The 72,089-nt window shown below is 33.0% G+C and overlaps 2 protein-coding genes and 2 long non-coding RNA genes across 4 annotated transcripts; 3 read left to right on the top strand and 1 right to left on the bottom strand.

Moving 5' to 3' along the window:
- The first annotated feature begins 1,230 nt into the window (after positions 1 to 1,230).
- Positions 1,231 to 5,459, top strand: LOC129317648 (uncharacterized). The gene is made up of 3 exons (XR_008595008.1): positions 1,231 to 1,473; positions 1,572 to 1,778; positions 5,281 to 5,459. It is a non-coding gene; the product is annotated as an uncharacterized LOC129317648 (long non-coding RNA).
- Positions 5,460 to 19,407: 13,948 nt separating this feature from the next.
- Positions 19,408 to 21,939, top strand: LOC129319046 (probable glutathione S-transferase). The gene is made up of 2 exons (XM_054964077.1): positions 19,408 to 19,831; positions 21,411 to 21,939. The coding sequence occupies exons 1-2, from the start codon at positions 19,508 to 19,510 to the stop codon at positions 21,756 to 21,758; spliced, it is 672 nt and encodes a 223-aa protein (XP_054820052.1). The 5' UTR covers positions 19,408 to 19,507; the 3' UTR covers positions 21,759 to 21,939.
- A 7,692-nt stretch (positions 21,940 to 29,631) lies between these two features.
- LOC129317131 (uncharacterized) lies at positions 29,632 to 31,367 on the bottom strand. The gene is made up of 2 exons (XR_008594929.1): positions 31,046 to 31,367; positions 29,632 to 29,930 (listed from the first exon to the last, which is right to left on the bottom strand). It is a non-coding gene; the product is annotated as an uncharacterized LOC129317131 (long non-coding RNA).
- A 646-nt stretch (positions 31,368 to 32,013) lies between these two features.
- Positions 32,014 to 32,796, top strand: LOC129317480 (uncharacterized). The gene has a single exon (XM_054961800.1). The coding sequence runs from the start codon at positions 32,014 to 32,016 to the stop codon at positions 32,794 to 32,796; it is 783 nt and encodes a 260-aa protein (XP_054817775.1).
- The last annotated feature ends 39,293 nt before the right edge of the window (positions 32,797 to 72,089 follow it).

The raw sequence follows: 72,089 nt of genomic DNA on the forward strand, positions 1-72,089 counted from the left end.
ATATTCAGTTAAATTATTCCTATTAAATAAAATTCTTTAAATTAAAAAATTTGTAAAGGAATATTAAATTTGAATCATAAAAAGTTCTATTGCTGACAAGGCCTAGTTAACTAAACATTTTTTGCTCACATTCAAAATTGGCGTCCAAGTTAACAAAGGACTAGATCTGATATCAAATTTAGGATACATATATGTCGGAATAATGAAATTTGATTATTCTAGGAAATTTGATTATACTACAGTTCTGCAACAGTGACCATGTGTTCATAATAACAGTGTCATTTGTAATTTTTGTGTTGCTCAGTACTTGTAGAAAATTTATATCAATAACTTTCATTCTGAGTTGCTGTTCTCAGTCTGTAAATCTGTGTTTTCTTTTTTCTAACAACAAAGGCATGTTTCTCATACCAAAATAAGGCCAAATAGAAGTATCTTTTAGTTTGGCTTAGTTATCAAGCCTTTGCATACACAAGGAACAAATTGTCATATAAAATATAATTCAAAAGATATATATTGAGATTTCATCAGCACCCAAACGTTAGTTATATAACAATGACAAGTTTCACATCACACACAAAAACAAAGCCAAATAACGATGCCTTTGAACTAAAACAAGTTATAATCATCACTATATATTATGACCTGCTTTCGCTTATTTACTATTGAAAGCAGCAATACCTTGATGTACACACGCAACAGAGGAACCGGAAGGACCCCCAAGAATACAGTCATTTAAGCAAGGAATTTCAAAAAACAAAACCGGCAAAAGTATAATCATTAGATTTAAAACTACAAGTCATTACAAGAAGCATAGCTTTCAGTTCGAAAACAATTGGGCAGTAAACTTCATAAAGGACTGGAGTTTCACATTCGTAATAACCCAAAATTTTTTTTAAAAAAATTAAAAATTAAAATTAAAATTAAAATTTAAAAATACATAATATAGTGTTTAAGTGTATTTATATTAATTTTGGAATAAATTAGTAAGGAGAAGAGTTTGTCTAGTGGCAATTATATTGCTACTTATTTAGTAGGTCATGAGTTTGAATCTTATGGGCCAAGAGTGCAAATTTTCATATTTTTTCTTTTGCTTCAACCTATTGACAAAATTACAATAATGCCCTTCTGAAAAAAGAAAAAGACAGAGACAGAGACCTAAATGCGTGGCTTCTTCCGTTCTTATATTTTTCTTTTCTCCGCCGAAGAGTCCAGAAACAACGGAGAGAGACAGGGAGCTTCGATTTCCTCCAGTCCACTGTCATTCCTTCCCTTCTTCTGTCGTCCTCCACTGTACTTTATCTCTCCCCTCTAGTTTCCGGTGATCGCGCGGTGAAAGTGGAGACTCGGCGTCTCTATGTGATGCCCAGGTTGTCCGTCGTGCTTCCCTGTCTCTACGTGTCTTCTTTGTTGCTTCTCTGTTCTCGCTGTTCACGTACACGTAGCTGGGGTCCGAGAATCAGGTCGCCGGAGCTGGTAGGGTTGTTCGCGAGCTCATCTCTGTTTGGTCTAGTGCTGTGATTCTGTTTTCTTCCTTTCGTGTGTACCCTGTCTCTGATTCGTTCCCTGTGCAGCTCGTGATCTTCTTTTTCCTTCTTCTTCTATTGTTGCTGTGGTTGAGTGCATCTGGTCTTTGACTCCCTTTAGCCTGCTTGTGCATTTCCGAAGAGAGAAAGAGGAGTGGTCTGCCATTGGTTGAAGCTGGAAACAGGAGAACTCCTCTCCCTGTTCTGTCGGCTTCTTCTCGTTCTCTCCCTCCTCTGTTACTGTTGGTACTTAAGGTGAGGATTTTTGAACTCTTCTTGATAGTTTGGTGTAAAAAGATTTCGAATAGTGATTTTAAACGTTATAAAAGTAGGGAGGCAACCATTCTCTTCCATTCTATAAAGCAAGGCCTCTGCTTCATCAAGCAAACCCTGTTTGCAAAGTCTATGAATCATAGAATTATATATATGGACATCGAGTCAATAACATTTGGCCACAGGATAATGAAAAATCTTCCATGCATCATCTAATCTACCACCTTTTCATAAACCATTAATAAGTACGGTGTAGGTCTTCATGGTAGGCTGAAATCCTTGATTAACCAATTGCTCAAATAGTGTGATTGCCTCATCAAGAGAACCCCTTTTGCAAAATGCGTCTAATAAGATTGTGTAGTGATTATATTAGGATGATGACCCCTATCACGCATCTTATAGATAACACCTTGGCCACGTGACATTTTCCCAGATTTTGCACAAGCCATCAATAACAGAATTATAAATTACAACATTAGGAATCAAATTTTCATAATGCAATTCCTTAAAGAGATGCACGGCTTCATCCACCATTTTCATCTTAAAGTATGCATTGATTAAGATACTATAACTGAAAATGTTAGGTTCCAAACCCCCTTTTATCATCCTATTAAAAACTCCCTTAGCCGCGACAGTATTATTAGTCAAACATTGCCCATCCATTAAAGCACTATAGGCAATCACATTAGGTTTTTTTATCGCTCTTCATCATCCTAGCAAAAATAGCCTCAGGTTCCATAATCCTTCCTTCTTTACATAATGCATCAACTTGGATGTTAAAGGTATAAACATCAGCAAAGATGTCTTTCAATACCATTTCACTGAGCAATTGATTTGCTTCTTGCCACTGATGCATAATGCAAAAACAGTAGATTAGACTGTTGTGCGTAACAACATTTGGTGATATCACATGATCAATCATTTCATAACACAAACCACGTGTATCAGTGACCAGTCCATCTTTGCAAAATGTATCAATGATTGTGTTGTAGACAACTACATTTGGTTTCACTAACTTTCTTTCCATCATTTGCAACAATTTAATGGCAGATCTTGTTTTCCCCGATTTACATAGCCCATTGATCAACGTGGCATAAGTAAATTGGTCCAAACTGAAATCCTTTAGCCATTATGTCATCATAGAAATCTAGTGCCTAGCTAACGTTTTGATTTAAACACAGTCCTTTTACTAGCATATTCAAAGTTACCACACACAGATGATAACCCAACTTGAAAATTTTCCCCAAAACAGGGAAAGCATAATCCATCTGACCAACGATGTAGTAGCAGTTCATCAAGAATTTGTAATAATTTTTCACAAAAGTTTTAAATAATTTATGCCATTTTTTTATGAACATAATTTTTGTGATTTTTAAATGCAAATATGATTTGTGGGTTTTAAATCTAACAAAATCCCATAGTTCTGTTTACAGAAGTGGGATAGTTGCAAGGCATGTGAAACAAAAGAATGGGTAGTAATGAAAAGCCTTCAGGATTTGGGATTCAATAATGTTCTTTTTATGAATGGATTGAAGATTGTTTTGTTAGAATATGATTGTAAGCATCTAGTTGTTCATGTTAACAATAAAACCACTAGCAAAGACATGTACAGTCTACATAGTCCAAATCTCATCAAGGTTGATTGATGAACACGAAAGATAAACTCAATACTCAAAATGCTATAGTGTAGCTGGAAAGTGAAAATCTTGAATTTTTTTTTTGTAAAAAGGACAAATTATATGAATTAGAGAGATAAAAGTATATGTTATGAGTATCATATCAAGGGGCTTCGATGAAGTGGGATTTATAAGTTCAAGAAATTCTTCCTTCTAACAAGTTAGTCTTGTACAATGTTTCTTTAGACTTGTACACATAACATTGATGTTTTTATTGAAATCCTAGACGAGTGAAGTGCGGTGAAGTGAAACTATCCTATATGTTGGTTTTCGAATGAGGTGACATTATCATGGCTCCTGCATCACGTTAAATCAAATCTAGAAGTAGCTGAAATAAAGAGGTATTTGAAGATTTGCAAGACCCAATTGTTCTTTTGTAGGACTACAATAATGGGTTTGATATTGTCATAACATGAAAAAAAGAATTTGATCTGAATGTAGATAGAATTGTTGTGACCATATTTGATGAAGAGAACGATGATATGTTTTTGGAATGAATGATTTCATTTTGCCTTGACCATTTGTTGTAAGCAGTAATGATATATTAAGTCCAAACCAAATAGCTATGGCAAAATCATGTGTTATGGATTTCAACCTCCCAAGCTTGTAATTTTTCATTATGTTGAACTTAGCCCACCTCTTTATCAAAATAGAATTATTTCCCTGTGTTGGGGTAAAAATGCTTAATTATCTCTCCTCTTATGTTAATTGGCTTGTTTCCTTCTTCTAAGTAGTTAATATTCTTCTACTGAGGCCTTTAGAGGATTTCATCCTTAGTTTAAATGGTCATGTAATGAGAAAGAATATGTATTTGGAGTCTGCATCTCTCCCTAAAATACCTTTTTTTTTTATTTCACCGAGAAGTTCCATTGATTCTTTAACATAAATTGGTTAGGACCTCTACGTAGTTTCACCCAAGCTTCACCTTAGTCATGGATAGATCACCCAAATTTAGGTCCATAAGCAGTGACAGTTGCCCTATGAAGACTTGTTTTTGCTATAGCTTTGGTGGATTCCCTTAACCAAGCCATTGCCTTTGAGTCGCTAGCAAATTCTTCAACAAGCATGCAATAGAGCCCTAAGCTCCTCCTATTGCTTGGTGGCTTACAATTTATTGTCTTTTTAACTCCTTGATAGGGGTTCTTTTCACCCTCCCTTCATGGTATTACTTCACTAAATCATCATCAAATTAGGAATATTATAATTGTGGCAAGCACTAATGGTTGCTTTGAAGTGAAAACTATAAATCAAATCTTCATATGTTCTACAATTTTGATAGAGCTATTTGATTTTTGCTTAACAATCTTGAAAGGGGATCAAGAGAAGGTAGTCTTCTTCAAAAGGCTATTATTCTTACTTATTTTACACATAGGAAAAGGATGAAAATGTTAATCTAAAAGTAGACATTTCCTGTGATGAAGTTTCGTGAAGTTAAACTCTTTCACACTACACAACGTTGCTTCAATTCATTTTTAATAATAACAATAAAAAAAGTCATCTTAAAATTTGAAGGATAGACATTCAATAAAATAAAACTGAGTGATATAATTAAGATTTTGTTCTATACAATATGGTACAGAAACCAAACAAAAGAGAAAACTTTGATTTTTATTTCCAATTTGAACTGACTCTTACGACAAAGCTAGTTCTATTTATAGTGTTAGGGTTTTGAATGTAATAGGCAAGCAGAGAAGGCATTACAAATGTAAATGCTAGATGTTTTTTTATAGCTTAATAAAGGTGTAAACGAAACAACATTTTTGCTTCATTTTTCTAACTCTCATGTGTCTGTTTTGTGTTTGTTTCAGTCTGTTTCATCCTCCTGGGGTTCAGTAGAACTCGCCTTCGAGTCAAATTTGGCATCTTGATCAATGTAAGGGGATAGATCAACAATATTGAAGGTGGTAGATACACCATAAGAATTAGGTAATTTCACCTTGTAAGCATTGTCGTTGATTTTTTGCACTATCTTGAATGGATCATTAGTTCTGAGGGATAGCTTGGCATTTTGTTGTTTAAGAAATCATTCCTTTCATAAATGTATCCAAACTAAATCACCCACATTAATAGTTTAATACTTTCAATGCTTGTCATGTTGAGTCTTGTATCTTAAGTTTTGCTTCTATATTCATGTATGAACAAGTTCATGCAATTTCTTGATTTCCTTAGCCCTTTAGTCAGCATCAGAACTATATTACTGCTTATTAAGTGAAGGGGTCAAGTCTAGCGGATTAAGGGGCGAGTGTCGCAAACAACTTTGAATGGATACTTCATAGTTGCTTGATTAACAGAGTTATTATAGGCAAATTCAACTTGAGCAAGAACGAGATCCTACTGCTTCAAATTCTTCCCCACGAAATTGCGAAGAAGATTATCAAGAATCCTATTTATAGATTATCAAGATTTCATCCTTAGTTTAAATGGTCATGTAATGAGAAAGAATATGTATTTGGAGTCTGCATCTCTCCTTAAAATACCTTTTTTTTTTTATTTCACCGAGAAGTTCCATTGATTCTTTAACATAAATTGGTTAGGACCTCTACGTAGTTTCACCCAAGCTTCACCTTAGTCATGGATAGATCACCCAAATTTGGGTCCATAAGCAGTGACAGTTGCCCTATGAAGACTTGTTTTTGCTATAGCTTTGGTGGATTCCCTTAACCAAGCCATTGCCTTTGAGTCGCTAGCAAATTCTTCAACAAGCATGCAATAGAGCCCTAAGCTCCTCCTATTGCTTGGTGGCTTACAATTTATTGTCTTTTTAACTCCTTGATAGGGGTTCTTTTCACCCTCCCTTCATGGTATTACTTCACTAAATCATCATCAAATTAGGAATATGATAATTGTGGCAAGCACTAATGGTTGCTTTGAAGTGAAAACTATAAATCAAATCTTCATATGTTCTACAATTTTGATAGAGCTATTTGATTTTTGCTTAACAATCTTGAAAGGGGATCAAGAGAAGGTAGTCTTCTTCAAAAGGCTATTATTCTTACTTATTTTACACATAGGAAAAGGATGAAAATGTTAATCTAAAAGTAGACATTTCCTGTGATGAAGTTTCGTGAAGTTAAACTCTTTCACACTACACAACGTTGCTTCAATTCATTTTTAATAATAACAATAAAAAAAGTCATCTTAAAATTTGAAGGATAGACATTCAATAAAATAAAACTGAGTGATATAATTAAGATTTTGTTCTATACAATATGGTACAGAAACCAAACAAAAGAGAAAACTTTGATTTTTATTTCCAATTTGAACTGACTCTTACGACAAAGCTAGTTCTATTTATAGTGTTAGGGTTTTGAATGTAATAGGCAAGCAGAGAAGGCATTACAAATGTAAATGCTAGATGTTTTTTTATAGCTTAATAAAGGTGTAAACGAAACAACATTTTTGCTTCATTTTTCTAACTCTCATGTGTCTGTTTTGTGTTTGTTTCAGTCTGTTTCATCCTCCTGGGGTTCAGTAGAACTCGCCTTCGAGTCAAATTTGGCATCTTGATCAATGTAAGGGGATAGATCAACAATATTGAAGGTGGTAGATACACCATAAGAATTAGGTAATTTCACCTTGTAAGCATTGTCGTTGATTTTTTGCACTATCTTGAATGGATCATTAGTTCTGAGGGATAGCTTGGCATTTGGTTGTTTAAGAAATCATTCCTTTCATAAATGTATCCAAACTAAATCACCCACATTAATAGTTTAATACTTTCAATGCTTGTCATGTTGAGTCTTGTATCTTAAGTTTTGCTTCTATATTCATGTATGAACAAGTTCATGCAATTTCTTGATTTCCTTAGCCCTTTAGTCAGCATCAGAACTATATTACTGCTTATTAAGTGAAGGGGTCAAGTCTAGCGGATTAAGGGGGCGAGTGTCGCAAACAACTTTGAATGGATACTTCATAGTTGCTTGATTAACAGAGTTATTATAGGTAAATTCAACTTGAGCAAGAACGAGATCCTACTGCTTCAAATTCTTCCCCACGAAATTGCGAAGAAGATTATCAAGAATCCTATTTATAGATTCAGTTTGACCATCTGTCTGGGGATGACTAGTGCTGCTAAACTAAAGCTTAGTTCCCATCTTCTTCCATAGCATCTGCCAAAAGTAGTTAAGAAATGTCACATCACGATCAAAAGTGATAGTCTTGGGAATGCCATGAAGACATACAATCTCCTTAAAGTACAAGTTTGCTAGTTGAACAACATCGTTAGTCTTCTAGCGTGGAATGAAATCGACTATTTTTTAGAAACGATCCACAACTACCATGATAGAATCTTTTTGCCTCTGAGTTCGTGGTAAACTTAAAACAAAATTCATAGTTACATCTTCCCAAGGTGCTTCTAGAATTGGCAAAGGCATATATTATAACATCCTTAATTTTAAATCTAGATTAATTAAATTTAAATGGATTAGTAAAGTGAATCTTTAAGGTGTGTGACTAGAGAGGCCTAACGGGCATGTTTGATCTTGATTTCAGTACCAAATGTGGGTCCGAAGGAGAATTGGGTTACTTGGGGATAGAAGAGGAATTTCTGAAAGGGGTGGTTTTATGCCACACGTCGTGGCGTGGGGTTGGTCCGCCATGACGCATGCGTGCCAACACGCTTGGAAGAAGCTCTCTGTGCCATGCACCGTGGTGCATTGTGCATCCGTCACGACGCATGGCCAAAATTTTGCAGTATTAAGTCGCGAATCTGAAGTGAAAATGAAGAGAAAACAAAAAGAGATTGAAGGAGTGGGAAAAAAGCTGAGCTAGGGCTTAAAGAAACTGATTGTTGGGAGTAATTTGGAACTTATAAACACCTAAGGTTAGCTTTTTAATTTAAATCTTCCTTTTTTCTTCCATTTTCTTGATGGTAGAGGTTAGGGTTTGATTTTTAATGGTGATTTTTGGTCTATAGAGGTTATTTGTTCGAACCCATTGACTTAAATAGAGTTAATGGGGATAGATTGAGCTAAGTAAACTTGATATTTATGATTTTATGATGATGGGTGGTTGGAGGACATTAAATGTTTGAAATTCCCATAAATTTGGTGGTTGGGAATAATGTGGCTTCATTAATGTTCATTTAAGAGCTTAATGTTATTAATGAGAGTTAAAAGAAGCTAAGAAACCTTATGGGTACTTCTACATGAGTTTAGAGTAAAGTTTGAGTATTAAGAAATGATGAAAATGTTAGTGAAAAATAGCTCAAAATAGATATTAATGTTTTGCATAATAAATGCTTGTAGTGTAATTACTATTAGCACCATTCAAGCTTCTTGAAAGCTTCGGGAGTGAATGGTTAAGTGGTGAAACTTTTAACTTCTCAAAGGTTTAAGATAATTGCAGGAATTCTATCTTATGCTTGTGTGTTTATTAGTTTATTAATTTATGAATTATCATTTAAAATGTGTAAAATAAAAGAAATGCAAGTGTGACTTAACTTGTGAAGAAATTTACTAGATCAATTTGTGAGTGTTATGCCTTATGATGCAAAATTCTTTGAGAACAATAACAACATCAACAACAATAAGCCTTTATCCCACTAAGTGGGTTCGGTTACATGAATTGCAAGACGCCATTGTGCTCTATCATTTATCAAGCTTTTAGGAATATTATTAATTAAGAGATCGCGTTCAACAACTTCCAAAAGTGTTCTCTTAGGCCTTCCTCTACCCCTCTTAATCGGACTCAAAGTTATATGTTCCACTTTTCTCACTGGTGCCTCCCTTGGTCTTCTTTGTACATGCCCAAACCATCTCAACCGATTTTCTACCATTTTTTCCTCAATAGGTGATACCCTCACTTTTTCACGTACGTGCTCATTTTGAATTTTATTTTTACATGTATGTCCGCACATCCATCGTAACATTCTCATCTCTGCTACTCCAACTTTATGCTCTTGCTGTCCCGTTAGAGCCCAGCATTCACTACTATATAACATTGCCGGTCTGATAGCAGTGCGATAAAACTTTCCTTTAAGTTTATTAGGCACTTTACGGTTGCAAATAACTCCTTTAGCTTTTCTCCAATTAAACCACCCAGCTTGAATTCTATGTGAAATATCTTCACTGATTTCGCCATCATTTTGAATAATGGCTCCTAAATATTTAAACTTTTTCACTTGAGGTATAATTTGATCTCTCAATTTTACTTCTAAATTATTGTCGAATAGTCTCTTATCAAATTTACAATATAAATATTCTGTCTTACTCTTACTCAGACGAAAGCCTTTCAATTCCAATGTCCTCCTTCATAACTTAAGTTTGCAATTAACCTCTTCTCTTGTCTCTGCTATAAGAACTATATCATCTGCGAAGAGCATACATTTAGAAATTTTCCCTTGAATATGTTCTGTTAAAACATTTAAGATCAAGTTGAACAGATAAGGACTCAGAGATGATCCTTGATGTAGTCCAATCTTTATAGAAAAATCCTTTGTTCGACCACTAGGCATTCTTATACTAGTTTTTACCCCCTCATACATATCTTGTATGGCTTTAATATAAGTAATCTGTACTTTCTTTTTTCCAACGCTTTCCAAAGCACTTTTCTTGGTATATGGTCATAAGTTTTTTCCAAATCAATAAAAACCATGTGTAAATCTTTATTTTTACAACGATACTTTTCCATTAATCCCCTTAGTAGATAAATCGCCTCTGTAGTTGATCTACCTGGCATAAAACCAAACTGATTCTTAGAAATACTTGTCTCCAATCTCAACCTGTGTTCAATTACTTTCTCCCACAATTTCATTGTGTGGCTCATGAGTTTAATCCCTCTATAGTTAGTACAATTTTGAATATCTCCTTTATTTTTATAAATAGGAATTAATGTACTTCTCCTCCACTCATTAGGCATTTTGTTAGACCGTAAAATCACATTAAATAACTTAATTAACCATCTCACCCCTTCTTCACCTAAACATTTCCACGCTTCGATAGATATACAATCAGGTCCGTTGGCTCTATCATTTGCCATTTTCTTAAGAGCTTCCTTTACCTCCTTATTACGTATTATTCGATAGAATGATAAATTTTGTTCTCCTTCACCAATTACTAAATCCTCCAAGTTACTAGATGAACCCTCTCCATCATTGAAAAGTTTGGAAAAGTAAGTCTCCCATCTATTTTTAATTTCATCATCTGTAATTAAAATTCTTCCCTCTTCATCCTTAATACACCTTACCTGTTCTAGATCCCTTGATTTTCTTTCCCTATTCTTGGCAATCTTATAAATGTTTCGTTCTTGTTCCTTTGTCTCAAGGCTCTTATAAAATTCTTCAAAAGTTTTAGAATGAGCTTCACCCACAGCGCTCTTAATTTCCTTCTTAGCCATACGGTACTTCTCCCAATTTTCCTCATTGTTACACAAATGTATGGCTTTAAAATAGTTCTTTTTATACTTGATTTTGTCCTGTACACTATTATTCCATCACCAAGACTCCTTATCTCTCGGACCAGAACCTTTTGATTCTCCCAAAACTACTTTTGTAACCTCCCGTATCTTTTTAGCCATAGCCTCCCACATGATGTTAGCACTTCTCTAAGATTCTCAAATTCCTTTGTCCAAAAGATTTTGCTTGAAAATATCTTACTTCTCACCTTTTAATTGCCACCACCTAATCCTTGGTGCTATTACTTGTCGACGCTTTTGGATTTTACTCATAATACACATATCAAGGACTAGGACCCTATGTTGTGTCGTTACAGCATCTCCGAGGATCACCTTGCAATTTTTACAAAGTCTTCTATCTGTGTTCCTAACTAAAAGAAAATCAATCTATGACCTTGAGGCTCCATTTTTGTAAGTGATGAGATGCTCATCTCTCTTCTTAAAACAAGTGTTGGCAATCTTAAAATCATACGCCAATGAAAAATCAAGAAGAGTGTCCTTCATTGTTTAGCTCTCTAAAACCAAGACCACCATGGACTCTTGTATACTGACCAGCCTCCCTCCCAACATGCCCATTAAAGTCTCCTCCAATAAAAATCTTTTCACTCTGTGGTATGTGTCAAATCAACCCCTCCAGATCCTCCCAAAATAATGCCTCAAGACTGGCTTCTGTCCTCACTTGTGGCACATAAGCGCTAACAATATTATCAGTCTCACGTCCAATTATCATTTTTAAGGAAATAATTCTGTCTCCAATTCTGCTAACTTCTACAACATTCTTCTTCCATTCCTTAATGATGCCTACTCCACTGCGTGCACTTACTTTTCCTGTATACCAAAGTTTGAATCTTTGAATATCTTTAGCTTCTTCTCCATGCCATTTTGTTTCTTGCAGGCAAAGGATATTAATTTTTCTTTGAATCATAACTCCTACAACCTTTACAAATTTACAATTCAATGTTCCAACATTCTAAGTACCAAATTTAATTTTACTCTCATGGACTAACCTCTTTAGCCGCGCACGTCCAGAATGGTGCGGCAGCCCTTGCTCATTTAACACTACATCCGGATGTTGATGCAGCATCTCTAACTCACTTCTCACTGTACTTGAGCCATGCAGCGCGTTACTTACGAGTAATGACTTAGCATTAACATTATAACGTCTATTATCTATGTTCATGATAGATTTAACAAAGTTTTACATTGGCTGTTGATGGCCTAACACAACTCTCCTCCTTTACCTGGGCTTGGGACCAGCTATAAACATAGGCGAAGTTTCTTTGAGAACAATAGTGGTGGACTTTTGTATCAATGTTCATTAGGAGTGCAATGATTTTTACAAATTGAAAAGCAAAATGAATCTTTGTTTAAGTAGTTCAATGATGTTTGAAAATAGGAAAGTTCAATGATTTTAAAAATGTGAGGTACAATGAAAATAAAAAAGTTCAATGATTTTGAATGTGTGAGGTACAATAATTATGAATTAGGAGTTCAACGACTTGTTTAGTTTTAAAGTTCCATAAAATGTGATAATGTAAAGTTTTATGAATTGTATATGTGTGAATTATCACATGAATGTCCATTGCACGATCTAGAAAGGCGGGAGTTCACCTAAGAAGCGGAGTAAATGATAAATTCATGTGGTAAGGCCCCATCTGTGTGATGGATTGTCTAGATTGATTCTATCCATATCGTCCTACTTATTTAACGAGGGACTGTCCCACTGGTTCAACGAGCGACTCGAACCTGGCTAGCTATTCATCGGTTCAATGAGGAAACTAATCTAAGGTGTATGACACCCTATGGTGTGAGAAATAGAGGAGATCGTGATTTATAAGTGAGTTGGGTACACCTTGGTCGGGTAATCCCCTCACAAGTATTTAAGCTAGGGAAGTCAAGGAATATAGACTATCCCATTGAGTTATAGGCCATGGTTTCGTGTCAGAGGAATGAGGAGGATATAAGGGAGGCGTGATCATACATATAGTGAGAGAAAGCACTTGTTGTCTATATTGAGTTTATAATATAGATATGTTGAGTTGAGTAGTAATTTTTGTCATTAGGCTTGTCAATGATTTGTGTGAGCAATTTTATTTATATGAAAGATGCTAAAGGCATTGTTTTTCTAAGTGAATGCCATTATGTTAGCTAAGTTGTGAATTCTTATTTCAAATGTTGCTCATGGGTTAAAGTAATAATATTTACTGTCACTTGCATTTAAATTAATTGTTATGCATTAGTATGGGCTAGTCGAACCTTGGTTACTGAGTAGTTGTACTAACTCTGTTATCTTTAATATTTTAGGAAATAGCTTAAGAATTGTGGACAGAGAAAAACAACCCGAAGCTTAGGATCACGATCCATCTGTAATAGGCCTCTTTATTTTGGGTAATTTATGTGTGTGACAATTTCAATTGCTAATTAGGATTTCCCTTTTTGTTGCTTACTTGCATTAAGTGAAATGTAGATTGAAATGGCATTTTGGGCCCTGGAGAGAGAGTTGATTATGATGTGCTATGATGATAGGGCCAAAATACTAATGCTAGTGAGGGTAGTGAATATTGTGGGATGATTTCAAAAATCTTGATGAAAATTATGGTAAACTCCCCCTTCCTATGATTTTGAGTTAAGGGGTTGGGTGGTGAAAATTTGATTTGAAAATATTCCTTGTGTTTTGGTGCTTTACACGAGTTAATTTTGTTGAGTTGTATGTGGTCATTTGGTGTCGGTGGCCATTGGTCCTTGATTTCGGGTTAAGACACTTGAAAATTTGTGAAAGTTGAGATAAAGGTGTAAGTTTTGAAAAGGGTGTCCATTTCTTGTTTTAAAAATAATTTGAGCCTGAGACTAATGCCATTAGTTAGAGTCTAGAAAGAGCTTTCAATAGACTCCTAGTTTATGTCATTCAGACGTCGGGTAGAGATTTGGGGCATGTCGGAAGTTGGCCTTAAAACTGTCAAATTGACAGCAAAACTCACTATTAAAGTTCGTGCATTTGCGTTGTGGCGCATGACGTCACAAGCCGTGGCGCGTGTCATAGAGGTGAACACATCACAATGCATGTCCAATGAGCCGCGGCTCATGCCTTTTAATTTTTTTTTTTCAAAATTTTCCTTGTTTCAAATTTTTACACCTATGTAACTACTTATGTGATAATCCCTTACTTTCGTGTACTTGCAAACTTTGTTTGGCCTCTTTGCAAGACTTGATTTGACTTTAGATTTATAATCTTGGGGACTCCATTTTATTAACCAATGAAAATTTTTTATTTAATCGTTACTATTGTCTCATTTTCCTAATTACTTGGGATTTGAGTTTTAATTGTGGGATAAAAGGTGAAGGATATTACATGTATAATTTAGTATTCTGACCCTTAGATTTGGCCAAATGACAAATTCTGCATCTCCATATATGCTTGTTGACATCTTGTTCAAGTTGAGGCCAGTAAGAGTTCTCCTTCACTAGGTCAACTGTTTTATCCCGTTCCAAAAGTCCAGCTAATCCACTACCATATGCTTCCCAAATTATGGCTTCTCTCAAGAAACTTTGTGGAATCATAGAGTTTTGCCTCGGAACAAAAACCCATCATGTTTGTAGAATTGGTGGAAAGGTTGATTTGCAGATGCTCCCCATACTCCTCAAAAATTAGGATCGTCCTAATACAACTCTTTGATAAACCAAAAACTTTGGTTTGCAGTGTTGTAAGCAACACATATCAATGACTAAGAGCATCAGCTACGGAGTTTAAAGTTCTAGCCTTATGTTTGATAAGAAATGGATAAGACTATAAGCGTTCACTCCAACAGGCATACATGCAGTTGATCTTTTGCTGGGAATTCAAATACTTTAGAGCCTCATGATTAGAAAAGAGTATGAACTCTTTATTCAGGAGATAATGACTCCAATATTGGAAAGCTCGAACAATGGCATAAAATTCTTTGTCATAGGTAGAAGACCTAAGCTTAGCATCATTGAGCTTCTTATTGAAAAAGGCAATAGGATGGCCCTCCTGGTTTAAGACAGCACCAATGCCGGTATTAGAAACATTACAGCTAACTTCTAACGCTTGGTCAAAATTAGGAAGAGCTAGGACTGGAGCTTTAGTCAACTTTTTCTTAAGCTCTTTAAAGCTTTGTTGAGCTTGCTTTATCTACTAAAATTTCTCTCCTTAAGTGCAACTTGTAAGTGGTGCAGCAATAGAACTAAAATTACGGATGAACCTCCTATGGAAAAAAGCTAATCCGTGGAAGCTTCAAACCTCCTAGATAGATTTTGGAATTGGCCAGTTGTCAATGGTTGTAACTTTACTTGGATTAACTCGAACGCCATCTGCGATAATGATGTAACCCAAAAACACAACTTCATTGGTGAGAAAGGTGCACTTCTTGAGATTTGCATAAAGCTTCTATTCATACAAGGCTTGCAAATCTTGCCGCAAGTGATCTAAATGTTCTTCTTGACTCTTACTATAAATAAGAATATTGTCAAAGTACACAACAACAAATTTTTCAATGAAGGGTCTTAATACCTGATTTATTAGATGCATAAATGTGTTAGGGGCATTTGTTAACTCAAAAGGCATCACATTCTACTCATACAAGTCATCTTGGGTCTTAAAAGTGGTCTTCCACTTATCTCCTAGCTGAATTTTGATTTGGTGGTACCTACTTTGAAAGTCAATTTTGGAGAACATAGTGGCACCATGCAACTGGTCTAGCATATCATCGAGCCCAGGTATCGAAAATTAATACTTAATAGTGATCTTGTTGACGACTCAGTAGTCAATGCACATTCTCCAACTACCATCCTTCTTAGGTACTAGAAGAATAGGTACAGCACAAGGGCTAATACTTTCTCAAATCAACCCTTTCTTTAATAACTCTTCAACTTACCGTTGGACTTTGGCATGTTCTTGGGGACTCATCCTACAAGCAAGCTTGTTAGGAATGATTGCTCCTGGCATAAAGTCAATGGCATGCATGTCTCACATGGGAGGCAACCCTGGTGGTATCTTATCAGATATTACATCTGGAAATTCTGACAATAACGGTCTGACTCCTGATGGATTGGTGGACTTGTCATTTACCTCAAGCACCAAAATAAAGCTCATCATTTGGGCTTCAGACTTCATCACCTTAAATTCCTCCTTAGTCATCAACGACACCAATGGCTTAGAGGTGCAAAATTCCCTTGAAGATTGGCTAATCTCGCTGGGCAATAGAGGCATTAGTATGAACTTGACACTATCTTTCGTAAAAGAATAGGTGCTTGGTCGCTTGTTGTGCATAACATGTTGGTCATATTGCTATGGCCTCCCCAAGAGAAGGTAGCATGCATCCATAGGAACAACATCACATAAAACTTTGTCACAATATCGGTTCCTAATAGAAAAGGTCACAAGATATTGTTTAAAAACTTTTACTTCATTCCCCTTGTTGAGCCAATGAAACTTGTAAGGTTACGAATGATCTTGTGTTAGCAATTTTAATTTCTCCATCATGTAGTTAGATACGAAGTTTTCGCAGCTTCCACTGTCAATGATGACATTACAAACTTTTCTTTGGGCTGTGTAATGAGTGTGAAAAATGCTACGTTGTAGCTAAGGTTCTTTGACTACAGTTGTATGTAGACTTCATCTAAGCACCAATTCTTCTCCTTAATCAACAAGCGTGACCTCTTTGTCATATACCAAATCAGTGCCATAAAACTCAGTCCCCTTTTCATCTTCTTCAAGTTCTTCATATTCTTATCCTTCTCTAATGGTGATAACCTTCCGAGTAAGACAATCTGCAGTAATATGGCTAAATCCTTGGCATTTAAAGCAATTGATTGCTTTAAAGCCAGATTCCTTGGCAGCATTAGGTGATGGTTTGTGCATAGCGCTAGATTGCAACTTGCTTAAGGAGTTGGTCTGTTAAAATTTCGCTTTACGGGCTTCTAGATAACCCTTCGAGGAAGAAGGCTAGAAAGAAGATCTTTTGGGCGTCCGCTTGTCAACACGCATTGCAAGACGGATGGCATCATCTAAGGTCCAATATTGCTGAAGCTGGATTGGACAACTGATATCTGTGTTTAAGTATGCAAGGTATCAGGCTATTGTTTGCTCTTCCTTCTCTTAAATGTCACACTTCATCATGAGTTGTTCAAAATCTCTAGTATATTCTTTTATAGATAAAGACATCTGTTGAAGATTTTACGGCTGGATAAAGTTATCTTGGTGGTAATGATCTGGAAAAAATTTCCTGATGAGCTACCGTCTCATTTTCTCCCAGGTCTCAATCTTACGTTTTCCCTCATGTTCTTGCTTTCGTCTAAGGTTTTCCCACTAAATGGAAGCATGTTTTTTGAGTTTGAGGGCGACAATCTTCACTTTCTGCACATCTAGAATCTCCTTGTATTCAAATACTCATTCAATAGTTTGAAGCCAGTCTACAAACTCGTCTAGCTTAAGTCTTCCCTCGAATTCAGGAATGTCTACCTTGTTGTAATTAGGACGAAATTGTTGTTGTCGTGGACAGCGACGGTTTTCAGTGGATGACGAACTACTGCTTCCCGAATCTCCTTCTAGGTTTTCTCTGTTATTGTGTAACAGAGTTCGTTGTATTTCTATAGTTGCTTCCAACTCTCGTATCCTACGTCTCATCTCTTCTATCTTAACCTCTTGCACATGACTCTGTCTTGGAGGCACTTCGATATGTGTCAAGGTTAGGGATATTGGAAAGATTAAGGTGCAAAGTGAAAGTGTTGAAAGGATATAGGGGTAGAATGGAAATTTTGAAAAGTATAGGGCAAAATGGGAATTTTGGAAAGTTTAGGGTAAAAATGGAGATTCTGAAAGTATAAGGGGGTCAAAGTGTAATTTATAGAAAATATAGGGGTTAACATGAAATTTAGGTAAAATTAAGGGCAAAAGTGTAATTTCAGGATAGATTTGGGGTCAAAATGGAACTTCAAAAACTTTTAGGGTCAATATGATATTTCAAAAAGTTAAGGGGTCAATATGGAAATATAAAAAGATTTAGGTAAAAATGTAATTTCAAGAAATATGGCTGATTGGGTAGGGTGATATGACGTGATGACACGTGTTAGTATCTAATTAGGTTGAGCTTTTGTTGACTGGTCAGAGAATTGACATGGTGGATGATGTCATTGTCTTTAACCTTCAGCTAGAGTGTGCAGCGCGTGGAGAGACGGCGATGGCGCGTGGGCTTCAGGCAACGACATATGCAAGTGCGTGAAGACACTTCCGGTGATGGTGACATTAGTTTCTAGATAAAATGCTTGGAATGCAGGGTTTGAGCAAATCTGGGACTCCTCTTCTGAACTTCTCTCTTCTTTAGTATATTTCCTCAACTCTACCTCACTCTTTCGCTCTCTAGACTAGCTCTAATACCAAAATGGCATAGAAACCAAATGAAAGAGCAAACTCTAATTTTTATTTTCAGTCTGAATTGACTCTTACAGTAAAGCTAGTCTTATTTATAGTGTTAGGACTTTGAATGAAACAGGCAAGCAGATAAGACATTACAAACGTAAATGCCAGACGTTTTTTTGGCTTAATGAAGGTGTAAACGGAACAACATTTCTTCTTTATTTCTGTAACTCTCATGCATCCATTTTGTGTATATTTCAGTCTGTTTCACAGTATTAAGAAAAAATAATACTTCAACAATAGGGACTTGAAGCAGTAGAGTTGACATGCACTATAAAATATTTATTATTTATAATATTTATGTCAATTTAAGTATATGTAATAATAAATATACTCATACATAAAAATATTAATCCTTCCGTTAAAAAATGTAAGGCATTTTTAATCTAATCTTATCTCCTAATAAAAAAGTTATTTGTTTTCAAATTAACCCTATGTTTCTATGTTTACCTCTATTTAATAGGGAGTTTCACTCTAAAATAAATATAAAGTAATTTATTTAATAAAGGTATATCTAAAAAAATGTAATGATTACTTCTTGAAAAATTAAAAATATCCTATATTTTTAAACATCTAACTTCTCATCAAAAATACTTTATATTTTTAAACAAATGAAGTATTTATTATAGAAAGAAGATAGAAAAGTGATTTATCTACTATTAACATTCACTTGGACTTGAGTTTCACACAATATGAACTATGGATTTGTTATAAAGTATATTTAAATTTGAATCCTTCATAGTAAATTTAGATAGTCAACTTATAAAAATTAAAAAAATTAATATTAAATTTGAATTATTTAAATTAAATATGGACTTTTGATTTGTTATAAAGTAGATTATATTAAAAAAATTTATAATTTATATAAATTTTTTATTTTAATATATATATATATATATTTTTAAAAGTTTAAACATAGAACCTCCAAATTAAATTTAAATGGTTCAGGTCCATCTACAGAGGCAATAAACAGTATGCCGCCCGTCTTGGTTATGAGCGCCGAAGCTGGACCCTGGTTATTGTGTTCAATTCGGCTACGGAACTGGAAAAAACAATAATAAAGTTTTATCATTCTGGCCATCTTTTCAACTCAACTTTTGAAATGTTTAAAGTGTGTGCGTGTGTGTGCGTGTGCGTGTGTGTGATTGAATACTGGTCGATCGAGAAGAGATCAGGTTAAAACAAGTTGAGAGGAAAACTAGTTGAACGCCATGAGAGGTGAAGAAGATCAGGTGAAGGTATTGAGCTTTTATTTGAGTCCAGTTTGTTGCAGAGTTGTGTGGGCTCTGAGACTGAAGGGCGTTGATTATGAGTATGCTGAAGAAGACATCTTCAACAAAAGCAACCTTCTTCTGCAAATGAATCCTCTTCATAAGAAAGTTCCTGTTCTGATTCATCGTCTTAGACCAGTCTCTGACTCACTCATCATCCTCGAATACATTGATGAGACTTGGATCACCCCGAATCCATTGTTGCCTCAGCATCCTCATCACAGATCTCTTGCTCGCTTTTGGGCTAAATTTGCTGAAGAAAAGGTATGCAATATATTTTTAAATTCAACTCAACAATTAGGAGCAATGCCCGTTTTCTTACTTAGAAGAGATATGGATTCAACGCAACTCAATTTTTTTTATTTTTTTTAAAAAATTTAATCCTAATCTAAACGATGCATGCACCGAAACATGTCTAAGGTTAAGTTTTAATTTGAGATCTCTTCTAAGTAAGAGAGATCATTTGTCACTAGAATAACTAGCCAATGACCTAAAGCTTTTTATCTAGATATGTTAACATAAATTTGTTTTTTTAAATCTTTCTACTTCATATTATTTATCTGTATTTTTTTAAAAAAAACTGTGGCCTTTCTAATTTATCTTTAATATGCTTCCAAAAAAAATCTACCATAATCAAATAAATTTTAAACAATTATAAAGACTAAAGACTATGGTGAGTTTCTTTTTTAAATTGAATTTTCATTTATAGAATTTCATTTATATTTCTTGATTTCTAAATAGAAAGCATTAGAAAGCATCATTGATGAATGATATTATCATCCTAATCAGGCATTCATCAACATTTGTTCACTATTGTCATATATTCAATATTTCTTTTAAAAGAATCTATTTCAAAATTTTATAGTATTATAATATATAATTTTTTTATAACAGGGAAAGACTAAGAGACAGAAATATTAAATATTATAATTTATAAATTAAAAAATATATTAATATAGTAGTGACCAGTCTGACCACTATTTAATTATGGTCTGATTAATGAATTGTAAATTATTGTCTTGTCTGATTTAATATTCGGTTTAGTTTTTGATATTCTTTGGTGCTTATGTTACTTAACTTAGAAGTCATGATGACATGTAAGTTATTGTGTATTTATAGCTTGAAACATCACAGAGCTATTATGAAATAGGCTTCCTAGGCCGAATCATCAGGCCCAAGCTTTCCATGTACACGAATATTTTCACCATTTGAAAAAAACATCCACCCGTAATTGGAAATGACACACATGTATAGACATGCACGCCAACCCCTGAGAAGCTATATCAACAGTCTTATGAGTAATAAAACAAAAGGTTGAATGGCAAATTATTCAATAATATTTGAGATCTTAAATTTATTTTTCATATAACATTTATCTTTTATTTTTTAAAACAGTGCAACATTGTCTCTATAGTTATTAATTTTTAACTTGTTTATAAAAAAAATTATAAAAAATAATCGCAAAAATTACAGCAAAAGACTAAGGAATTTTTCTTGATCTTTTTTTTTTGTAATTTTTCGATCATTTTTTGTAATTTTTTTAGAATCTTTTTTGCATTTTTGAGCTCTTTTTTATAATTTTTTAGTTAATTAATTGTCAAAATTAGTTTTTCTTAAGGATAAGAGTGAAATTGCACCTTTTTAAAAATTAAATAAAAATATTATATTAAAAATGAGTTTAGAATCTCAGACATTTCTTAATTTATAATTTAAAAGTAAAATTGTCCTTTAACCTTAGAACAAATTAAGGATCCAACAATCATGGGACCAAATTACAGACTTTGTAAGCTATATGAACCAAATTAAATTAAACGTTTTTTAATTATTCAATTCAATATGACAGATTTTGTACGGTGCATTTCGGGCCATGTGTTCTGATGCGGATAACAAAGAAAATGCAGCAGAATTAGTACGGGAAGACATGGAGAAGATCGAAGAACTAATAAAGGGAAAGAAATTCTTCGGAGGCGAAAATATTGGGTACCTTGACATTGCGTTTGGATGGATGTCTTATTGGCTTCCAGTATGGGAACAAGTTGGAAATATGCAAATATTGGATCCTTTCAAATGTCCAAACTTGGCCTTATGGATGAGCAATTTCCTTAATCACCCAATTGTCAAGGACACTTTACCTCCAAGGGACAAAATGGTCCTTTACTTCCATGATCGTTTCGTGGCACGTAATAATTAGACAATGACAATAGTTCATGATTATAATAAATGATTAGAGGAGATTACTTGTAATGCATAAGAGTTTGAAAAATAAGGCACATTATATTGTTATAACTCATGGATTAATACAAATTACCTTTGTATTTAACTAGTTTTTGGTACCCGTATATTGCACAGGTAGTTTCACGGCCAAGTATTTGTACTATTGTGTGGCTATATTCATTACTTATTTCATTAATATCTAGCAAATCATGTCAAGTTTCAATGTAAAGGAAATGTAGAGATTTTATGGGTTAGAATACTCATTCATAAATTTAGGTTAAAATAAAGTTAGTTTAACATAACAATTGACTATTTAACATTTTCATTACTATTAAACATAATAGTACACCATTCCCAAGAAAAAAATTCATCAATGATCATATTGTTGCCACAAGCTACAATCTCTATGTACCATGTACAAATAGTTGCCAATCTCTACACAACATTCCTAGAAAGAGAGAAAAAAAAAAAAGGATTGAGTACATTGTCTACAATTCAACTTCTTCACTGGTTATGCATTTTCGGTCACTGTGTTTTATGGTATCTACAATAGAAGTCATGAGCCTACCAGAAGCTTTGTTGAGTAGGTGCATACTCAGCCAATTTATAATGTCCAAACGCATGTCAAACAATTGCTCCTGTTACAAAAAAAAAAGCCATCAAAGCTAGTACTCCTCTAAAAGATAGTTATTTTGTATTCAGCATTTACCATATGACTTAAGCTTTAAAATTTGACAAATAACTTACATTGGTGAATGTAAGTATTGTTAGTCCGTCTCATTCTTCTTTAGCGTCATTCTCCTAGTGTCTTAAACAATAGACAACATATAATTCATAAGAAAATCTGTGCAGATTTTGTTAACATTATGTCAAAAAACCTTTTACCAGGTTAAATAACCAATTAGCATATTCCAACTTACATATTGAGTTAGGTAACCATCTTCACAATTTTGACTTTCAAGTCCCTTAACTGACTATATGTCTGTCCTTTTAATTTCTTCAAAAGCGCAATAAATTTATCATTCAAGCAAGTTAAATAAACAATGTAAGTAATAACAACAAATCTTATTTACAATACAATGGAAATAGATAGAAGTCATACCATCACTTGAACCATCATGGGTTCTTGATTTGGTCTCCTTCACTTTCATACGCTGACTTTTTTCTTTGTCTTTTATTACTCACATTAGGGCTATCCACCATATTCAATGAATCCAACACAAACATTTTACCTATTTTTTGTTTTAACACATAGCATGACCAATGATTATTTAAATTTATAGGCGCAAACATCAATTCACATTCTACTAGATTATATCTCACGTATCTAGGCATTAGGTTCTCCAAATTAGATTCCAACTACAACAGATATGGAGAACAATTAGTTAGAAAATCCATTATTGAAATAAAACATACAATTTATGATCTCACTATTGAATCGACAAAATACACAATCACTCACTACAAAAAACATTGAATTATTTCGTACTAAAAAATTAGGGTCCACAATATGTCGTTCTGCATATTTGTGTTTCACTTTCTACTCCTCCATTAACAATTTACCTACTAAAGTTATCACCTGCACAAAATAAAACATAATTAGTTGTATGCGTTTGAATAGATTATAATTCAAGAAAATATGTACAAAACAAGAACCTATTTTGCCATTTATTGATTTTCTCAGTCTAAGACTTTGACTTTCGCCCCTTATCATGTAGTAACCATCAACCTCAATAATAGTCCTACATACCAGTTAATAGATGTTACATTTAATGCCTTCTTACCTCATCACACCCCAATACTAAAGGTATGATCGGTATGGAATATAATGTGGACTCACATTCCATAAGCTTTGATTATCTAGAAATTAAGTTAAATTGGCAATATATGCAAGTTATATATAACAATAAAGTTCTTAAAGTTTTTAAAGTTTTTGTAGAAATTTCAACAGTCTCCCCTATAATTTGAACCTCCTGAAATTTCTACAAAACTACAAAACCTATCAATTAAACTAGCAAGGAGACTAGCTCCATTCCAGAAACTTTCACAATAACAAAATAAAACTAGGATCCAACTATGGGATACATGGAGCACTAACTTATAATTTGCAAAATACAATATAAGATTTCACCGAAAAGAGTAATCACCATGTACTTCCTTTATCCAAAAAGCAAGAATGACCCTCAATGGTCAGTTAGAAGCACAAGGTTAGCTACAATATCTGAGACAAAAAATTTATCGGTGAGTAGTGTCCTAATCCAAATTTTAATAAAGAAGATATATAAAGATAATAAATAACAAATTTAACTTCAAATAATTTAATGAAATAATGAATTATCAAAAATTTAAAATAAATAATGATTTTTTATAATAGTGTGATTATGAATTTAGACAAGGTTGACGAAATCACATATGTGTATTAAAAATTTCACTGTTCACAAAATATAAAAACTTACAATAAACACAGTTTGATAAAGTATTTTCAGAAAATTTTATGAAAATGATAAATTTAAACTTGAAATTTTAAGAGGGCTTTATCAAAACAAGTAACAAGCGTGGACATATAGTCTACGAGGATAAATAACCAATCAAGTGTGGTCAAAGGCTACGAAACAAGTGCAGCAAAAGCCATGAATCAAGCACAGGCATGAAGCCCACGAAAACAAGCATGAGTACAGCGCTCACAAATACCATCCCTTCAACCCACGTGCATTAGCCTTTGCATAAGGCCAGCACTTCCTATAAGTACCCTGCTAGTTAGGTGAACAATGACATGTCAAGGGCTAATAAAATTACCGTTAACATCCAGTGTTCTAAATTCAGTCCCCTAATTAAAATCAAGCATGCATAGAGAGTTGAAAACCATTTCAAAGTTTTCACTTTCAAAATATATGATTTGGTTGTCATATTCCATTCCCATATTCATTGTCATTTCGTCCATGCACGAAATGTTGTACTAAAGGTTTGCATATTGAACGTAAAGTTAAAAAAATTGATTTTTTTTTTGAAAAATAACATCATTTGTCGTATACCAACTTTAATTATTACTTATCAATAGCATAAATCATTAGAAAAATCAAGATATCATCATTAATAAAATAATTATAAAAAAATAGAATTGACAAGAACATTTAGATAACAAATAAAGAAATAGTATTAAAATCTAAGTAAAGAAATTTTTTTATAAATAATTGCTTGAAATTCATTCGAAACGCTACCTACTCACTTGAGTGTTTTTCAAACATTCTAAAACTTGCTTCTTTTAACTTGTTGACCTCTATTATAATGATGCCCTCAATATCCTAGCAAATAAGTTAAAATTTAAATCATTTATCAAATAATTTTTCAAGTATTTAATGAGTATTACTATTTAATCTAGTCAATGCTAAAAATACTATATCCAATTACACTACATGTACACTTGAGTTAACCCAATTATTTGAGAAATAATTTTTTCAAATACTTAATGGATATCACTATTTAATTTAGTCAATGTTAATAATACTATATCCAATTACACTGCAAGTACACTTAAGTTAATCCAATCATTTGATAATCCTGAATATATATACTCATATCCTCTTATGACTCATACTCATTTATAAATTATTATAAATCATATCAATCATTTTAAAGCTTCCTAAGCGCATTTCTTTATCAAGAATAAATTAAAATCCTTAAAACAAGTCCTAAACCCTTTAAACATTGAATATACTTATTTCCTCTACTTTGATTTTTCTACACATTTTCTCAACACCTTAAAGGCGTTAACATTCAAACCACATCATCAACTATTTATATATTACTCTAGACCAGCAAAAGAAAACCCAAGAATTCCCTTTTTATTCAATCGTCCAGCAGCAACAGAGCAAAGAAATTCTCATCTAACATATAGAAGACAGAAAAGATTTAATCCTAGGCCAAACTTCTAACCCAAGTGCAATACTTCAATTCTAGCTACAAGTAACACAGGGAGAATAAAGAACAGAGACGACGTCCATCGACTGAAGGAGGAAGAGATTAATTATGTGCTGTCATTGCACTGAAAGAGGAAAAGAAAGAACATCCGCTCACCTCCCACAAAGTTGCAATAGACAACCCAAAGCCAGCATGTGATTGGAACTGAAGACGAGAAGGAGAAGAGCTCCGATCAGTTACACGCGCGAGGAAGAAAAAGAATGAGAACTTCAACCATAACGCACAACTCAATTACCATACATGCCTAAACTTTCAACTGATTAGGAGAAAGAAAAGAGAAGCTGAAGATGGACGCAGCAATGCACCTATTTCAGCCACAACATATGAAAATTAGAGCAGAAACTTAGCAGACAGCAACAGGCGAACAACAAAAACAAAACAGTGAAAAAAGAGCCACACCGATGATGAGGAGAAGAACAAGCCGGAGGTGAGGAGGAAAAGTTCGACAACGTCGAGAAGAGAGTAATCTAAGGTCGGTGAAGAAGAGGTTTCCCGAATGCTCTGTTATCTTGCTTGCTCTCGAAGATATAATCTGATGAAAGAAAGTTTGGGGAAAATAGTAAGAAAAGGCCAAAGATAAGTCCAAGAAGGAGCTGGAAAATTACAAGAATAACCCAAATTCTTCTAAGATTTAAAATAAAATAAAAATTAAATTTGCTAACAAAATTCTTATTTAAATAAAATATTCTTTAGGAAAGTTTTTTTTGTTAAATTTAAAAGGTTGGATCATTACATACATACTACTTTTGAATTAAAAAACTTACTCTGCTTTATCACTTAATCTTTTTTTTATTATGCAATACTCATAAACCTCCTTCCTTGATAGTTGCATGAACTCTACATATTGTCTTTTTCTTGCCTCTTTGTCTCTTGTGTCCTCATCTAAAGATGATTTCACAAGTAATGCCAACTGTGTGTGTAATTTTGTTGGTCCTTCTCCTTGACATTTTAGGCATGGTAAATTGTTCCTCTTCCTCAACATAATAACCAAAACATAAATATAAATCACCAAATTACCTACTTGCAGTATGTATTTTTGCAGGTATTCTCTTCCATCAATAGATAACCTCATTTGGAGATCTTATTGTACCGCTCCATTAGTTTCTTTTACCATCACAATTCACAGTTCCTCCTATATTCATAGCTGGCAAAGCCAACACAACTTGTCATACCAAGGGCATTTTTACATATTGTTTACCACTCCCTCCAAATTGGCATATTGTTGACTTGTCTTGATCCTTCTTTCCAACACTTATGTGCATAGCTTTCTTTGTTGTTACTTCTTTTAACTTTTCATGAGCATTTTTTTATTTTCTTTTTTTTTGTCTTCTCTTTTTTGGTTTGTCAATGTTGCATTAACATTTGTGTTCTACATCTTGTCATTGGTCTTCTCAATAATGTTTTGTCTTCTCTCTGTTTCCTTGATGAACCTCTTTTTTGTTCCGATTTCTTGAGTATTGTTGTCCTTCAGGTATTTCTTCTACGTCGTCACTCAATTCCTCTTTTTGGTTTCCTCTAGCACAATCAAAATCTACTAATTGTTGTGTAAATTGTTGCACAAAATTAATTAAAGTTCCATACAACTTTTGAACACCTTATATTATTACACGAAATAACAATCCATAATGTCTTTACAATCACACAATTTTGTACTATTTTTCATGGTTATATAAACTTTTGAATACTCACCAAATCACAAAACATTAAAACTGGTGGCAACTTCGTGGAACATCTATTCCAATAATTTCCCTGTAGTTGTTCTTTTTTTATATTTAAAAAAGAAAAAGAACCCCAAACAAATCAAGACACCAACATCCTAACATTATTACATTCAGATACACTAATCATAATCATAACACTATTTACATGATATAAAACCGCAATGTAGATGAATTCATAATTTCATCAATAGTACAATATTTTTCTTCTAACAACAAACTCTCACTTTACAGTCCCAGATAAATAGTGGAACAAATTTCAGGAAAAAATATGAAGTTCTAAATCTAATGTTTTAATTATCATCTTGAAAGTTATTTATTTTGACTTAATATTAGTTACTGAAATACTCATCACTTAATAAAAGAATAGGTATAGAATAGACTATATGTTAAGAGCTATACCCTCTCGTGATCAATTCCAATGAATTCCTACAACTATTCAATCTTCCAACTATTTATCTTTTTCTTCTAACTTAAACCCTTTAATCTATTTCTTTCTCTTTTCTACAATCCTATTATTCCCTATTTTTTCTGTTCTCTTTGTTGGTTTCTCCCTCAAAATTTTATTTATAAATGAAACGAAATCCAGCTATGCTCCATGACAGAAAAGTAGAACACAAAGATGAACATAATAAACATACTTGGAGCTTACTCAAAACTATTTCAAAATTAAAAATTTCAATGCATATATATTAAAACCAGAACAAATCACTGTGAAGCCTTATCCTTTTTCTTCTCATAACCAAAGTCCAACAAAAAGGATTTCGTACTACCATCCATTACACCAGGGAAGTTCTATAAGCACAAATCAGTGGCAAATATGCTATATTACTAAAACAAATACCTGATTAAAAAAAGGATGGTAATTGAAGAAATAATCAATATCTGTTATGCTAATAAATAACCACTTTCTTCCCACAAAAACACTCTGTCCAGTTAATTTATGGAGCAACCCATTCCGAAGGTAAAAACATCAGCATTTTCATTCATCACCTGATAGATTCGGAGTCCAGAATTTCGGATACGCAAGCTAGTGGTTTGCTTCAACACTGAGATATAGAAACAAAAAAGAAACGATTAGACAACGAGGCCACTACTCGGTGTTCATTAGTTATCTGCGATAATGCTGATAAGAGTCGAGGAAGATAACAATTGAGATCAAATAAAGAAGCAACTAACAAGTACAGGTTTACATAATCGAACTCAAGGAAAGGAATATGTGAAGGTAAAAAAAAAAAAAAAAAAGAGTATTGACTGGCACGACCTGTGGCGAACCTTAGACGGTGCTGAAGATTATGTTTGTATAATAACTTATCTTAGCCAGGGATAGCCGATTCTGGTGTTACTCAATCAGTTCTCAGGTAAGGGAAATCTGTTTGACTTGCACTTCCTGATTATGCCGTGCAGTGGAAAAACTTGTAAGTCTCTCTCAGTAAGACTTGGGCCCATTAGTGATTGACTCATTACTTAACCAATGAAACCAAAAATTAACATTAAATATACGTTTAAACGGTATAATATAACAACTTTGGCATTCAGTGCAAATTATGACCACCACACATGAACAAATTCTTTTAATAATTAATTGATAAGGGTTCTTTCTTTTTAGTAAGCAATAATTCCTGAACCACTTTTCACATAAACCTACTCCAGTTGTAATAGTGATGTTAGGTTGGGTTTTTGTTACAGTCACGTAGGATGAAAAAACAAATGCAGACATATTAATTTTAAAAAAACTAACGTCAGTCTTAAAATGAGATGAACAAAGAATATTTATGGCCGTGCATGTGATTTTTTTTTTTGGGTAAAAATGTATATTTTATTATAGTTCTTTGGTATATTTGTATATATGTATATATATCGTTAGTCATTATTACTGACAATGTATTAAAATAATTTAGTTTAACAAAATATATTATGAAATCCTTCACCAAAGGAAATAAATGAAAGGTTTGGATTTAAAAAAATTTTTGTTTTGAATTACTCTTTTTTTTTTAAAGCATAAGTTCCTATATTTATCAAGCATTATTTTTATATTTTTTTATCACGGGGAGAAAGTTATATTGTTTGGGACATTAAATGAAGAAATAACATTTCCTTTTTTATACAGTTTTATAACATTTCAATAAATAATTATTGTTTAGAGATATTAAATAACTCAACCAATGTTTTATTAGTTAAATAAGATATTTTTTTAAAAAAAGAGAAACATGCAATCCGTTCCCCCGTATAACTACAGCCTACATGAAACAAAACCCATTGCATCAGTTTGCAAAAGAATCCCGTCTTCTTCCCCTTCTCAATCTCATCCTATGTGTCAAAATATGCTTCTTAAATTGTGAGATTGGAAACGTCTTCAATCTTCATCGTCAAATAATCATTTTCTGCAATGAACTCCAAGTCTGATTTCGTTTTCTCAGCTTCAAAATCTCAAGATGCTATCATGGATCCTCCTGCTTCCAAAGAAGAGATTGACTTACTAAACAGAAATGCTTCCAAAGTAGATGAAGAACTGATAGACAAAGGATCAAAAAGCAAACAACATGGACCACATCCCATGGATATTCATGCTGAAAGTGCTCGAGACAGTGAAGAAAATCCAGGCAAGGAAAATTTACTACAGGGAATCAAAGCATTTAAAGCTCCTATTTCTTACGAAGACTCCCTTGTAGGCTTCGATGGTTGTTATGGGATTAGTGAGGGAATTAACACTAAACATATTAATGAGACTCTAGTTAAGGAATTGGAGCAAAATTGGTCTCCTTCTGATTATACCAAGAAACTGATAGATCAATATCCTAGTGTCCAGATCTCATATGAAGAATGGAAGAAAATCTGCTCACCATGGGTAGATGCTATAGTTATTAAAACTCTGGGTATTCAGCTCAATCCTAAATCTCTTAAGCCAAGATTGGTGAAAATGTGGCAGATCAGAGACTTTGAACTCATTGATCTGGTTAATGGTTATTATATCATCAGAACCACAAATCAGGAAGCATACCAGAACATCCTTAATAGAGGTCCATGGACAATTTTTGACCATTGTATCATGGTCTAGTGCTGGGCACCGAGTTTTGACCCGAACACTAATCTTCTTGGTAAGGTAGCACTTTGGGTGAGATTAAACAATATTCCTATTCAATGCTATGATAAAGAAATCCTATGGAGGATAGGAAATTGTATAGGTAAAATCCTGAAGGTTGATGTCAACACTCTCTCTGAAGCTAATACCCAAAACAAGACAAGTAAAATAGAGAAGGGAAAATTTGTTTGAATTAGTGTGGAAATCGAGCTTCAAAAGAAACTGGTACCAAGGATCCTTATCAGAGACGAACTTTACAATGCAGAATATGAAAGTTTAAACCTTATACGTTTCAGGTATGGTTGCTACAAACACAACAAAAGCTCTTGTCCGTATAATCCTAAGACTATAGATATAGAAAAGGAGAAGAACAAGGCCGAAGCAAGTAACAAACCACAAGATCATCTATGAGGAAACACAACCAGACAGCCACCATACCAGAAAAACCAGCAAGATGAAGCTCATGAAGGTTCGTCGAAAGCTTACTCGCCAGACGAAACTTGTGGGGAGTGGATGAAGTTTCGAAGACCAGCCCAAGCATGAAAACCAAAGAATCCAATGGGTAATCAGCAAAATCACCCAAATCGAGGATCTAGCTTCATTAACAAATCTTAATTTGATGTGCTAGCCAACCTAGAGTACAGAGACGATGGCAAGGTGAGCTTTCTAGCTTCTTTCAACGATCCATCTATGAAAAACCTAGCTAAGACTGTTAGAAATGTATGGGTAAGGAAAGACTTGGCAGGAAACAAGAGAAATCGTGCTGATGCGAAGGATACGGTGGCTGAAATAATCAGCAGCAGTGAAATTAGCCATGATAAAGAGTTTCAGTCTGGTTCGGTGAAAGGGAAGAAAGCGTCACATAATAGGCTGAGCTTTAATTGGGACGGCCCAAAGAGTTTCAAGCTGAACAAAATTCCTCTAAGTGGGCTGCAGCCGAAGCAAACGAATTCCAGGCCCACAAAACGCATTTACACGGTTATTAAGGGAAATAAAAGAGACTTAGGCTATTTTAAGAAGCCCATCGCAGCAGACCAAGCCAACAATACTGTGCTTAAAGCTATGAAGGATATTTCTTTCTCTCCTGATCCGTGAATCTGGACGCAGGGATTAGGAAAAAAAATTTCTAATGTTAATTTGATTTCTCCTCCTAATTCAGCTGAGAATTATGATATTACCGAGCCTCTTGATCCTAGTAATTCCATCATTTTTGTTCCTAAAACTCAAATGAACACTGATCCGACCGAGGCTTCTCAAAATCAATTCTTATGCGATAGAGATATGAACGGCAATGATGATGATATTATTGATGATGACCTCTTAGATGAGGATTTTGACAATGCATGCATCAATAACAACTTGGAGGATGATGAATTCAGTGATAATGAGGATGAAGCCTAATCCTCCCTCCAGGTTTATTCCCTCCTATTATTTTTATTCCTTATTTTTATTTTATGGATATTATATGTTGGAATTGTAGAGGCACTTGCAGTAAAAGCTTTCCTGGTCGCATCAAAGAAATTACTTATGCTCATAACACTCAAATTCTTATTCTAATTGAAACTAGAGCTAGTGGTTCTAGAGCAGACATGATTGTTAAAAAACTAGGCTTCTCTGATTGGATCCGTGTTGAAGCTACCGGATATGCTAGAGGTACTTGGATCCTTTGGAATAATAACACTATTGAAATTGATTATATTTATTCTAATGTCCAAATTCTTCATTGTAAAGTTAATGTTTTATCCAATAATACCTCTTACCTTTTATCTTGTGTTTATGGAGATCCTAACCCTTACGAACGTGTTGCTCTTTGGGACTCCATTACATTACTGGCTCAAGATATCTCTGATTCTTGGCTTATTGTAGGTGATTTCAATGCCTATCTTTCCTATAAAGATAAATGTCCAGGCAGTGGTCATAATCAGAGAGCTATGAAACAATTTAGAGACTATATCAATTCTTCCAATCTACTTGAGCTAAACTTTACTGGTGATAAATTCACTTGGGGTAAAGGAAATGTGAAAGAAAGACTTGACTGGGCTTTCTGTAATATTGAATGGCATATTAAATTCAACCAAGCGAATTCTTATCATCTACTCAAATATGACTCTGATCATCAGCCTATTAGAATCCAACTTCAGAAAGGATTCAATCCTTACCATCACAAAGGACCTTTTCAGTGTCATGCTGCTTGGATGCTAGAAGAGTCCTTCCATTCGATTATCAAGAAATCCTAGAAAAATAATGATTGGAATGAAGGAAGAATTAAAGTTGCTGATTCTGCAACATTATGGAACAAAAACAACATCAGCAGCATTCCTCTAAAAAAGAAAAGAATCCTTCACAGACTTAAAGGAATAAACTGTCGAAGGAATCACAATGATAATTACTTTCTTAAAAAGCTTGAAAATTCTTTATGGGAAGAATTAAACAAGGTCATCTTGCAAGAGCAACTAATTTAGTTTCAGAAATCCAGATGCAAATGGTTGAATTGAGGCGATTGAAATACAAAATTTTTTCATGCCACCTCTATCATTAAAAGGAAAAGAAACCAAATATTAGCTCTCAAATCTGACAATGATACTTGGATCCAGGACCCTAATATTTTGAAAAGCATGGCTATCTCTTATTTTGAAAATCTTTTCAAGAAAGATGCTCCTGTAAAAGACAAGCTCATCACTGATAAGGGATTTCCACCTCTCTCTGCCTTACAACTCCATTCTATCCATAGAGAGGTCATCGAGGAGGAAATCAAGATCGCTGCTTTTGATATTGGAGACTTTAAAGCCCCTGGGCCGAATGGTATCAATGCTGGTTTTATCCACAACTATTGAAATGATCTCAAAACCAGCATTGTCGAACTCATTAAAAAGGTCTTCATCAATCCGGACACCATTAGTGAGATAAATGATACCTTCATTACTCTCATTCCTAAAGTTGATAACCTTACTTATATGAAGGACTTTTGGCCTATATTTCTCTGTAATGTCAGCTACAAAATCATAACTAAAATTCTCTCTAATCGTCTTCATCAATATATGAACAATCTTATTGGAGATTCTCAATGTAGCTTTATTCAAGGTTAGTAAAGTAGTGATAATATCATTATCGCTCAGGAAATCATTTACTCTATGAGGATTAGGAACAAAAAGAAAGGTTTTATGGCTCTTAAAGTAGATCTTGAGAAAGCTTTCGATAGACTCTCTTGGGATTTTATTGACGACACTCTTCATTCTATTAGTTTGAATACTCACCTCAGAAAATTGATTAGAGCTACCATCTCTACTTCTCGTATGAAAGTCCTTTGGAATGGTGAACCTACTAAGGAATTTGTTCCCTCTCGTGGCATAAGACAGAGAGACCCTTTATCTCCTTATTTATTTATTTTGTGCATTGAACTTCTTAGTCATTATATTATTAGTTCCATTGATAAAAATGAGTGGAAGCCAATTAGACTAATAACTAATAGGCCTCTTATTTCTCATTTATTTTTTGCAATGACTTGTTACTTTTTGCAGAGGCATCTATTAACCAAGCTATGATTATTCAACAATGCCTCTCAAATTTCTGCAATGCTTCTGGACAAAAAGTTAACAATCGAAAATCTAAGCTCTTTTGTTCTAGGAACGTCAACTTTAATATGGCTTCTCAGATCAACTCTGAATTAGGAATTTCCCTCACGGGTAATCTTGGCAAATATCTAGGAATTCCTTTAATCCATGAAAGGGCTTCTAAGTTTACCTTTACTCCTTTACTTGATAAAGCTTGCATTACCAATTAGAAAAGCCAATTTCTTAACTTCGCTGGGAAAACTGTTCTTATTAATTTTGTTCTTTCAGTAATTCCTAGCTATGCCATGCAGACCTTGTTGTTACCTAACAATATTCTTATAGAATTGGGAAAAAAATCTAGAAACTTCCTCTGGGACTCCTCTGATGGCCATAAAAAACCTCACCTTATTTCTTGGGATCATATTACTATGGATAAATCTAATGGGGGACTTGGTATCAAAAATCTTAGGAGCATAACATTGCCTTCATTATGAAACTTTGCTGGGGTCTCATCACTCAACCAAATCGGCTTTGCGAGATTCTTCGTGACAAATATAAATGTATAAGCCCTACTATTTCCATGGTCTATAAACCTAGCTTCTCCTCTTTCACTTAGAATAGTATTTGCAAAGTTTGGAATAAACTCATGGCACATGTTGGCTGGAAAATTAATAAGCAAGACCATACCTCCTTCTGGTACAGTAAGTGGTCCCCTTTTCTAGAACCTCTTATTTTTTATGCTTACCCTAGTGCGGAGCCTATTCTTCATGCTTGTGTTTCTGATCTTAGTAATTTTGCTGGGAGATGGAATTTTAGTCTTTTGAATCATCACCTCTTTACTGAGGTGATAAGACTTATTGTGCTGGTGAGACCACCTAATCCTGAGGGGGAGGATGATTTCATTATTTGGAGACCATCCTCTGATGGCAACTTCTCTGTCAAATCGGCCTACAAAGTTATGTCCTCTTAAAAGGATTGTAACAACACCGACATGTGGGCTAAGATTTGGAAATGACCTACTTATAAAAAAATCAAGTGCTTTCTTTAGAAGGCTGCTTGAGACAGACTACAGCTTAATTCTACCTACACCAAAAGGAATACTCCTCTTTAAAGATCTTGCTTTTTTAGATGCAATTCTCTCAATTCCTCTATCCATATTCTACGAGACTGTATAGAAGCTCGTAATGTATGAACTAAACTAGTGAAACCCTCAAAACTTAATACTTTCTTTTCCCTTTCTGTGTAGGATTGGATAATTTGGAATGCAAAAGTTAAGGCAAGAAATCTAAATACAAGAAGGATCCCTTGGTAGAGACTTTTTCCTCAGGTTTGCTGGAACATCTAGAAGACGCGTTGTAAGAATATCTATTCTGGAGAAATCTCTCAGAATGTCGACATTGCTTTCTCCAGTACCTAACAAATCACCAACGATATGAGGCTTCAATCCAAAGTTAACCTTCTAAGTCACGATTGCAAAAGGCTAAAGGCATGTTGGACACCCCCAGATATAGGCTGGATCCATCTTGACATTGATGGGGCTGTCAACTCCATCAGAGCTGCTACTTATGGTGGTATCATATGAGACGATAAAGGGAATTAGATCAAGGGTTTTTCCAAATACCTCGGTTATCATCCTAGCACAACAGTAGAACTATTAGGCATTTTAGAAGGACTTCAACTTTATTGGAATGCCCATTTTAACAAAATCAACGTCTACTCTGATTCAGTGGAAGCACTTTCGCTTATCCAACATAATTTTCCTAATAATCACCTTCTCTCTAGAATTATCAACAAAGTTAGAACTCTTGTCATGAAAGATTGGATCATTACATTTGACCACATGTTTAGGGAAGCAAATAGATGTGCGGACATGCTCACTCACCTTGCATCTCGAGATAATCTTAGCCTTACTATTTACAAAAACTCACCTCCAGGATGCAAAACCCTTATGGAATCTAACATAACCTGATTTTTCCTTCTTTTACATGGTTTTTTCATGTCCTTGTATTAAAAAAAAAACCTATTACATCGAATGAAGTGTTTCTTGAAAGCAATGAGAACAGCTTTACATTATGGCTATGAGTCACTATAATGAAAACTAAGAGAGTCCTTTTTAAAGTCTTTGCCAAGTTATCATCATCCATTAGAAAGTTTAACGTGTTTAGAGGTATCGGGGATAAATATTCACAGGGATCATAGCTAGACTTTCTTAAACTCCCGTGGAAGCAAACTTTTTGCATGATGGTAAGTTGAGTGAATCTCGTTATAGATTTAATAGTTAATCATAGAAAAATATCCGAAAGTAATTTTTCCTTCTGTTGCTTATTGTTTTTGTTTCGATGGATAGAGTGCCCCGGATTTCATAAAAGATCTAATTGGTTTGAGGTTATTAAGCAATGGTGATAAACGAGGTCACACTAGGGCACAAGTACTTCGAATCTATACTGAAAAGGAGCTGGAAGATGACCAAGGCAAATAATAGCTTTCTTTAATTTTAGTGGACGAAGAGGTTAGTCTAGTTACAAAATTGTTTTCTTTATATTATGAAAGATGATTGCTAACACATTTTATTGGTCCAATATTTGTTCAAAACTACACGAAGCAAACTCTTATACATGGTTGATGGCCAAGACACTTGGTTTCACCAATTTTCAGGAATGTGTTAGGGGAGGGTAAGGTCTATGCTATAGAAGGTTTCGTTGTAAAGGAAAGCTTGTATTATAGGAAATTAGTTAAAAATTTATTGATGCTAACATTCAATGAGACTACATGGTTAAAAGAGTGTACTGGTGAACATTTCCCAGAACATGTGTTAGACCTTACAAGGATCGTTGACATAGTTAAAGGTTCCGTCAGTGTAGATTGATTGATAAGTAAGATCTAGACCACTATTGTAAATGATTTCATTCTATTAATTTAGTAATGAATCCTTAAAACTTTATTTAAAATTAGTCATATTGAATTCTATAGTCTCATGAAGTTAATGATGTGCAGATGTGTATGGACTAATAGTGGATCTAGAATCGGGAAATAAAGGGGAACGATGGGTAGATAAAATGGTTCAGACTGTTGATAAAAGATTTGGAGTAAGTTTACTAAAGAAAGCTTTGAAATTGTATTTGCCAATACCTACTTAACTATTGACTTATGAGAAATATTCATGTCTCTCTAACAGTAACTTCATGTTGAGGTGTCTATTTAATGGAGATGTTGCTGAGGAGGCTTTTCAGGCATGGGTGAATTGTGGTAATAGGCCAGTTAGTGCATTCATAAGTTATGCAAATATTGATCTTGTCCGAGGTGAGGTTAACATGATTCATTTGTTAGTTGTTTAGAAAATGCTTAAATCTGCACAATTGTTTAATAATATGTTACATGATTTTAGATCTTCATATTAGTTTAATATTATTTTGTATAATTTTATATTACAGGTATCTGTGTGATTTGCAATTATTTAAATGCAATAAAAGTAGAATTCAACCCATTCTAGTTTCACCCTTTATTTTTCAGTTATAGGTAGGTTACGTTTTATTTTTTGATTTTTTGATAATATGTAATCGTGGCCAGTTAATACTATTGAATGGATATGTCGGTGAAATTTAATAAACTATTGGCAGACCTAGTTTACCATAGTGAGATTTCTGCCCTGTATTGTGTGGCATGTGCATAAGAATAGTAATTCACATTATTAGTTTAGTTCTAGGATGTTTGTAATATTTTACTATCCTTGTCTTATTTCTTCTTGATCATGGCATATTATAAATATGTAGGTGAGAAGTGTTAATTTTAAGGTAGTACTTGTTAGGTTTGACATGTAATAATAAGGCCGCATATAACATATAATTAATTAATAACTATTCGTCAATTGATATTTGGCATGCAAGCTTGTAATGGAATTCGTGTCAATTGTGTAAAGAAGTAGTACAAAGAAATAACTTCATGTTTGCATATAGAACATAGTGCATAAAGGTAAAATGTGACACACCATGGTTGATAATTACAGAACAATTAATCAAAGACTAATTTAAATTTAAATTCAAAGAGGACGGGTTGTAGGGTAATGAGATACAATGTGCATAAACATGGTATTGAAACTCGAACTGGATCGGCTGGATCAACCCAAAAACCGATGACCCAGTCCCTTGTTCGATCTGGGTTTACTCCTAAACTGGTGAGGGAATGAACTGATATAACTCGGTCAACCTAGATAACCCGGTGGGTTGACTGAGTTAACCAGGTTATTATTTTTTCAGACAAAACCCTCAAAATGACATCGTTTTGGGAGATTTTTTTCATTTTTGATTTTTCAGAGCATTGAGTTCAAAAATAAGATAAAAAAAGTAAAATTGAAGTCAAAAAATGAAAAATTAGAGGCAAAGCACGCTAAGTCCAATCTAGATTTTCAGACAGCATTCAGTTTGGCCTTTCATCTGTGTCTCTCTTCTCTCGCCCTAACCTAATCGGCATCTCTTCTCTAGTTCAGTCTCTGTCTCCTCTCCAGGCTCCAACTCTATCTCCATCTCTGCTATCTCCGTCTCTTCTCCAGCTTAATCTTTGACTCTTTGTCTCTTCTCCAGCTCTATCTCCGTCTCTGCTATCTCCATCTATTCTCTAGCTTAATCTCTGACTCTCCGTCTCTTCTCTAGCTCTATCTCTGTCTTTGTTGTCTCCGTCTCTTCTCCAGCTCTGTCTCTATCTCTTCTCTAGACTTTTGAGATTGAAGGGTTGTAATTGTAAGGATAGATATTTAAAGTGTTGTATTTTATTATTGTTAGACTTTTGAGTGGTTGGATTTGGTTGAATGTTTTTATAATTAATGTCTTTTTATTTAAATTGTATTATTTTAATCATAATCGGTTTGCTACCGGTTCAACCTTCAATTCAACCTTGATTGAACCACTAACCCATAATTTAATGTCATGGCTAGTTCAATAACCAATCTAGTTTTATGTATCTTGTGCATGAATGATGCAATAGTGTGTTACTTGGTGTCTAGAAAGTCAAGTTTCCTATTGCAAAGTTATCTGTTGAGGTCTTTGGGCGTTTTCTTTTGTTTTCTTTTCCCATATTTATTCGCTGGTCCAGGTTCTTCTGCATAGCGCATTGACAGTGACCTATCTGGATTGCTACTTGCGCTAATTTTTTGTATCATTGGAACAGGTTCCTTCTGATGTTTTAATCTTTTCTTGATCCTTTGCATAAAAGCAATCATATGAAAATGAAATAGATGAATGATATTAGTTTCAATAGAGTAGAATGTATTTAATAAATTATTTATACATGTATATGTTCAGTATATATGTTATTAGCTTACGAGTTTTATAGTATGAGGTGCATTGCTAAAATTGGGCGGCCGTAGATGTACATTTGATGGAAGTATTTCTTGGATTAGAAATCTACAGAAGTTTCTTCTGCATATGCCAACACAAAATATGGAAGAGGTCATACTGTCAAGATCCATGCCTTCTGCTCTGGTATTACGAAGTCTGGTTGTATTTGGTTTATTCTGGCAACTTGTCAAAATGGATAGATAATTGAAAAATAAGACATGTAAGTTGAGCACCAAGAAATATAAACAACGTAACATATCTAACGTCAGGGATATAGACCATGTGAAAGAGTTAATGAGGACTCGATAGTTGTGCAAGATGATTTGTGGAGTGGAAGGATGAAGACTAGTTGTCGTTGGATGAACAGTAGACTTGGTATTTATACAAGACGGTTCAAGCGGGATAAATTTGAAATTTGAAAAATTCTCTATTGTTGATGTGTGTGCTAGAAAGTTCTAGGCCCAATATTTTGTGTATGATATTGGGTGATCACAGATCATGCTGCTAAGTAAAATTTAACCGTGAAAATAAACTAAATTCGTTTAATAATAAATTAATATAAAAGGTCACATGATAGAATATTTGTAATAATAAATTGTTAAAACTTTAAAAATTATCTTATATCTATCCAAAAAAGCCATTATTAAATGACTGCATCCTTGGGACTAGATCAAGTAGATTGCTGTGTAAATGAATCAGAAGATACGCATGATGATTGTCTGAATTGTTTATGGACTTGAATGGAAAATATTTCTGTAAAAAAATGATGTTGAATAAGAATCCGTCGTTTCATGTTCAAAAAATAAAATTTTAATTTTAAAAATTAAAATTATTTACGTAAAATATTTTATAGAAAAGCATATTCTGAAAGTACATCCAAACAGTAACTAAAAATAAATTTTTAAAACATAATTATTTAAAATTTTTAAAAAGTAAATTTAAAAAGTAGGATGTTATTTAACTATATTACCTTAAGTTTAATATCTTATTTTTTATTTAAAAAATATCTAATTTATTAAAAATATAATTATTATTTTAATAATAATAATTAGGTATCAATTTTTTTAGTATTATAAATTGAGTAATTAATCATGTTAATTTTCAGCATTAATGTATAATAAAAATTATAAATCTTTATTACATCTTTTAAAATTACAAATTAAAAAATATAAATAATTAGAGATCAAATTTTTAGCATTATAGATCAAAATTTATGTTATTTATAATCTTTATTATATTTTTTAAATATTTTGAATATATTATATTTGTATAATAAAAATTATAAATCATTATAAATCAATGTTCTTTTTAGTAATTATACGTTTAAAAGCACATTTCATTATCACAAACCAAACAACTTTTAATATATTAAATTGACTTTTAAAAAATATATCTAAATATAAATTTTATTAAAACAACTAATTTTTATTAAATGAACTTTCACCAAATAAATTTTTAATAAATTAAAAACTAAATGCACATTAAATACTCAATATAGCGGTTTAAGATGACATTGACAAATATAATGGGGGAGAAAGTAAAAAAAAAAAAAAATACAAGAATTGAGCTGTTTGGGAGGCATGGGTATTTAAAGGTGCAATGGTGTTAGAGTGTAGGTGTAGCTTGTGTCAGATAGGTATTGATTGAAGTTGGAATTGATAGTAAAAACTGATTCAAGGAATAAACACGACTTCCCATGAGGTTAGTCCTTTAATTCATGTGACTATAGAAAATCATAAATATAAAATATTATAAATTTATTACAATTGAATGTTTTGGAAATCCATAATATAAACGAGGGTAGTTCTGTGCGAAAGGAAAATTTTTTGTAATTAAATAAATACAACTTTGTAATTGTGCTAGAATTATTTTATTCTTGTTATTGAATTATATAGTTCATAGGAATTTAAAAACTGAAGTTATACATATGAGCCTTCTTCCAAGGCAAAAAAATTTTAATAATAGATTTTAAAAAAGAAATTGAAGTAACAAATGAATTGAAAACTTGAATATATGTGATTTAACAATAACACGTAAGCATAATATTATAATTAAAAGATAGATTACAAGAGTTTCATTATTCAAATCAGATTGCCATATTTATTATTCACGTTAGATATAATTTGTAAACCAAAATATGTGATACTACCTTCAAGTGAAATGTAGTTATAACGAATAAAGTTATAAATGTTTGTACGATTTCACAATGTTATTCGAGTGGATGATAATTAGAAAAATCTTTTGTGTATAAAATATCGAACAATTTAATTGTCAAATATTACAAAGAGATTGTCGTTACTTGAATATGCATAGAGGAGTTGGCAGAAGAAGTAGCAGCTAACGCGTTTATGGTGACTGGAGAAAGTGCGCTAAGTGCAAAGTACTGAAGATTTTGACGCGGACAATAAAATCCAGGAGAAAAAAGAATATAGAAAGAAAAATGATATTAAAGACTTTAAAAATAAATTTTATTGTAATTTAAATTTAAATGAATCTGATATTGCTCTGTAGGTCTTAAGGCCTTTAATGTTAATTTTTTTTAAGACTAAAAGTATAATTTTGCCCTTTGTTTAATCTAAATTCAGAATCTGCATAAACTCTCAAAATAACCAAATAGATCATGCACGATATAACATTCACTATGCACAAGACAATGCCCACGCATCTCAATAAAAAGTCTATACATTTTAAATATTTCACTAGTCTTGACTTTAGCAAAAATGACTAAACAGATCATGCACGACACAATATCCACTATACATAATACGATGTTCACGTGTGTTGAACAAAAAATTTATACATTTTTAGTATTTCACTAGTTTTATGCTATAACAAAATGACATTAGGCAGACCATGCACGACACAACATTCACTATGCACAAGACAATGTCCACGCATGCTCAATAGAAAGTCTATGCATTTTCAATATTAATAAGGACAATCACATCATATATGAATAATTTCATATTGGTATTAGCCTAGGTACTAAAACAAGTACCTACATAAAATTTAACACAATATCCCAAGTTTGATATATATAAAAAGTTAGTCACTATATCCAAAATATCTAACAGTTACTTCTCCATTTCACTACTACAAAAAAAGGAATAAATGAAGGTTATTTTAGTCCATAAATGACGGTTAATAAATGTTATTTATTCAGCTGATATTTAAAGACCCCAATAAATAACGGTTATAAAACGATCATTTAAAATAAAATTTTTACGAAGGGAGGAGCAAATTGAGAATTTAAATGACGGGTAAATAATATACCCGTCATTTAAATAAAGTATAAATGATGAGTATATAACTTACCCGTCATTTAAAGAGACGTTAAATGACGGGTAAGTTATATACCCGTCATTTATAATCACTTTAAATGACAGGTATATAATTTACCCATCATTTAAAGTATGGTAAAAATTATGACCATATTTTAAATGACGGGTAAATGAGATGCCCGTCATTTAAAGTCAGTATAAATGACGGGCATTTTTTAACCGTCATTTATTTCAGTATAAATGATGGTTATTTATATAACTGTTATTTTTTATGTGATTTTTTTAATTCGTGAGCTATTTTTATACCAGCCCCCCTGTAAAAAGAAATTAAAATAACAGCAGCCAACCATTCCAGATTTAAATACCAATGAAATTTATTGTATTCAATTTTAAAATTAATCAATAAACAAATGTAATTACATAAAGTAACATTTTTTCAAAAATAAACTACCTATTCAAAAAAACTTCCTAGCTACTTCTTCAAGGTAGTTCTATTTATCTTCTTTGTATGAAGTCCACACTTGAAAAATATATTGACACCATTCTTCAATTACCTCATTTATTTTTGCATCCCCAAATTCTTCAACATAAGAATCATCATAGTACTGCAATATATAAATGATTCAACATATATTAATATAATTTTAATACATTAAATATTTTTGTAATTTAAAAGTTAATATTTTTGACATACCATCTCGAAAATTATGCTCTCGTTATGGATAATGATGTCCTTCATGAACCTCATGATGCAATAGCCACAATCCAAGCTATTTTTCTTTTGTCTTGGACACTAAAAATTAAAGAATATATGAATATGTATTAATGCATTAAATTTTAATTTAATAAATGATTTCATTACCTTAATTATATTCCAAGTGTAGGCCACATCAAAATTTATAAAGGACCTTGGAGTTGATTGTTTTGTGTTAGTGCGGTATAACACAATCGCCCTAATGAAACAAAAAAAATATGTTAGTATAAAATTTAAATAATTAAATAAATATATAAAATACTTTATATATGCACTTACGTATTAATTAACTCTAATAAAATTTGTCTCCTCCCTGGTTCCCCTCTAAGAGAATCGAGATGATATATCTTTGGAGTGTTGCCGAATGGTTCGGCGGTGATCAACATCTAATGGTCCCTAATAGTATTAACAAGTGTGGCAAAATTATAATTAATCCATTAAATTAAAAATAAAAAAATTATTAAGTGAGAATTTCGTTACCCTTGACAGTACGGTATTATGAATAGTGTTTCCTTTCGAGCCCTTGCTTTGAAATTTTTGCTTAACGCCTTTGCTTGTTCTAAAATTTTATCGCTTTTAATTAAAACATATGCACCCACTTCATGAGGGCTAACAAAGACGAACTTTGTTTGTAGATCGAAAGGGTCAACAAATTTGTCATACAAGCACCTATTATAAATACAAGAAATAGATTAGTTTATATTTAAAATATTAACTATTCATATATGGAAAAAAAATTACCGTATGTAGAAGCTGAGAACAGTGAGACTGGTCATATCATGTTGAAGCACTTCATCAACAACATCAAGTGAAAGCATATCATATCGGTCTTCACCATATATACCAGCCTCGAATGGGATTTGCAGGACTGGAGGATTAGACCTATATACCGTTGCATATGCTTGGAGCAAATTTCTATGTTGGCTTGGCAATTGAGGCTCTTGTTCAGGCATAACTTTATGGGAGACTGCCTTTTTAAAGGAGAGCCTAGATCGAGGTATCATCTTTTTTTTTTAACCATGCATCTTTGCTATTCTTTTTTGGACTTGGCATCCTAACTTGACTAGCTTGCCATCCAACAAAACTACCCATCGCCTCTCCAACAATCCCTGCATCCTCGGTGGGAATAGGTAGCGGATAGTTCAAATCCTTCGGCACATCAATAGCAACACGTACATAGGATGCAGGCAGTGGCATATTATGTAACATGTCTCCTGGCAAATTAAACACCCAACCAATAGCAACCACATGACGATTTGGGTTATTTACCAACGACTCACATAGGTTCTCACCCTATATTAATAAGTAATATACTATATTAAAGTTATGAGAAATAGAAGTAGTGAAATATAAGTAAAATAAATTAATAATGTTTTACCTCAGGGAGATTTTTAATAGGCTACATGACACTGTAACAACCTTTCCTGCTAGGACTGATATGAAACTTTGCCTCCCGCCTCTCCTTATCCTTTAGCAAAGCTTCAATCATGTCCCGTTGCCTAGATAGCTCCTCTTTTAGGGTGGTAATCTCAGCCCTTGCACCCACATCCTCTGTTGACCTTGCTTTCTTCTGTGACCCGAATATTTGTTTTTTCGAGACACCAAAGCCATATTCCCTAACTCGACCAGGGTGTTCGGGATTACCTAACGCCTTGCCCAAGACATCATCATCAGGCATGCCACTTTTCTCAATCTCGGCCTATGCAATATATAGTAAGAAAATTAAATTAGTTGATTGAGTATAAAAAAGTGTTAAGTTAAGTTAATGTACTTACACACTTGTCAGCAAGCTCCTGAACATGTTCATCAACAATGTTTCCTTCTTTATTGGTTTGGCCTTCTATGAATAGTCTGTGCCGTGAAACTGAGCTTGCCCCTGAACCCTCTCGTTCGATCTATGAATTTAAGTAAATTTAAATGTGAGTATAGTACATATATCTATGAAATAAGATAAAATTATATAGTATAAATATTAACTTACCATTTGTTGCTCAATTCCTGCATATCCTATGCGCCCCTTCTTGTAAGGTTATAGATCTTTCTCAAGCAACTCTTTCTTTTTGTGGCTCAACTCCTGTGCAAAACATAAAAAAATCATATCAATAAAATTAAATATATCAAAAATAATAAAAAATTAATTCATCTTATTATTCTTACTTGAAATTTTCCCTCGAGACGTTGAGCAATAAATTCATCCCACTATTCTTATGAAACTAATGGCCTTATCAAGTCAGGGACCTCAGCAGTAATGTTTCCTCCTGATTTTTTAATGTATTTTGCTCCCACGAAATACCAAAATGTTCGCATTGCCTTTCCAGCTTGTTGGATGACAAATTTCATCCGACTAGCATCAATTGCAAATGCTGACTGCAAACAAAAACAATTAATTAGATTTTCGGTCAAGTAATTGCAATTAATTACAACGATGTGAGGAAAGTATTTTACCTCTACTTGCTCCGAAATATAATTTTTAGTAGCTGGACTAACATCATTCCAGTGCCTAATTGTAATTGGCACATTTGCTTTCGCCACAACCCCTATGTAGCTGATGAATTTATTTGCAGATTGGAAATGAAACAAAGGCATGTGGTAGATTCTGAGTCTATCACCGTAGGATGCGCCTTTTGCAACCAGCTTTAATTCACACAGTATCATTGAATAGTATTATGCACATGACCCCCTTTTTCTTCTCTCTATTTCTTTTCTCTTTATATGTTTCTTATTATTTCATATTTCTTTTTCCCTTATTGGCTCTAATTTGCCTAGTTCCTCCATCAATTACTTTACTTTATTCTACTTGCAAAAATTCTTATTCTTTTTTATCTTAATTTTATTCATAATAATACACAAACATATATAATTCTCTCCCTCTCCCTCCCTCTCCCCCCCAATCCCTATCCCTCTCTTTGTAGTTTACGTATATTTACACAAAAAAAACACACCTGACTATACTTAAGAGGTTTTTCCTTTAAATTGTCAATACACTCTCATAGTAACTCAAGAATCAAGTTTTTTTTATGTCTTTTAAAATTTGCATCCGCTGGATAATTATTTTGAAATGAATGAATCAGTCTTCTCATTGAATACCTAGTGTTGACACATTAATTTTGTTAGGTCAATCACTTTACTACATATAGACTTGAAGAAGAAACACAATTTTGTAATCGTGGCTCGAACCGTATTAGGTAAAATAGAACGTATAGCCACTGGAATAAAATTTTCTATCAACATATGGCAATCATGCAACCTTAAACCCTTCAACTTCAAATCCTTCAATGACACAAGGCCCTTAATATTTGAAGAGTACCCCTTTGGAACTTTAACAGTAGCAAACGACTCATAAAAAATCTTCTTTTCTCTTCTAGACAATGTATGAGCCACTGCACGAAGAAATGTACGACTTCCCTTCTCTTGCGGAGCCAACTCTTCCCTTATCCCCATAGAAATCATATCAAGTCTGCCTTGATGCCATCTTTGGTCTTTTCTGGAATATGAAGTAATGTACCAATCAAACTATCACACACATTTTTCTCAATGTGCATCACATCAAGAAAATGTCTCACATATAAAGATTGCCAATATGGTAGGTCAAAAAAATAGACCTTTTCTTCCACCCACATATCCTAAGATGCTTTACAAAAGGTTTGCCAAACTTGATATTCAAATTCTTCACCTTGTCAAAATGTTGCTCACTTATCAGTGGCAAAGGTGCCTTACTTTCTTTTGAATTCCCATTGAAAGCTTTTTTTAGGCGTCGATAATAATGATCAGGATGCAACCATCTATGATGTCTGAAATATACATTCTTTATCCCATGTTCTAATCTCATTGAATGTGTGCCATCTTCACAAATAGGACATTCGAGTTTTCCTTTAATACTATATCCTAATAAATTACCATATGCTGGAAAATCATTGATTGTACCAAACAACAATGCTCTTAAATTGAACCTTTCCTCTCTATGTCCATCATATACCTCAACACCATGCTCCCAGAACAATTTTAAATCTTTAATTAAAGGAGCTAAATATATGTCTATGTCATTTTTTCGGCTGTTTTGGCCCTAAAATTAGAATTGATAGCATCATATATTTTCGCTTCATATATAACCATGGAGGTAAGTTGTAAATTACCAAAATAACTGGCCATGTACTGTGACTGCTACTTTAAAGCCCGTGTGGATTCATTCCATCAGTAGATAATATGAGGCGAAGGTTTCTATCTTTTGCTCCAAAGTCAGGGTAATTGAGATCAAATTCATTCAAAATTCATAGAAAAAAAAGAAAAACACTATAAACATCATTTTGAATCAATGTTTTCTGTCTCATTGATCATTTTAAGATTACACATATCCTATATTAGCAATCTCAAGCCAAGAACAAATCATTCTTTACCAAATGTAAAAATTTTAATAAAACAGCAATGATTTTTATAGAAATCACGCGTCAGTTTTCGTCACTAAAATGAACTCCAATTGTAATAAAAACTGGTACACTAGTACATTTTAATATGTAGTTTTGAACAATAAAACTACTCTAATCAAACAATGCATGAAATTTAAATTAAAAATTATTGAAATAAATTAGTCAAAATTCGTAGAAAAATACAATCATCACAAATATCCCATTTTGATCACTAATTTTCATCTTAATAATCATCCTAAGGCAAAGCAAATCATCTACAATCATTCTCAAGTCAATAAAATACCAAACATTAGCAATTTTTAACAACCCACAATATTAAAATGGGCAAAACATGAGGAGATATTTAAACAATAAAAATTAACTAATAAAACAATCCATAATCTCAAATAAATCAATTCCATAATCTAGAAATCTAAGCATATTGGAAGAAAATGAAGAAAAACTATAGAAATCACAAACCCATGTACCTTAGAGAAGAGAGGATGAAACACAAAGAGGAAGCAATTGAGAGAGGAACCGGACCGTGTAGGAGGAGTACTTTCACGCTGGCATGGGACTATGGTGGTCGACGGCAAGAATGAATGCTGATTGAGAGATTTTTATCGATTTCTTGTAGAAGAGGAGAAGAGAGAAAACAGGGACGACGAACGGGCGGGAATGAAAAAATGAACCTGAAAACTGAAATAAAAAGGGAATAAATGATGGATATTTATATACCTGTCATTTATTCAATAATATATGATGGGTGTTTTAACACCCGTCATATATAAGGAAGGCTTTAAATGACGGTTGTTTTAACCAACCGTCATTTAAAGCCTAACATTTTTTTTATTTTTTTTAAATGAGGAAAATCAAACGTTGGCCACGAATATATGACAGGCGTTTGAAAACCCCATCATATATAGTTCTGGACTTTAAATGACGGGTGTTTTAAACACCCATCATTTAAAGTTTTAAAACTTTTTATTTTTTTTATTTTAAGAGTATGAAACAGCGGGCACAAATATATAATGGTTGTTTCTATAATTGTCATATATTGTTTAAACTTTATATGACAGGTTTTTAAAATACCCATCATTTAAAGTTTAAATTTATTTTTTATTTTTTTCTTTCAGTAAATGAAATGTTGGGCTGAAATAAATGAGAGAATTTTTTAATACACATCATTTAAAGTCTAGTAATATATGACGGTTTTTTTAAAGCCTGTCATTTAGTTTGTCACCATCACCCGCCTATCTCATATATGATGCGTTTTTATTTGACCGTCATTTTTTATGGCATTTTATATTTACATTTTTGTAGTAGTGTATACAAATAAAAAATATTTATAGTTCCCACTTATCTAAAAAATATTATTTAAAAATGCTTTCATATACATAATTATAGTTTGTTGTGAACACAAAAAAAGTACAATGTAACCACTTCTCATGCTAGGTTAGGATTTTTGCATGTCTTGTGACTGTGTCCGACCTTTTAATCTTGAACAATGATAAATCTTCTTATCTTGGAAGACTCTATCCCCCTTGTTCATGGCCTCTCGAGAGGACAGCTAGTTAAAGATGATTGCAAAAAAAAGTTTGTGATATATTCTCACCTAAAAGTCCATGTAATTATAATTTATCATTATACTATGCTTACCAAAATATTGAAGTTAGACAAATAATGCATAACACAATATTCATTATGCACAATATAAGGTTCATTTATTCTCAACTAAAAGTCTATAAGATTCTACTTTATCAGTAAGTTAGGCTAGACAAAATACACAAGTAAGCAAACAATGCGCAACACAATATTCACTATACATAACATAAGGTTCATATATTCTCAACTAAAGGTCCATACGATTCTACTTTATCAGTAGGCTAGGCTTAATTAAATGTACAAATAGGCAAACAATGCATAATACAATATCTACTGTGAACAATATAAAGTTCATTTATTCTCAACTAAAAGTCTATAAAATTCTACTTTTTCAGTAGGCTAGGCTTGACAAAATGCACAAGTAAGCAAACAATGCATAACATAATATCCACAATGTACAACATAAGGTTTATATATTCTCAACTAAAAATCCATATGATTCTACTTTATCAATAGGCTAAGCTTAACAAAATGCACAAATAGGCAAACAATGCATAACACAGTATCTATTATGCACAATATAAGGTTAATTTATTTTCAGCTAAAAGTTCATAAGATTCTACTTTATCAATAGGTTAGGCTTGACAAAATACAGAAGTAAGCCAACAATGCACAACACAATATCTACTATGCACAACTTAATCATCATATATTCTCAACTAAAAGTCCATACGATTCTAATTTATTAGTAGGCTAGGCTTAACAAAATGCATAAATAGGCAAACAATGCATAACACAATATCCATTATGCACAATATAAGGTTCATTTATTCTCAACTAAAAGTCCATAAAATTCTACTTTATCAGTAAGCTAAGCTTGACAAAATGTACAAGTAAGCAAACAATGCACAACACAATATATAACATACACAACACAATCTTCATATATTCTAAACTAAAAGTCTATGTGTGTCCAGTTTATCAGTTGGCTAGGCTTAACAAAAAGTTTCTCAAGTTTATGAACAATAAAAAAATTTGTATATAACATGACAAGGTCTATTTATTAATAACATAATGCCCATCTATTTCACATGATTTGTGTGATTAAACTAAATATTTGAAAAAGTTTTTCAAGTTAATGAAGAACAAAAGATCCGTATATAACATGAAAGTATCCATTTGCTAACAACACAATGTCCATATATTTACAATATAAGGTTTGTTGATATGATACATATAAATATCCGCACAAGTTAATTGTAAAGTTTGCACAACGTAAACTCTATAAATAACAATATAAATTTCATAAACAACATTTATACCAGAATATTTATATCAGTTGCAAAAAAAATGTATCAGAAACAACAAAAAGTCCATAAATAACAACTTATTTTCATTAAATGAACGTGAACGCGTATATTATGATTAAATAAAATTGATATGGCTCAAACTCTCTCTATATCCTTTTTTGACAAAATGAAACTGATAATGGCAAATGTAGCACTTGATCCATTCTTTCCACACTATGGCGAATCGTTTCAAGAAGCTGGTTGGTGTGAGAGGAATGTAATTGGACGAACGCCTGATTATCTTCTCCATACTTATCTAGATAAAAGTGAATCGCCCATTCATACTTGTTGAATGAAAAAGCTTCAAATGAGAGAAAGAAGGAAGAAGGTGGAAGAAGAAGAGAGGGAATGGAGAAGCATGATGGGGAGGAAAATGAATTTGGTTATTGTATCAGTGTTGAAAGAGGAAGAGAGACAAGGACGAGGGAGGAAGAACAAAGGAAGAGAGAGAAGGATAGAGGAAGAAGAATCAATTTTCATTTAGCAGTTGGTTATGGGAGGGATAAATTAATTATTTCACCAAAAAACATAATTGCAAATGAGGCCTTTAGACCCTGAGAATAATTTCAGAATCTATTAGGCCTTATCTACAAAATTCTTGCTTTTTAAAGCCCTTAATGCCATTTCTCCAATATAAAACCCTAGCATATACCATTTGATGCGTCAAAAGTGTGGGACAAAAATGGCCTCCAGCACATCATCGAGTAAGGATCCTCTGAATCGGTCTGGAAACAAATTTCATTGGGGAGATGAGAAGAAAATTCTCACTACCTGGATAGATGAAAGTTATGGTTGTATATTTCGGTGATGCCCTAACTACCAGGTAATTTTTTAAGCACTCTTGATGGTTTCTTCGATCCATAATTTGCAAATAAACAGAAAAATATGATATTTTGCCAATGTTTTGAAAATTTTGATGTAGCAAATTTGGACCTGTAATTATTTTAATTGGTTCAATGGTCCTATTCCACAAGCTGCGTTGGAGCAAGTATGGAAGATGAGGCAAGAAAGGAAGGCATTGGAAGAAGAAAGAAATAAATTTTTCGACCACATAGGTATATATCGTTGACACAACAAAAGCTGAAGTTAGAAGAGAAAAAAAACTATAATGTTCAAGAACGCAGTCAACTTGAAAGGGAAATAGGTTCGTAGAAGATGAAATGTGTTTAAGTATAATTTACTTTCGTTGAAGTGATTACCACGTTGATTTTATTTTTTTTCCATTCAATATTTGCAATAGCATGGGGAGAAAACGTTATTATTTATCAATGATCATGTATGGTTGAAGTAGTGCTTCTGTTGTTTATTCGTGTTTCTAGTTCCACCATTTTGTTTAGAAGGGTGTATGAACAAGTAGAAATTAAGAAAGAATGACCTGATTCTATAAGTGTAAGAATGATTCGTGGATACATCATTATAGAGAATATGTAATTTAAGTTATATCAGTATGTGCATGATCTATTAATATTTTATTTTATGTTTTTTGTGGAGAATGTAGAGAAGGATATAACTTTTTGGGTATATTTTAGGCACATTTTAATTTTGAACATTGAAATAAAATTTTAGTGTAAATATTTTTTTACAAAGGTAATAGCAATGATAGAATGTTGAAAATTTAATTTAAATCAATCGAATACTCGATAAGCAATGTGGTCCATAACTTGTTCAACTAAAAAACTGTACATTAGATTCCAACTGGTGACCATGAGATGTAGACAAGTTCCAGGCTAAATTGAATTAATCCTCACCTTGAAAAGAAAAGACAAATATATGTGTGAAAGGCAATGAACAGTATAAAAATAATCTTAACACTACGAACTGGGGATAAGAATGGAGACTGGTTTGTGTGCACCAATGTAAACTTATAATTGGAAATGCCTGTACAAATGGTACCGAAAGTGTAATATAAAAGATATAAATTTATTCAGCTAACTTCTTCTTTTGATGCCTAAAGAGAGGAATGAGTCAAATCACAGTTCATGTTGGAAAATTTGTACAATTGATTGAAATGAAAGGAGAGATGAAGGGGGAAAAAATGAACTTATTATTTTATATATATTATCGAAAAAATCATCTCATTGATGCAATTAAAAATTATACCGTGTTGTACTGGAATGAAAGATAAAAAAGTCATTTTTTTAAATTTTGACAGGTTATGTTATTTATGTGTATATTTATGAGAGAGATCTTAATGTATACCATGGCACAAATGGGTGGAAAAAGTTATTATTTTCTGTTTTTATATTTGTAGTTAACGAAATATTCGTAGATAAATATAGTGCACATATTCTTGCTATCAAAGAGTAAAAATTAAGGTCGTTTTAACACGATGAACAGGAAAATATTTTTCCATCTTAACCCTGATCAACTGACTTTTATGACTCAACCCAAACTAACATGATATAGTATAAGGTAAAGATTAATGCAACATAAAAAAATTTATTTAGTTCAATATAATCATGACAAGTATTAACGAACGAATACTTTGTTATGGGTAACCAACAAACAAATATATATATATATATATATATATATATCAATTATATGTATTCCACGAGTTGTGGGCTGAGATAAGATTTGGATCTTATCAATACAATACCTCACTTGATTGTTGTGGTCAACGACACCGTTACGTTCCAATCAAATAATTGACCTATAAGAAGACGAAACATATCTTGTATATAATTCTGAAAGTAAGAACTAAGAAGGATATATTTGTTTTAATTAACTAAAAAAATATACAAAGTAACCATAATTTTGTTAATTTTCTTTGTAACACTATTGATGTGGATGGATGCACACGGCATCATTTAATGATATATTTGGAAGGTAATGTACTATAACATTGGAGACCTTTTTTAAAAAGTTACAGAAAGTATAGTTTAGTGTTTATATCTGATGATATATTGTGGAATACATGTAAAAATGGACTGTTGTACTTTGTCACTTATGCCGCATGCTAGTTATGTTAATAACATAACTTATTAGTAGTACCGAAATTATACACTTGCTGAATGGTATGCCTTATTTTATTAAATTTAAGACGTCTTTCTCCCAAATTTAAAGACAAGATCTGATGTTAAAATATGATGAAGCTGTTCAATAAAAAAATATTATTTTTTGAATTGTAAGTTGTTCATGAAATGTGATTGTTATATAAAAATGTTTATAAGTATATAACTACACTTAGAAATAATAAACATAGAATCTGTTATCTATTATGAATATGTATTTATTGATGTATTTTTAAGGTATCTTTATGAATCACTTAAAAAAACTGTACAGATAAATTGAGCGTTTTTGGTTGTTTTCATAGATGTGTAATATGCAATGCTTCTGCAAGACTACCCATACAAAAAATTATGTTAGAAATACATTAGGGAATTTATCTATGATATTAATTTAATCGATTCATTACTTCTTTATGGAATAACGTTAAATGAATTTATTTGTCCATAAAGGCATTTTCATTCGGTACCCCTATTCCAAACAAAAAGAATTATCTTCGCTATAAACAAATGGAAAAATAATGAAAAATATAAATCAATGTATAAGTAGGGCACGGATTAATCATCTGCGTACGAAAAACTTCAATAAAAGGTAACTTCATTAACTTGATCATATTCGATTACATAGAATGTATGACCAAAACAAGCCAGCAGTAGTTCTTAAATGCAATGACAGAAAAATAAGGAAATTTCTTAAACTAATCCTTGGATGCTGCTATTTTTAAACGTAGGCTTAAACCAAGCAAAGTAATATTTATATGACTGTCCTTGTAAATATTGCAGACATATATATAAGGAGAGTCATATAACTAAGAGGTAGCACCTTAACCAAAACATAAAGATCCAATACACGGTAGGTACAGAAAAATGTTACTATCCAAAAAAAAGGCTTGATTTATACGGTCACAAAATATGGCACTATGACGTCCTCAATTCTGTAGCTCGAACTTAAGTTTTTTGGCCGCACTTGGCTTCTTCTTGGATCCAGATTTGTGCCTTTTCCCAGTTTTCTTCTTTGCATGTTGAGGATTTTCCTTCGAAGCGTTAACGTAGGTGGTCTGAGCGTGGGTACTGTCTTTTGGTGTAATGAACAAAAGCTGTGAAGAATTTAGGCAGACATTGATAGGATCAATGTTCCAATGGTCATTGTCCCCTGCTCCAGTAATCTGAATGATTAAAAAGCGTCAATGAAAAAAGATATGATAATAAAAAAAGGAATGATATGATAATCATACAGGTTTTGTTAAGAGGTTAGGATAAGTGGACAATGTAATGACATCATGCCTTTGAGAACATGTTAATAAATTTAATAAGGGGTTGGCATACCCATTGCTACAAAGGAATGTGTTACAGAGGGAGAAGACACTATTGTGTTTGTGTGTGTTGCCATTCTACACGCAGCTCTTTTCGAAACCTTCACTTTGAAGTTCCATGTTTCTGTTACTGATAATGCATCCTCATGGATAGCAAATGTGCACAATACTTCTCTTGAATGGCTCCATCCTTCGCAGGTCGATATTGGGCAAGTTTCAGGATTTAATAAATAAGACAATAACATATAGAAAAGAGAAACAATTATAACTTGATATATAATATATATAAGAACTACTGCATCTGTGCAGAAGAAATATCAATTCACAGTTAAAGAATGAAGTTCATAGATGAGTGATTCTAAAACGTGTTACTTTAGGAGTATTTATAAATCATTGTCTCATTAGCGGGAAACTGTTTTTGAATTCAAGTGAGAATTGGAGGGGAAAAAAAGAAGATTCTGGTTTCTCTTGTTGTAAACACGGGGAAATGGGTAAATGCTTACAAGTTACATAAGTTTTAGACATATTGTACTTTGATTAATATTACGGAAGAAAACCATTAGAGGGAGATGGGCAAAAAAGCCATTCGAAATATTATGCTTATAAATTATAAATTTTATTATTGTGTCATCATTACTTAGTTTGATTGATGTAATGCTTAAAAAGTAAAATGAATACCAACTAAAAAGTTACTGATAACACGTACTTTCAATAAAAAATGACTGTTCATCTGTTGGCCTGTTTGGGATGAATAAACAAAATACAAATATAAAATGTATCATTTCATAAATTAACACATGATATGATATTTTTCTGAATATTTCCTTTAGTGAACATTACTCTGCTTTTTTATATTAAAAACAGAGTACCCTTACACATATGTATTTTATTTTATTTTTTTAGTTAGCAATGATGCTTCTAGATATGTCTAGGTAAACTGAGAAGCTTCTAATATGCAAGATTAAAGTTATATATTCATATTACATGGTATATCAGATTTCATGATATATTACCAATACATTGACAAACTTATTGGTTGTAAAATGATACTTACTGATTTGCCAAACGATATATTGATAATCATAATATTGAAAGTTGCTTCAACATGTTTGAAGTCATACAAGAATGTTAAAAGCATTTGCAAGGAGCTCTGTGTTATTGGAGAAGAGGATGATGTATATAGAAAGGCCAAATTCAACAATCTTAGTTTCTTGGCTGCAAATACGACTCCTAGTTTAGCTCGATCTTTGCAAAGATGCTATGAAGCTCAAAATCCAAAAGTTTTATATTATACTTGTAAAGTCTCTGGGTCCGAACTATAAAGTCTCATCTCAACTTGTGCTTTACCATTCCACCACACAATCAACAAATACAAAATCAAAGCAATAACTCTTTATTTGTTTTCAAAATTGCGGGATCCCAACTTTTCAAAACATATATTCAAATAAAAGGGCTAACGAAAGTGTGAATACAATCATATGACTCAAAAAGAAAAAACTTTATAACCTTAAAAATGGGTTGTGCACTGCTGCATGCAACACATGAGCCGCAACGTGAGGCATAGAACCACCTGCCCTATTTTTTCCTGCATCATGTACCGCGACACACCTATCTGAACTTCTATTGTCATTTTGACAGCAAAAATGATGAACTTCTAGCATGTTCCATTTTCATATCCAACGTTTGATTGGAATAATTCAAGTGCCCACACAAAACTTATAACGTGTACTAGCTAATGGAATAAGTTTAGACTTGATCTGATAGTTCGATCTAAAATTAAACACTCGGGTTAAAAATGACTTTTTTTTTCAAAAACATACACCCTAACTGCTCAATTCTCATTCCTTGTCCCATTAGACTACTTTAAGCTTTGAACTAAGTTCAAAAGAACCACATATACCTAACTAACATCACAATACACATATATCACATCAATTGTTCATTTTGGCCTCTCAAAGCCACATTACACATTTGTGGTCTTATATGAGGAAAACACATATATAACACACATTTCAATCCTTCGACTCTAGCATATGGGGCTCGGCCTCACCATATGGTCGAAATCACAAATGTACTCGACTCTTCTAAATGGGATTCTGCCTCACCATTTGTGTCAAATTCTCATTTCAAAATACAAGTCACATTCAATTCACATAATCAATCACAATCCATACATATATACACTAGCAGAAAAAATTATAACATTATACACTTACTTATCTCGCATTTAGGCCTACCCACATACCCTCCACTGGGGCACCCTCGACACAATACAATATCATAAATATATATACAAGCAAGATTCACATCACAACTCACTTTCTCATATTCACTTACATATATACATCTTAGTTGGTAACTTTACTTTATCAACACATTTATACATTCATGTCTACTCAAAGGTAGTCATACCACTACCAATTAAGACTACTCTTTCCTTACTTTCTTTCTTGGCCTTCTCAAGCTCTCTTTACCTATGGTCAAAAGTAACGGAATGAGACATAAGTCCTAATAACTCAGAGATAACCCTAATTATCGGTTAGTAAGCAAAATCATAAACAAGTGATAAAGTAGCATGAGTAATGATAAAAGCAATAACATATACATACACAGGAATTCATTCTCATCAATCTCATTATACTCAAGCAATCTAGTCTTGGTTCACCTCGGTAGAGTAAACTCTACACCCAGACCAGGCCCTCCAGTCATAAGGAACAGGGCCCACCATACCATTGCTCAAACCAGGTCATTTTCATATGGGTGGCATCCTAAGTCCATCATGGTAAAGTCAAGCTCTATGCTCTGGATCATCAGGACTTCCTAGCCTTATATAGAGTAAGACCACAACCCCCTACACTAGTCTAGAGTAATCTCGTGGATCATTCAATATCCTAGATCCGGTGTGGCGGAGTCAAGCTCTATGCTTTGGATCATCAGGATTCTTCTCTTAAGTCTGCCTTAGCAAAGTCAAGCTCTATGCTTTAGATCATCAAAAATTCTTAGACCTTTTCACGATAGGGCCACATTTTCCCTTACTATAATCTAGGGTATATCTTATGGATGCGATGCATGTTAGTACATGTATTACCTCAAATTCATTTCAATCAATACTCACACATCCATATGCATGTACTTTCACAATATTACTACTATATCAGTTCACAATACAATGCACGTAGTTATATCAAAGTACTTACAAATAATTTCACAAACAAATAAGTAAAAAAGTTATTCCAATTACCTTTAACCTTTGCTATTAAAGGTTATCAATCACACTAAACTCTTAAGGGCATAGATTCTCACGAGCAACTTCACAAGTGCTTAATCTACATAACACAATACCTTTTAATCAATTCTCAACACAATTCATAGGTATTGATTCGGCTAAATCAAATCCCTTAACACATAAAACAGTTCAGTTGGACTCTTTTTAATTCACTTACCCATTATTTATGGCCACTAGCCCTATAAACTACTCAATCAACTATAACAACTTCCTAACATATTCATTCACCTAAATTCCTCCTTTTAACCTAACTTTTAGGCCATTTTAAGCCTAAATGCTTAAAGCTTAACCGTTCAACTCCATACTAGTCACAAAACTTTAGTTTTATATTTGATATCCCTTTTTAAACCTATCCTTTAGATTACAACACTTTAAAATCTCATGGTTTAATTTCTCAATCGATGAAATTTAATGAAAAGGGGGTAGAATTGAAGTTTGGGATTGTGTGATACTTATCCAGCAAGTTATTAATCAAAGCAGACTCCTGAGCTCTAATTATCACTTGCCTTAGCAGAGATGGCTTCCTTTCTTCCTTCAGACGTATCTCTAGCCTTCTCCTTTCTAATTTCATGAGTTGTTCATGTTAGTTTTAAGAAATTTTTAGATGGTGCACTACGGCTCATGTAACTTCTGCCACGACACGTGGCACAGTAAGAAAATTCTCACGTGTGCTTGTGTATTCTGTCCCAAATTGCCTCTCTACCCTTCAATCCTATCAATGCAACACCCAACAACACAAAGTATCAACTCAACATTCAAACCACAATTAATCCCTTAATTACTAATTTACCCCCAATTAGCAACTAGTTTTGGGATTAAAATTCAAGATGTTACAGTATTGGGGTAACACATTTCTTTTCAGCTCACATGAATCATGATTATGGGTTAAAATGCTTGTTTACTGCAGCAAGTGAAGGAGAATTACAATCCAACTATATCATATTGTTGCTAATTTTCAGTAACATTAGTTTAAGAAAAAAATATACCTATGAAATTGGGCCAAAGCACTGGAGATTAGTTGAAAATGATGAATGTATCTGTTATTGCTGCAAAAGGCTTCATGGTTGGATAACGTTTGTATCATTATCACTAAGAGAAGGTTTGATCATAAAACCTTTGCAATGCCTCTATGATGCTGATAAGTGCTCTAATGTTGAGAGAATTGGAGCTAGTTTTGAACATTTTGTGGACGATGAAGACAAAGAAAATAAAGGTATGATGTGTGAAATGTGCAGATATAGTTCTAAAACAATATTGTGTTGGTTCAAAAAGTTTAACAAGTGTTTTTTAAAGAAATTTTGCTTAAAATATGGATGGAAGGCTTTGCGCTGCAATAATAAACAATCAACAGGAATGCTTTTTTTTTTCCCTTTTAGGAATGCTTTAAAAATATTTCATATCTAGATGCTCCTTGATATACAAGAGTGCTTTGAAAGCATTTTAGCACGTAGGTGACTTGCAAGAGCGCTTCTATAGGAAGTATTTTATCAATACGGAGAGTCTACTAAAGTGCTCTATAGCATTGTCATAGGGGAAAGTCTATGAAAGCACTTCTCATCAAAAGTGCTCCTGTGTGTGATTTAGGATTGAAGAGCGCTTCCCAACATAAATGCTCTAGTTGGATCTTTTTTTTGAAAAAATTATTTTTCTTCGCAATATTGTGAGCTCCTTCACATACAAAACATCAATCCATCAACAATAAAGACCATTCCAACAACAATTCAGCAACAATATACAAAACTTAAAAAAAAAAAAGTTATATTTGATCAAAAAACTTGTCACTGTATTCCAATGGTGCACATAATATTTATATCTTTTTCATAACACATCTACTTTAACTTTAACACTACATACCAAAACACTTATCTGATCCTCCTATCTATTGACTCTTGTCTATTAATCACATTCTTTATGCAAATGAATCAACTTTGTTTTTAATGTAACAATTCAAGTTTATATGTTGAACCCTGATTTTGATTAATGAAAAAGATTTTATTTAAATAAGGATTAACTTAATTCAATCGAGGTCTTTAAAGAATAGTGGGGTATATGCATTAAAACTCTGATAATTTCTAAGCTTCCTACCTTAGATTGCACATATCTAACTTGAATATTTAAAGTTGTTGTTAAATAAAGTATTTGACTTTGTTTAATTTATCTCAAAACCTAAATCTTCTGTGCATACTTCATTGAGTATTAATTCTAATAAACATAGAAGTATTTTTCATTGAAAGCTTAGTTAATATCAGTTCTATTATTTCAATACCGGTATTATTAGCTCTATGCCCCAACAAATCTATCTTTATCGGTACTAGCTTACGATGTCACTTTTTGATTTTAATACCGGTACTATTCATGGCAATACTAATAATATCCTCTCTATCTTTACATTATCCGTACCAGTACTGTTCTTTTAATACTCATACTGCCCTGAGCATTCATATCTTAAATGTTCATACTAATACTGGTACTGTTTGTACCAATGCTAGTATTAACTTAAAGAAAATTGCTCTATTCTACGTTTCGTAGTTAAAAAACTTTTATTCTCAATTCTTTCACATTCCCTATAGTTTTTGAGTGCTATGTTAGCCTTAATCCCTTCCTAAATCTTTCTAAACACAACTTCATTCAAAAACCTTACATTTGATAAAATTTCACATTATTCTTTGTACCCATGTTCCATTTGGCTCTACCACTGTTAACCTATTTACATTTTGTTAGAGTAATAAATGCAAATAGTCGTTATTTTTCTTACTTGTCTTGAGCATGCAACTCCGCCGCAAGGCACTGTTTTATTGCCTCTTTTCTAGAGAAACATTGAAGGAAAGAAGAGCAACAGTTCAATGGCAAAATACAAGAGTCTAACAGATCTATCATCTACTTCAACTATAAATAAGACTCATTTATAAAATGAATGTGGAGAATTGTTATTGCTTAACTACTTGCATTCAATTTTTACCAACCTTTTACTGCAATATTCATCATCCATGAACTTCATTGATTTTATATTTACTCTTAGAGAGAGTCTTTAATAGTAGTTGTTCATTCCTAAACAGACTCTATTTACCCCTATTTTTTATATTTGAAGTAGAAAAAATTAAGTTTTGGGAGTTTAAGTAGGTTTACTCATTATTTTTGTAAGGGAGAGTGATTTAGACTTGAAAAAAAGTCTGGGATTGTACTAAAACAACTAATAACCTAGCCTAATATTGGTAGAGTAAGTAGAGAAAATCTCAAGTATATATTAAAAACTAGTTGTAAGTTCAAGTGTTTGGAGCTAAACTGTAATAAATAATATGAGTACACTTTTTTTTCCTACTCTCACTTGTCTTTGGTAATATCATTTTAACCTTATCTCTCGATTTAAATTTGTATTATTAGTCAAGTTTTTTATTAAGCCCAATTCACTTCTTCTTGAACGGACTTACAATTTCATGTATATAAATGAACTTGGATTTTTTTTTTGGTAAGTTAGGCATTAGAAAAAAGCTCTCATCCCAAATTTCGTATAGATATTTGAATTATCTAAACTAGAGGTTAGTAACTCAAGTTATGAACTCTTAAAGTTAGTGAAATTTGATAGATTACAGTGTGTCAAAATTAGACACTTCCACCACAACGCATGGAGTCCACACACAACGCAACATGTAAATCAAGGGATGTCCCCTCCATGTCATCTACCATAGCCAAAAACCCTTGTTGTTATCTTTGTACTTTGGCAATGGGCTGGGCTCAATGGTTTGGGCCTGTAAAGTCTCAGACTCCATCTTTTGTTGAGCCCAAAATTTGAGTTGGCTGAGGAAAAATTTGATTTGGAACCCACGTCGTTTTCCTTCTTCATTAAATTGTTGAGTGTCCAATTATCTCTAAATCCTTGATTATAATGTTAGGGTGTTACATAAACACACATAAATGCATACATATATAAATATAATATCTTGTTAATTCCTTAAATAGATATAAAAAATATATTTTATTAGGTTGTACAAATACTTGTATTATTAATTTATGATGTCAACTCTTCATTTAAGAAAGAATTGTATTAAATATATTTGTGAGGATTTTATACTAAATTATTTAAAAAAAATTGAATAATTTTATTTTTCATTATTTAAATTGCATGTAGTATTGATCAGTGTTTGTTTAAGTATATTAAATATTAAATTTATGTCTCATAAAATTTAAAGATATGTCTAAATTATCAATTTACCAAGAAATATGAAAACAAATTATAAGTTTAAAAGTTTATATATTCTTTATACCTTTAAACCTGATATATTAAGTACTTTTTTTGCATTAAATATTTTTAAGTTAATTTTTTTATAATTATAAAGAATTATTTTCTTATATTTTTCAAATAATAAGATTAAATTTGCACTCGAGCGGCGGTAATGTACCATAATGCTTTCAAATATGTACTCAAAAGTAAAAAATGAGGATGTGACCACACATGCATCCGAAATAATGCAATTCTAATTTAAACTAAAGACAAGAGTATTGTTATCAAACTGTCAAGTTAATTTTATAATTTTATAATTTTTATGTTTTTAATTTATAAAATTATGTTAATTCACTCATAAATTTAAATTAGATAAAATTTAATTAAATTCACGAGTTGACTCTCTAAATTTATTATTTTTACATTTTTAATTTATAAAATTGTATTAATCTACTCATAAACTTTTTGAATAAGATATGTATATATTATATAGAATTTGATTTATAGAAGTGGTAGGATCTGGATAAATAAAAAAATAAAACTAAAAAAACAAAAACTAATATTAATATAAAAAATAAAAAATATCAAAAATAAGTTGCCTGATTTTAAAATTTCTATGTTAAATATAATAATCTTGAAATGTACATAAATTTAATTTCAATGATTTATACTTAAAATATATTTAAATTAAATTATAATTATATTTTATATTTTAATTATTTAGTCATATATTTTTAAAGACTATTTATTAATAGAAATAAACTCTTACAAATTTATAATTTGAATCTACGTTTTAATTTTACATCCCTATTATGAATTTATTTAAACTCGTGAGTTTAACAATATTGGACAAGAGTCTATGAGAGTAATGCTATAGAACATGGCAAGTCTTGTAACACATTTTATCCTTGACATAAGGAACAAAATAGGAAAGAGATTTACATGAAGATTGCTACTTTGATGTCAACAAAAATGCGTCGCAATTTCCATATTCCGCATAACAGTTTACATTCATTTCTCATTGTTTAAATAAAATTCAAGAAATTGAAGCAAAGATATTTTTGTATCTATACACATAATATATATATATATATATATATATTTCACAATTAAAATTCGTTTTTAAGTAAGTAAATTAGCATTGAAGAAGAAATGAAGCAACTTAGACATTCCAAATTTACAGGGCCCGTTTAAAAAATAATCACTTATGAAAAATTTTAAGATATTCGTCTATAATCAATGTCATCAATATTAATATATATAAAATAAAGTTTATTACTTCCCAAAATATTTCCATAATCATAAATAATATAATTAATTTATCAGATCCATTTAAGATACAGGAAAATGTGTTTAGTCATTATGTAATTTCAGGTATTTATGTATTGTTTTATAATAAAATGCAAAAATAATAATAAAATAACAATAACTTTTGAACATGTCGGTCATGCATTAATAATTTAGAAGCTTCAATTATTGGGTTTAACATTGCACAACATACACATGTGTACCAAATCACAGCCACAACTTTTTAATCCACTGTAGTTAATTAGGCAAAAATTGATTGATTTAAAAGAAACCAATCATGTAATTCCAGAACAGGGAAGAAAACAAAATCAAACAAAGCCGATTTGATTTCATTTTGGCTTCAACACAATAATTTTCTTCTACATTATTAGTGAACCATGAAATCTGCTCCCAAGGCAAATTATTCTCATATAGTCATATAGCACAACTGGATCCCAATTATTGCACATGCATATCTGTACTTGATTTGTTAATATTCAAAAACCAAGTTGTTAATTTTCAACGACCGACTTGTTGATGGATTATTGACAGATTATTAATATTATATTAAATATAATGATATACATGTTTTATGAAAAAATGATATCCATGTTTTAAATTTAGTTTCTAAGCATTTTCATGGACATTGTTAATTCTGGATAAATTGTTAGCATTTTAACAATTATTTGTTAATTTTAGACTTGACTTGTCAATATTTAAAAAACAAGTCATTTATTTCCATAGACCAAATTGTTCCTTTAATATTGACAAGTTATTAATATTATGCTAAATGAAACAATATATATATGTTATAAATTTAACTTCTAAGCATTTCCATGACCGTTGTTAATCTTAGATGATTTATTGTTAATATCTAAACAATAATTTGTAAATATGAACACATAACTTGTCAATATTCAAAAATTTATTAAAAAAAAGTCCAGAATTTTAACAAGCCATGTCCAGACTTAAATATTAACAAGTAATTGTTCATATATTAACAACAATTTATCTAGAATTAAAAACAGCTCATAAAAATGCTTAGAAACTAAATATATGACATATGTTATTTATTTAATATAATATTAATAACTTATTAATATCCATAAAATAAGTTGGTCTTTGAAATTAAGAACTTGCTTTTTGAATATTGACAAATCAAATCCAAATATTAATAAGTGATTGTTCAAATATTAATAATAATACATTCAAAATTAACAACTAATTACAAGTTAATTACTTTCCACGCCTACCCATTTGCTTATGATTTATTTTTTTAAAAAAATAGTTATTACATGTGCGCACAGTTACATTATGTCTGAAGATATATTTGGAAAAATTGTTCTCATCTCTCACACAAGCAATCTAAGCATAAAAAAATCTCATTACATTACAAAATTAATTCTCTAAAGATCCAAATCCTTTACTAAAGTTGTCAATTACTGCTAAATAATTATTAATTATTATTGTTTAGTTGTTAACTGATCAACTCCACTGATAACTATTCAACAGCAATTGGCAACTTTAATATAGCAAATTGACAATTTCAATTTAGGACTTTTGTGTTTTTACAAAACTTTTCTATATATCTAGATTGCTTATGTGAGACTTAACAGTGATTTTTCCAAAATAATTGTGTTGTAAATATAAAAAAGATTTATACCAAATATAAATAGAGAGCAAATGTCTTCCACTGGCCAAAGAATATTACAAGAAAAAAAGAAAGGAAGAATTAATTGTAAGACTTTTCCCTCTCAAACCAAGCCAATGGCTCTCCATCAATTTACCTTATTTTCAAACACTACTTTGTTAACAAACAAAATGATTCCATCACTTTCAACAATCAAAAGTTCTTGTGTTCCCTTTGCAATTCAATGCAAGACTTCTTTGGTTATCTCTTCTAATCAAAACAATGCTTCTTATCGATCTACAAATTACTACAAACCTTTAATTTGGCACCACGGTTACATCTAGTCATTAACAAGTGATTTTATGGTATGGATTATTTCACTTTCTCATTCGCTTGGCTTGTCATCATAATAATATTGTCTCCTTGTTTCATGGCTATTATGGGTCTTTGGACTAAATATGAAACATCACTCAAATAGGTCACAGGGCTAGTTGGGCTGAGTAATTGAAGCGTCAAACCCAATATAAATGAAAAAGGCCAACCTCGAGGCTCAATAAATGCCACAATAAGTTAACATGCCAAAATTCCATTAGATGCAAATATTAAACTGTTGGCATGAAAACACAATCTTAAGTAATTTCGAAATCTACGCCCAAGTATCTTAATGAAACGAGCTGGTTACTAAAATGGAGAGTATGGAATAAAGATTGTACCATGAGTTTAATGAGATCCTTAATCCTTCGGCAAAATGTGCTAGGGTTCAAAGAGGAGGCTCCGCTACTTTGACACTATAAATAGAAGAAGAAAATACAAAAGAAACTAGTCAACACTCAATCAAAGACTCACAGTTTTATATTCCTTAGCCCCTTTTAGTTTTTAATTGTAGGTCTGGAATCTTTTCACATTTCAATAATGATTGAACACTTATTCTACCAAAGCCTTATATCTTTTTACATCCGAATAAACTGTGGTAAGGGAGCTCAGGACCCTTTTATTATCAATTGAGACTCAATGTCTCCAGCACACCTGGTATTTGTTGTTCAACCACGAATAATTTTTGGAACGCCCGGTAAGACCTGTGTAACAAGGATGGCAAGAACGTGAAAAGACAAACAAACTGATAAAAGAAGTGCTGGTTCTCACAAACCAGAAGGGACCTCTATGCACATAGGGTCATAACACTTATCGTTTGATACTGAAGCAGCTGAACATCATGAGCACGTAGTGTCGATGATGATAGGTAGCAGCAACACGAGTCCTGACTCAAAGTCAGGAAGTAGACAACCTAACCCACTAATCATATCTAATGGGCTTGTGGCAGAAGTGATGTGGGGAATTCAAGACCGGATGGATAAGCAACTGGAAGAGAACTAAAGGTTCTTTGCACTATCCCTAGAAATGTGAGAACGTAAGGAGAAAGAATGACAGTAGATAATGATACAGGCTCTGCATGATGGCATGAAGAATATAGTCGCGTCATTAAGAGGCACTCCTCTAGAAGCAGGCTCAAGTTTAGGGTTGCTTGGAGGGCAGTAAGCAGGAATCAATATAAGTGCTAGCTATCGGGGCCTTACACTTGTAAGAGATATCCCTAACCCCTAAATATTTGCTCATACTCATCCTTTAAGTAATCCTTTGTATTATTTATAGGAACTCGGCACCAGTGGCTTGGGGGGCATGACAATGATCCTAGAGCGTTAGATCGAGCCTCAAAACTAACTAGTGAACATTGAGGCCTTGAGAGATGCCATCCAAGATATATATGGACCAAGGTTGAGGCCAATCAACCACCCCACCTTCTCAAAACCATATCCAAAGTACATAGATAGGGACAACCCATACCCTCAGGGATATAAGATCCCTGACTTCATGTTGTTCTCAAGGGACAAAATGCAGTCGATACTAGAGCACATTGAAAGGTTCACAATCCAATGTGGCAAGATTGCTAACTATGAGAACTTGAAACTAAGATTGTTCCTGAATACTCTCATGGGCCCGACGTTCATATGGTATACATCACTAGCTGGTAACTCAATTATCAGCTGGATGGAAATAGAGCAGAAGTTCCATATCCAGTTCTATAAGGTCGAGTCGGAGGTCAGCATAGTGGAACTCTACAAACTCACACTATAGGCTGGAGAGATGGCGGACCAATACTTAGTAAGGTTTAAATGTTTGAGGAGCAGGTGCCACATATTGCCTCTAGAAATTGAATTCGTCAAGCTGGCATAAGTAAGGTTGGATATAGAACTCCAAAAGAAATTCTAGGGGATAGAATTTTGAGATTTCTATGAACTCACGGCCAAAGTATAGGGTTATAAGGAATTGCTCAAGGAAGAGGACCATCATCGACAGACTACGGTAGGAATCTATTTTAGAGACCTAGACATGGCGGTGGCGGAACTAAAGAATGCTGGCAACTACACATGCTCAGCTCTGATAAGGAAGGTCGAAGAGCTTCCCAAAAGATCGAACACAATCCAGTACACCTCTAATACCACTAAAATAGAGGAAATCTTTTGATTTCCTCTTTAAAGAAAACTTTATCTCCCTACCCATTGATCATAAAATCCCTTCGAAGGAAGAGCAGAAAGGGAAGGAATACTATAAGTACCATCACTCATGGAGTCATAAGACTAAGGCTTGTTGGGGATTCAAGAATATTGTCCAGGATCAAATCAATAAGGGAATTTTGAAATTCCTTAAGGAAGAATCTATGGTTGTAGATGAGGACCCCTTCCTACCATTTGCCACAATCAACATGGTGGAGATAAACTCTGGCAAACGACAACTTAGGAGAAGTGATGGTAGGTAGAAAGATAGAAGACCCTGGAACGTCTGGAATAGGGATAAAGTGACTTAAGAAAACTTTAAAATAATATGGGACTGCCTGGGAAAACCTATGAGCCGGTCCAACAAGAACATGTCTTCTAAATGGGACATGGGCCTGGAAGGAAAGAGCATCAAAAGCCAAAACGGCTCTAAGGTAGTTTTGGGACCGCTTAAGAGAAACCCAAAATGAAGTGAACTAGCAAAAATGAAAGGAAATAAAAAAAGACCCTCAGGATGAGATATTGGCACAGGGGGATTGATAATGACAAAGTCAGATGGATCTAAGGTGGTCTAGGACTACCTAGGGGATCCGTTTGGCAAATTTGACTTCTTTATAAAGTACTCAATGCCCTCAGGAACAGGTGAACCATTCACAGGGATACCAATAGGCTGGGATATAGGCCCTGACGACCTACCTTTACCACCATTAACGATATCAGAAAGCAATATAAAGCTTCCTTCAAAGCCAAAAGTTGCTAAGGGCTCAGGCAGCTTCGTTACATTGCTTGGCAACGTGCTGCCTCTGAAATGGAGAGTCGTGAGATACAAGAAGTTCCCAACTACCTTAACAAGGACCCAAAAATGATGCCTTCAATAAAAATAGGCTACACAGAGATACCTCAAATAGCATAAAATTGAGGTACAAGATAGCCCTGACGATCAGCAGGAGGCTAACAAATTCAGAAAGAAGTCTACTAAGGATAAGGATGAAGGAAGTGAGAACAAAAATAAGAAAGAAGGGACCATTCACGTTGGAGAGATACTGCTTAACCTCTGCTGTATGGTCTTATTAACATTACCTTCTCAATTCCAGTCTACCACTAGTGATACCCAAGACCAATAAAAACAGGACTCCTCGAGGCCGACACAGGTAGGCCCATATCAATATTGCCCAATGGAGCCAAGGGAAGAAGAGGGAAATGAACCTATGAGGACACAGACGTAGAAAGAGAAGGTTGCGGAGCCCGTCTGCCAAATCACCTTGCAAGTAATAAAAGGAAAGCCAAAGTAGGTCGTCTTGGAAAAGCCTAGCATTAAGATGACCCAGCACCTAAAGCCTTTATACATCAGGGCACATTTCGACAGGAGGCCAATGACTAGGGTCCTTGTGGACAATGGCTCGACAATAAACATACTGCCAGCCCGCATGATACTCAAGATGGGGTGAGAGGAGTGTGACCTGATGCCGACAGAAGTATCTGTTGTAGGATTCACTGGGACCGCATCTAAGGTCCTCGGCATATTACCATTGTAGGCAAATGTTGGAACCAAGTCATCATTAATGGCTTTTTTCATGATTAGTAGTACAACACAATACCAGGCCCTCTTAGGTCAAGATTAGATCCATACCAATGAGTGTGTACCTTTTTTACTATATCATATGCTCCTTATGTGGAAAGGAGAGGAGGTAGAAGTGGTCTAAGCTGAAGACAAGCCATTCATAGTAGTCATTGACTTTATAGATATGAAGTATTACGATGTTAATATGGGCTCGTTTATGTTTTGAAAGGCTCAAGGAATCCTTTCATGCAAAACAATAATGGACGCTATAGTGCCTCTAACATCATAGAGGCGTGAGCTCATTAAAGAACTGGTTGATGATTGAAACGAACAAAATAAAGGCTGTAGCAACCACAACCATTCAAAAGCTAACATTGCATAATATATAAGAGAAACTAGAAGACTACAGACCCAAAACCTTTGGGGCTGAAGTTGTATATGAAGAAAAAACTCAAAGGGTGACAACTGCACGAGCTAGACCCTGTACCTTTAAAATTTGAAAACATAGCTCCAGATGTCCAAGATCTACTAGATGAAGTAAACCTCAGATCCCCATAAGAGCCAAGGATCACCTTCATTAGCTCACTACTAGATGAAAAATAAGAGAATTCCATCAAGTAAGTACTGTAGGAATTCAAGAATTGCTTCACATGGGACTATGATGAAATGCCAGGACTGGCGAGACAGCTGGTCAAACACAGGCTTCCTATAAAGCTAAACTATAGACTGGGCTAATAGCTCGCTAGGAGAATGTTAGTCAAAGTAGAGTTACGAGTAAAGGGGGAGATCAAACACCTCCTACGGGCCAAATTCATACGGCCCTACAGTTTGCTCAGTAGTAATCAAGAAGAATGGAAAGCTATGAGTTTGCATAGATTTCTAAAATGTAAACATGGCCACGCCTAGGGACGTGTATATAATGCCTATTACATACAGGTTAATAGATGCTGCGGCTGAAAATGCTTTATTATCATTTATGGATTGCTTCTTTGGATATAATTAATTATTTATTGCAAAAGAAGACATTCACAAGATCGCTTTCAAGTGCTCAGGCTCTATTGGAATGTTTGAATGAGTAGTCATGCCATTTGGTCTGAAAAATGTTAGGGCTACTTATCAGCGGGCTATGAATGCCATCTTTCACGATATGATAGAAAAACATCTAGAAGTGTACATAGATGATATAATAATTAAATCTAAGAGGGCTCATGATCATATTGAGCATTTGAAGACAAGTTTTCTTTGAATGAGGGAGGTTGGCCTTAAGTTAAACCCACTTAAGTATGCTTTTGGTGTAACTGTAGGTAATTTTCTTAGATTCTTGGTCTATAGAAAGGGGATTGAAGTAGACTGAAATAAAGAAAGGGCTATCTTAGAGGCAAAGGCACCAAGCAATAAGAAAGAACTTTAAAGGTTTCTGGGACAGGTCAATTATCTAAGGCATTTCATCCCGAACCTTGTAGGGAAGATGAAGGAGTTTTCTGAGCTCTTGAAACTTAAAGGCACTAAGGAATTCACATTGACTAGACATCATCAGGTGGCCTTCGACAAGATTAAAGAATACTTGACAAAGCCTTTGGTCTTAGCAGCCCTGAGGGAGAACACCCCATTTTTATTGTGTTTAGCTTTTACTATCACATTCATAAGTTGTATGTTAGCCTAAAATGTTGATGGGGGACGTGAGCAGGCAATTTATTATTTAAGTAGGTGTTTAACTACCACAGAGACCAGATACTCAGCTGTGGAAATAGCATGTTTGGCATTATATTATGCTTGTACTAAGTTAAGATATTATATAATAAATACAGTTGTGTATGTGGTTTCCCATTCTGATTTAATTAAATATATGCTTAATCGGCCAATCATGAGAAGCCATATAGGGAAGTGGAGCTTGGCCTTGGCAAAATTTTCATTAATATTTTTGCCTCAAAAATTAGTAAAAAGCCAAGCATTAGCAGACTTTCTGGCTAATCACCCTTCAGCCGGGCTCCTTAAAGAAGAGTAAGAACTACTTGTGTTCTCAATAGATCCGAGGCCTTAGGTGCTTAAGTTTGACAGATTTAGTACTGAACAGGCATCTGAGGCTGAGATAGTGATAACCTCTTTTACGAGGATAAAAATGATACTATTTTTTCTATTAGATTTTGAGTGTACTAACAATCAGGCGGAATACGAAGCACAACTCACAAGGCTCAAGATTCTTCAATAAATGAAAGCTTGTGATGTGATCAAAGAAGGGGATTCTCAGTTAGTCATCAAATAATTAACTAGTAAGTATAAGTGTATAAGCCCAACTCTAGTAATGTATTATACTAGGGCTTCTTAGATTTTAGAAGAGTTCGAGATGGTAACGTTGACTCACGTTCTCCGAGCTTAGAACTGAAAGGCTAATGAACTGGCT

This window comes from Prosopis cineraria, unplaced genomic scaffold (genome assembly GCF_029017545.1).
Source record: "Prosopis cineraria cultivar Desert tree isolate PC_DT_omini unplaced genomic scaffold, ASM2901754v1 PC8, whole genome shotgun sequence".
Classification (NCBI taxonomy): domain Eukaryota; kingdom Viridiplantae; phylum Streptophyta; class Magnoliopsida; order Fabales; family Fabaceae; genus Prosopis; species Prosopis cineraria.

Coding starts and splice junctions, on each gene's coding strand:
- LOC129319046 (XM_054964077.1), top strand. CDS start 19,508: ATGAGAGGTGAAGAAGATCAGGTGAAGGTATTGAGCTTTTATTTGAGT. Junction 19,832..21,410: donor CTAAATTTGCTGAAGAAAAG/GTATGCAATATA, acceptor TCAATATGACAG/ATTTTGTACGGTGCATTTCG.
- LOC129317480 (XM_054961800.1), top strand. CDS start 32,014: ATGGATATTATATGTTGGAATTGTAGAGGCACTTGCAGTAAAAGCTTT.